This window comes from Astatotilapia calliptera, chromosome 18, assembly GCF_900246225.1.
Source record: "Astatotilapia calliptera chromosome 18, fAstCal1.2, whole genome shotgun sequence".
NCBI classification, from domain to species: Eukaryota; Metazoa; Chordata; class Actinopteri; order Cichliformes; family Cichlidae; genus Astatotilapia; species Astatotilapia calliptera.
In genome coordinates, this window is record NC_039319.1 from 26671896 (window position 1) to 26743400 (window position 71505).

General features: G+C 44.4%; 3 protein-coding genes across 7 annotated transcripts; all 3 read right to left on the reverse strand.

Annotated features, from left to right (window-relative positions):
* Positions 1 to 1204: 1204 nt before the first annotated feature.
* Positions 1205 to 6211, reverse strand: gorasp2 (golgi reassembly stacking protein 2). Its single transcript, XM_026148810.1, has 10 exons — positions 6007 to 6211; positions 5201 to 5281; positions 4889 to 5092; positions 4726 to 4812; positions 4503 to 4633; positions 4065 to 4197; positions 3674 to 3800; positions 3455 to 3562; positions 2962 to 3084; positions 1205 to 2565 (listed from the first exon to the last, which is right to left on the reverse strand). Exons 1-10 carry the CDS (start codon positions 6067 to 6069, stop codon positions 2291 to 2293), a joined length of 1332 nt encoding a protein of 443 aa, XP_026004595.1. The 5' UTR covers positions 6070 to 6211; the 3' UTR covers positions 1205 to 2290.
* A 5459-nt stretch (positions 6212 to 11670) lies between these two features.
* Positions 11671 to 26222, reverse strand: LOC113010476 (glutamate decarboxylase 1-like). Of its 2 annotated transcripts, XM_026149546.1 has the most exons (17): positions 25871 to 26222; positions 24729 to 24847; positions 22710 to 22766; positions 21103 to 21240; positions 19976 to 20218; positions 18860 to 18950; positions 14991 to 15103; positions 14730 to 14845; positions 14278 to 14357; positions 14133 to 14187; positions 13911 to 14027; positions 13765 to 13829; positions 13595 to 13673; positions 12763 to 12912; positions 12495 to 12602; positions 12247 to 12336; positions 11671 to 12119 (listed from the first exon to the last, which is right to left on the reverse strand). In XM_026149546.1, exons 2-17 carry the CDS (start codon positions 24802 to 24804, stop codon positions 11946 to 11948), a joined length of 1752 nt encoding a protein of 583 aa, XP_026005331.1. In that variant the 5' UTR covers positions 24805 to 24847; positions 25871 to 26222; the 3' UTR covers positions 11671 to 11945. The 2 variants fall into 2 exon arrangements, with proteins under 2 accessions (XP_026005331.1, XP_026005332.1); XM_026149547.1 differs by lacking the exon at positions 22710 to 22766.
* A 695-nt stretch (positions 26223 to 26917) lies between these two features.
* Positions 26918 to 30025, reverse strand: erich2 (glutamate-rich 2). 4 transcript variants are annotated; one of them, XM_026149551.1, is made up of 8 exons: positions 29846 to 30023; positions 28917 to 28993; positions 28710 to 28840; positions 28533 to 28590; positions 28369 to 28440; positions 28157 to 28287; positions 27139 to 27200; positions 26988 to 27053 (listed from the first exon to the last, which is right to left on the reverse strand). In XM_026149551.1, exons 2-7 carry the CDS (start codon positions 28960 to 28962, stop codon positions 27177 to 27179), a joined length of 462 nt encoding a protein of 153 aa, XP_026005336.1. In that variant the 5' UTR covers positions 28963 to 28993; positions 29846 to 30023; the 3' UTR covers positions 26988 to 27053; positions 27139 to 27176. The 4 variants fall into 4 exon arrangements, with proteins under 4 accessions (XP_026005334.1, XP_026005333.1, XP_026005336.1 ...); XM_026149550.1 differs by having other exon boundaries at positions 26990 to 27053; positions 27130 to 27200; XM_026149549.1 differs by lacking the exon at positions 27139 to 27200 and having other exon boundaries at positions 26918 to 27053; positions 28156 to 28287; positions 28710 to 28813; positions 29846 to 30025.
* Positions 30026 to 71505: the final 41480 nt, after the last annotated feature.

Below are 71505 nucleotides of genomic sequence, written 5' to 3' on the forward strand. Positions count from 1 at the left end.
ACCAGCAATGCAATGCATATTCAACATGTATATTATCAGAAGGAGAGGTGCTATTTGAAGAATTTACAGGAACATTTTGAACCAGTAGATGTTTGAAAAAGGTGGAAAAGGTTTTTAAAACTTCATTTTGATGCAATTAGCAAGTTTTGTGTGTCTGTGTGTGTTTTGTTTTTAAGCATTTTGATTGGGGATTTAATACTAGAGCCCAACTTATACAGTTTTAACACTGATACCAGTTGCACTGAACAAACTGTGCAACATCAACACCTTTCTTTTTATCTTTTCACTTTTAAATGCTTATAAAGGGCGATACAGATAGATCAGCAAACAGCTGGTATAGCCTGATGATGTTGGTCTGCCGATGAGCTCTGTTAAAAATGTTCTGTTTTTATGTCTCCATAACTGAATTAAAGCTAATTTAAGTCATGCTTCAACATAACTGTCCAGAGGTGTTTCAGAACAGTTGCTGAGTGGTAAGACTTGCTTCTGGAAGGACCGTGCTTTTGTCTTGTTTTTCAAATGAAAATGAGAAAAGTGGGATAAAAAGTACAACCCAATCACATCAGATTCCCAGCGGTCACCATAACGTTTTCTGCTATTAAAGAGTACAGTGTTAATAGGAGAATCTTTAATGTTTACTGTATACAGATGTTTCACATTTTTGAAATATGAAAAAGACTGTTTGATCACTGTGACACGACCACACAAGGCTGAGCAGACTTCACATTTTTTATTTTCTGATGAGGTGTGTGATGAACTAGAAGTAGTGTTTTTTTTGTTTGTTTTTTTCCAGGTTGTGTGTATGATGTGAAAACTGTTTCGATGATCAGGTGTTGTCTAAAAATTATGAAAAAGTGTATCAAATTTTGAAAGACATGTTTTCTGGTGACTGCAATCTTTAGCACCTCGTATATGTTTGCTTTACAACTGAATTATTAGGCAGATGTAAATTTCTTTTGTTCCCCAAATATTTATTCTGTGGGTTTCTGAAATGCTGCTTAGATGCAGAATATTGAATCTTCTAGCTTCCCATACACAAGCCCTGCTGCACCAGTTTTCCATAATACCTTGTTTGTTCTTGTATTTTCTTTTTGGCCATCTTCATCATGTTGTTTTTGTCTATCTGGGACATTGAAAGTGCAAAGTAGCTTTCACTAGTAGCAACAAACATTGCACAACATAAATTGACACACAAAGGCAGCTGTTAAAATTAATTTGGCTTTATTGCGTGCCCTGTACATACTGCAGATATTCTCAGAAAGTTCTGTTACAGTGACACCTTGTGGCCATACTGCAGCTCTGCCACTCCACTCAGACCATGCCAGGAGATATGCTCTGCATTAAAAACCTCTCACAAGTTTAATGTATCCAGCAGCAAGTGCACACTCTACTCAGTAGCTCGTGTTTCTGTAAACCTCTGTATCCTCTGGCACGGCCTTCGGGCTCTCACTGTTCTCGGTGTTGTTGAGATGGTATGAAGTACAGATTTTGGATATACAAGGAGACACACAAGGGGAATAAATTTTAAAACACAAAGGTGGTGCAAAATAATGCAGATTCATTCATTGGGTGGAGACATACAGCAACAAAAAATGAATACATATGACTCAAATTAATCTACTGACTGGTGGTTCTATTAACTAATAAGAAAAAAAAGATACAGGAAATTGTTGGTTGATCACACTCAGGATTTGTTTACTTGTTTATTCAGCAGCACAAACATTTCTTTTCTTGGGTTTATGGTCTGATTTCTTCCAGTATGGTGAGTTCCATTCTGGACTGGACTAATTCATTTAACATCTTACTTCCAGCTGTAATCCCGGTTTTTATCTTTATTATGTTGGCAATTCAATAAACTGTTTATCATCCAGATCCATTAACATAAATTGTTATATAAAACTTAAACAGAGAGGTTTTCCATACAAGAAAGGCGGAAATCTCAGAGGTCTTTGCCTTGTCTAACTGCAGAAGTGAAAAGTAAACTACAAATGAATGAGTAGACTTCATCTTCCGCAAGCAGTAGCTTAGGCAAGCTGCAGTGCTAACAGTTCCTCTGCGTTATGGCCATCAGGGAATACAGACACAGCAGTCAGACCAGTCTACAGGCGCTTTCCGTTCTCTGCATCCACACAAGCTTCCTTGCCCGTGAGCATGCTGACCTCTGTGTCTGAACTGATGCGTCTGTTCACTCTTAGCCAAATAAATAGAAAACACGGAGAATGACAGATGGAAGGATAAGCCAAACCAGGTGTGTTTAAGTTTGACGGGAAGTGGAGTCATATTTCCCACGTTATGACGACGTTAGTGTTGTTTCCGTAGGTGCTGGAGATTCCGTGGTGCTCGTGGATCCTGCCTCTGTGGGGGCTGTGGCTTCGGTGGCTGGATTAATCATGTGTGCTGCTGTGACAGTAACTGAAGCTGGAGGGGCGGCAGTGGAAGTTGGCAACATGGGAGTCAAACCCTGAGAGAGGACAGGAGGCAGCTGGGAGGGCAGCATGGTGGGCAGAGGAGGCAACGTGGCCAGGTTTGAAAGGTTCAGGGGTGGGAGTGGAGCCAGAGATGGGACTGTTGAAGACAGATAAGAGAGGATAACTGAGGTGCCTCCTTCATGTTAGTTTTTTTTTTTTTTAACTCAAGTTAACTTTTCAAACACAGAACATTTTCACTTCACCTTCTTTTTAGCTGCTCTGTAGAGATTTGGAGAAATAAAGGGTCACAACACACGCTGGCATGAACATGTTTTTACCATCACGATCTGACTACAAACCATCTCCTGATCACACTCAGCTGCCTAAATGCAACAGTGCGTTTTGCTCACTGAACAGACTTGAAGCAGTTTACCCACAAGACTTCTTCCCTGGTTTGGTAGTAATTAAATAATATTTCATTTTCAAAAACTAAACTGATCCTTTATTCCATAAGCTTAAAAGCAAAGACTGGAGTAAAGTCTTCATTACCCACCTGTCATCCCTGCTGGTGGCTGTAAGGTGCTGCCGCCTGCTAGTGACACACCACTGAGATCTAGGACTGGCAGGTTGGGAAGGTTAGGGAGCGCTGTTAAGCTACCTGGGAGGGGTATCAGACCTAGAAATGCAAACACATCCACACAACCACCATAATCATTCATGTTCTTAGACTTCCTCAGTCTTATGTACACTGCTCTTCAGAATGCGTGCAGCTTTAATGCAGTAAACCACTCTAAAAGGTAAAACTAGGCACAAATCACAACTAAAAAAAACAAAAGAAATAACAAAGCACTATTGCCACTGATGTGAGCAAAAAAAAGAAGGCTCAGGGGAGAAGAAAGGGCAGGGGGTAGTTGATGAGGCTTTGTAAAGGAAAGTCATTCTGAGTGTGGGAAACGTCAACATGAATATGTTCACTGAATGTGTGTAATGTGTACACAAAGACTTGTGTCTTTATTGAGGAAGGGTGTGAACCTTGCTGAAATCACCTGGTAGCGTGGTGGCTGGGTTCAAGCCGGCAGTGGCAGGATTCAGCGGAGGCAGAGGGGTGAGTGAGGGGTTAGTGGAGGTGGGCAGAAGAGGGACTGTAGGCAAACCTGAATTGGAAGAAGAGAGACATTAAACATTAGATGAGAATATTCCTGCCGTGTATCAAACTTAAAACTGGTGGATTTAACAAACGTCTGTGAGTGAAAGTGCAGACATACCTGCCTGCAGCTCGCTGGGCATGGTGGGTGGGGCTGAGGAGCTGATTGACAGGGCAGACAGTGACCCTTCAAGGCCAGAGGGAACTGCAGGTGCAGCAGGAGGAGGGGTGACTGCTGAAAGTTGCACCTGCAGAAGGTAGACATTTTCATTGAATCTATTGAAAAACATAACTGTTCTCTCCAACAGGCTGTGTGCATGCTAAATGAAAACAAACACTCAAACCCTTCCAATGCCGTACCTGCACATAGACCAAGTAATTTAAGCGATTGATAGTGGGTATCGATTTATAGCCCCACAAACTCCAAGACACAGGTACAAAAAGTTTCAACAGAGTCATACTTAAGCAGCTTTAAACTGCCCTGTTTTTTAAATAAATGTGTACATTCTGACCTCAGTAAATCCGTCTTTCAGTGGACTGACAGGCTCACTGGAAGAAGTTCCAGGGAAACTGATCTTCTTCCCCTCCTCAAACGGCCGGGTGGGAATCCTGTGGAGGTATCCATAGCCGATCCCACAGCCAAGGCTAGAGAAGGGGAAAAGAACACTGAGAATCTAAAGTGTTCCCCAGTGAAAATCATTTGACATCCACCTGGTCTGAGACCTTTAATTTACCACCTTTATGCTCATGTTTTAAAAAGAGATTTAAATCGGCCTTTTTATTTATTCTCATTTTGGCTCATTTGTTCAAGGACATCATCATTAATAAAAATAGCTGACCTTACTTGGCTGATAATATTTATGCATTTCCATTTTTAATCATGTCAGATGCAAATAAATAGGACGCTTATTTTGAAAATACACAAATTCCAACAGGAGTCTGTGTATTACCTGCCCTCTCCTCCCCAGGCAGTGTTAGGTGTAATAACAACCTCTCTGCAGTTGTCAGTGTCTGTGTTGTACACATACAGTTTCAGGCCCTTCCCCTCGTGGCTCTCTATTAGAGAAAAGAGGTCCTCGGACTGCAGAAACAGGAGGACAAGAAGGTAAATCTTCAGGAACTAGTAACATTGAGTGAAAGCAGCAAGAATCAAGATAAGTATGGGTAACCAACCTCATTCATAACAGTATCGGCTCCAATTATATAGTCAGTGTGTGGCCGCAAGCCAGCAAGGGCTGCTGGGGAATTAGGCTCCACTTCCTATTAGACATAGAAAAATTACTGCTGTATCACACAGACGGAGATGATGCAACACACAACCTTTGTGGCTACCTACCAGGACATGCCACACGTTCTCATTGGCTCCCTCAAAGCTGCAGAAGCGAATGGAGACACCGAGCAAGCCCTGACCCCCCCACAGGTTGCTGGGGGTCACCGTGGCCTCCCGCAGCTCCAGAGTCTTTGAGGAGTAAACTAGCATCTTCACTGGTTTCTCGACATGGGCTTTCAACAAGTCCTTTAACGTGTCGTTGTCCTTGTTCTGCAGAAAATGAAACAAACATAAGTAGAGAAAGGGGCAACGGTGAACTGTAGCCTTCCATAAGGCTCTTATTTCATCCTGCCAGCTGCAAGTGCTGCATTTTCTCACCAGTCTGGTGTTGTTGATGGAGACGATGAAGTCAAAGAAAGGCTCCAGCCCTGCCCGGTGCCCAGGCGAATTCTCTTGAACCTGTATGAAAATGAGGGATATCCTCAGCTGCTAGGCTGTGATGCTTTATTGAAATTCAAGTTTCCTCCAAATAAATCGCGCTGATCAACATGCAAACTAGTCATGACTCAACTGGCTTACAAATGAGCAACTTCTAGGATACAAAGACGTCAAATCAGCCTTTGATCTGAGTTACCCTGTATACAAATACCACTGTGTGAAAACCATAATCAGGATGGGGGTCAATCCTACTCATCCTACACTCATGCTATCAAGTCTAGCCTCTGTGTTTGCTATTTTGATATCACTGTTACCACTACTGGACGACAAATACTAAACGCTCATTTTAGCTCACTGGTCGATTAATCAAAGGCTAAGCATATGTAAACAGGGTAAAAAGCCCTGTGCACAAGATAAGTGTCTGATAACGGGTCTATTACTAAAACTAGCTTGGCAGCTGTCATTCAAATTAGCGACGTAGCATCAACTAGCCCTACGGTTTCTTTGCTTTCAGCAAGCATATTTAACTAGCTGAGCAGCAGGCATACACAGACACCGTGATTAAAGATGCGTGTTGGGTTGACACAGCTTTAAACTACACATTTCCCAGACGTGGTGGTTTGCTGGACTGGAGGCCCCGGCAGTCATCCCCGGCCTCAAGTCAACACATACAACCGGGAATTCTTCGCCTCAGACCGGAGGCTAAGCTAAGAGCTAAGAGCAGGCTATAGAAGCTACAAACTCACCCGGAGGACGTGGTATCCCTCGGAGCCTCCTCCCGGTATCTCCACACTCTGCGAACCACCCATACTTTTGCTCTTTTAAGGCCTTTTTAGTTTGGTTTAAGGCCGCTTGTTACCCAGCGAGTTAAGAATCCTTAGTACTTCCACTCACCGGGTACACGTCGCCAAACGACAAGCGAACTGATGCGCATGCGTCATTACGTGGCAGGAAACAACGCCTTTTCAAAACTTTGAAATTCCTGTCGGTAATAGCTAATTAATATTAACAAGCCTCTATAGTGACAGACAGCAGCACATAAAATCCTAAACGAATATTCGTTCACATTTAAAAGAAAGATAAAACTGCAAAATGACTGTCACATATATCTTGCCTTTTTAATCTTACAATTTTATTTTATTTTATTTTATTTTAATCAAATTACATACATTTAGATTTATTCAGCACTCTTAGTTGCCTTTGTATGAAGTTGTGTGACTAGGTTAAGAAACCGGTCCTCATTTAAAACTTCTTCCTATAATCTATCTCTGTTACAAGTCTCTTATCAAATGCAGGCAGCGTTCATGCTCTGCTAGTTCACTACACCTAACCTACAAAAATCATTAAAATGTACCTGTAAAAATCTTTGTGTGCAAACTGGTTCAGTGAAAGCTGCGAAATTCATTATCTTAAACCCCCCCCCCCCACAAACAAACAGAAAACAGAAAAAAAAGCAATCGACCAAGAAACTCACACCACTGATTCATTTAGAATTATTTAAAATAAGTTCATCTTATTTGTGTATAGCCTGCTCACACATAATAAATATTTAAATAAAATAGACTGAGTTTTGCTGTTTGTTCCTATATCTATCAAGGCACATTTTGTAATACTTTGTAAAGTTCTTAATTATGGTTCATATTAGCTCTGTCACTAATCTTCCATATCCCCAAGATGTGTACTTACACAATTTGAATTAATACACAGTTGCTGCTTCTTGAGAGCAAACTTGACTAGAATATCTTCAAACACAGATGTAAACAATCCTCAGCTCTAATCATTCACATGTTCTTCACACGTCCATCATTCAGTCCACTCATGGTTCTGTACACCATGGGTGTCAAACATAGCGCCCGGGGGGGGGGGGGGGGGGGGGGGGGGCAGTCATCCAATCCAATGGATGTTACTGATTAAGACCTCCTCCACCGCCATTCATACTGCACCAAAGTAATTAATCAATAGGTGAATAAAGATGTTTAAAACACAGAGAAGTTCCTGTTTCCGTTTTTTGTGAATGAATGTGAATTACTCACCTGGGCAATGAGCTAACAGAATTTTTTCTGCAATTTTACTCATTTATTGATTTGTGCTGACAGATTTCTTTCATTTACAGCATTTCTTCATCGTGCAGAAAAACTGAGATGCACTGTTGAAATTGCACTTTTTAATATTAAATATGACTAAATATGTAGTTAAACGTCTTTACAGTGGCAGACAGGTTTTTTTTTCCTTGTTCAGCCCACTTAAGATCAAAGGAGGCTGTATGCATGCCACAAGCTTGGCCATAACATTTCCTCCCATCACCCTCAATCGCCATTTTTGGTAGAGCTGTAAATAGCTTCATGCTCCCCGCCCATGTGAAGAAGGTTATTCCCTGTTTCTCTCTTATAGAAAGACATGTAATCTTATTGCAAGGCTCCTCTGTCTCATACACAATAAATCTGACATGCACTCAAAAAAAAAAAAGGTCATAATTAGAACAGAGCTAGATGTTTTCTAAATGGCTCTGCTAGTAAATTTCATATAAACTGGGAGCCTCCTCTAAATTACATCAAGACTTCTTTTAATTCTTACTTTGCGCATGCAGTGACACTCTGTGGATAAATACAGTGGTAATGCACCGTGCTGTAATAATCTTTTTATGTTATATTGTTGTTGTTTTGCTCATTGGTTATTTCACTTTATATGCAGGTTTACATATTCATGCATGTGTGGCTTCTTTTGGTTTATGTTATCGTGCAAAACTGTTAATAAACACATTTTAATTACATCATGAATTTACTTCCAATGTAGTTTTGCATTTCTGCATTAACATGAATACATGGGCTAAAACGTGAGGTCAGTCTTTACCCCTGAAGCTACTTTTCTATTGTTACACTGAGCTGCTTTGAATTGCAGTGTATAATGAAGCTTTTTATTTCCCAGCCTTTACAGGGCAGAGGGCAGTGCTTTTGCTTTGGAAGGAGGAGTGCTTTATTGACTTTAGCTTACATTATTGCCTTACTACAGGCTAGTGGTGAGATCCACATAACTGACTTGCTTTTATCTTTTACTGTCGGTATTTTTTATAGCTTAAAGTTGATCGTGGCAGTGATGCTTGCTCATCTGAGCTTATTTTAGCACTTGCCACCTAATAATTTATGGTGGCTCAGTAGTCAAAAATATTGACATAATGTTTCTCCCTGAAAGACAGTGCGTCTCCTTTTAACACTGCACATTGTTGCTTTTAAATCTTAACAGATAATGCTGTTTCCTGTTCAAACCACTCACTCTGTTGTGTCATACTTCCTGCTGAAAGATGTGAGACTTAATAAGTGACACTTCCATTCACCACAGCCGCCTTGCAGTGAAAAACTCTTAAAGCCTTAATTGGAACAGAATGCTGATGCCTTGCCTGTTAGATGCTATCTGTCTTTCTCCTGTAATACATACCAGCACATTTAGTGAAACCAGTTGAACTGGCACGAGCCAGAGTCATGCAAATGCTAATGTAAAACCTAGTAAAAGCTTTCTTCTATATAAGTAGGGTTATGAGTTAGTCTAACTCTAGGGCCTAAGCATTCTCATACTTATGTTTTTATTTGTACATACTGAAATTCCTTCAATTAGAAGGAGCACTATTAGAAGCCCTTTTCACAAGGTATCATTATCATGTGCTGTGTGTTGTGGCAAAAAGTGATTTCCAATGTTTCTGTGTATTTTTTATATGTATTACCTTTACGTATGTTGGTAAATAGACTTCGGTGAACAGGGTTTACAAAGGGGTTATATATAGAATTAAAAAATTATCTGTTTTTCAAGTATCTTTATTGTACTTACATTATAACCAATCCGGTCCTTTATCCCCACTTAAAATATTTTTTACTGAACTATTGTAATATTTGCTGCCATTTCTGCTGTTGTCTTGGCCAACTTACTCTTACAAAAGACATTTTTAATGTTAATGAGATTTTTTTTTTAACTGCATAAATAAAGGTTATATAAACGTCACTGCCAAAAACTGATTGTGGCTTCAACGTTTTTACACGAATGTTGTTCGTGGCTCAAGATTACTTTATGTCATCCATTAGGGATGCATTTGATGTATATTTCACATATTATAGCCCAACAAGTTACTTATAGCAGTTTAAATACGAGCAATCAGTTTTTGGCAAATACTGGAAATCAGTTTTTGGCATACAAGCATTTTTTGGCACACCATCGGCACAGAGTCACCACCAGAGGGCGCCGGGAGCACATCTCCATGAATAAGTGCAGCTTCACTCCGGAGTTTCTCCTCTCGGTTTTTTACGTGCTCTATTCAGAGGTTATGAAACACCGGAAGCATTGCATTTGTTTCTTCATGAAATGGGGCCTTAAATAGACTGAATCAGACTAAATCGTAGCTTAATAAAAGGCATAGAAAGTAGAAAGGTGGAAGGATTTTCTTTTAAAGCAAAATGAGTATAAGAGAGGAGGGAAAAGTGATGCAAAGAGCAAGAAAAGAATAAAGATGAGAAGGAGCTGGAGAGAAGGGTTTCACAGCCAATCCGACACACAGCTGGAGGCCAAACAAAGCTTCTGGAGGATGATTAGGCAGAGAGGCAATAATATATACTCTCTCTCTCTCTCTCTCTGTGTGTGTGTGTGTGTGTGTGTGTGTGTGTGTGTGTAGCTGCTGATAAAGGCAGTTTGTTGGGAGAATGGGATACTTTGGAGTAGGGACACAAATGAAATGTCATTTTTCAGGGTGTTCTTTATTTTACTTTTTCAATAAGCCACACAGTTTCATGTTCTCTTTATATTGACTTTATTAAATAGCTTGTTAAAGATGTTATGATTCTGTTAAAGTGCCTACTGAAAATTTGCCAGGGAAACATTCCCTTAGAGAGCTTCACATACAAGAGTTACTTGTCACATTACACACACACAGATTACTTTAAATATGATTTATGCAATTGTGCCATTCACATATGGTCCCTAATAAATACTCTGTTAACATAACTCTTATACTAAAACGCATCCATTTACAATGGAGGAAAGTAAGGTGAACATGTGCAAAGACACTAACAGGTACCTTTGTACAAGATATTCCATTGAGCTCCCATCACACTGAGAATACAAGTAATATGTGTAACAATTAATATACTATATTATAGTAATGCATTAGGATTCAGACAGACGCAATTCTTCGTTCTTCCCAGTCTCAACGAGAGAGTACATTCTCACATCCTTGTGCTTCTCACTAAAATAAAAGACCGGCGCTGCGGCCAGAGGATTATAGAGCTTTCATTCTTAATCTCATCAGAAGGCCAGTCAATCATCTCAAAACATTCGGTCAAAAAGACTGACAATCACAAAAAGAAACACACATATAGAGATTGCATCGCAGTAAAAGGTCAACAGGTAACGTTTTACAAACACCTAGTCTATAAGAAGTTCTACATGAAGGACGATGGATTGCTGCGTTCCCGATTCTCTCTTTGGCTGACGATATCACTTTAAATAAACTTTACTCGGTTCACTGTGTTACAGCGTAACACGCATAAAGATACATGTACAATAAAATACCTGAATCTGCAATCACCTGCGGAAATGCAATAAATATTTTGTCTCATTCCCATATCATCAAATATGAATATATTAACATTGGTTTAAACACAAATGGGCATGATGTGACTGCAGGGAACGGACAACGAGCCAGAGTTTTACAACTTAAAGGTTGTCACAGACCTACGATAGCTTTAAATGGGGATCTTCTACGAGGGAAACTATTGCAGACTGTAGCTCTGTCGGATGGTCCGAAGTCGTGTAACAGCTTGACACTTAACACAACCTGTAACTATGCTGAGCACGTTAGCTTATTTTTAACACAGTGCGAGCCTAAAATACGCCGCTGCGGGGCTTTGGACACCGGGTTCAGGGGAAACAGGTCAGAGTGCTGAGATCAAACATATGTACAGCTGAAAGCACCACCATATTGTGCAGCACATGTATGATACAGCAGAATAACTTGATGATACTTGTAATACTTCGATCTGTTCTTTCCCCCCTTATTTTTCATTAATTTACCACACTCACTCACACACACATTTGCTGTGGCACACACACAAGACATTAAAAGACAAACATTAAAAGACTGCACACACACACACTCTCTTTCACACACTTGTGCATTACAAGGCTCAATTGCACACACAGACATTAGAGCACATTTGCTTTTAAAGGAAACTTCTATAGAAAAAAAAAAAAAAAAAAAAAAAATTTATATATATATATATATATATATATATATATATATATATATATATATATATATATATATATATATATATATATATATATATATATATATATATATATATATATATATATATATATATATATATAAATTTTTTTTTTTTTTTTTTTTTTTTTTTTTTTTAATTTATTTATTTATTTATTTATTTATTTATTTTCTATAGAAGTACCTATGTGGGCCAGAGCTAGTAAGAAACTCCAGAGGCTCTCTCATTGCGCGTTTCTTTCCAGCGGTGAAAACATTTAGAGTGCTGCAGGCAAAGGCAGACCGGAAAGAAAGAACCTAAAACGTGTCCTATTATTTCTCGGAATGCAGCACTGTGAATGTTTCACTCTGGCGTTCGCTTTTGCAGTAAAATCGATCACAGACTCCGGGAAGGCCCTGGAGCAGCGATGGCTGTGAGGTCTACAGGTCGTGGGCGAGCCTCTCGATCTCATCGATGAGGAAGTCGATGTCAGACTGGGTGACCGAAGGATTGGAGACGACCATTCTGAAGAAGTTTACTTTATTGCCCTGAGGCTGGTAGCCCACCATGGTGGTCCCTGACTCCATCATCATGGCCTTGATCTTTGGCGCCACCTGTTGGAGTGAAAAAGATGACAAAACAGAGCCATGTATTCCTGAAAGCAATCTAATAATGTGAACATCTTTTATTGGCTGTTTGAAGCTGATCGTGGTGGAACTTATAGTGTGATTATAGTTGTACCCTGTGGAGTTTTTCTCGCCTCTCATCTCCATCTGGCATGCCTCTCAGGCTGGGTGGAATGTACCAGAAGCAAACATTGGTGTGCTGTGGCTGCAGGCAGAAATGAACACGTCAGATACAGATCACGGTGGGTTTTTATTTATTTATTTGCATTTACATACAACAAAATTCTGTTAAACAGCAGTGAATTAACCCTGGTGATTAAAACTGGACATTGGTAAAGGACAAATAAAAAGAGGGAAGCTCACCACTCCGTCAAACACCATCTCATATCCCTCCCTGTTCTTGATCTTGTTGTATAGGTACTGAGACAGATCCAAACACTTGTCAATGTGCTGCTCAAACCCAGTGGTGCCCTGCAGGGGAAAAGAGAAGCCAATAATTACAGTTAAGAACACTCAGTATAGCACTAAATAGCATTGCACTAACAAAGCCATGAAGGTTCTTATTGGCTTGGAGATGCTTTTCTGTCTTTTTTAGCCAGCATGTATGCACCCGTCTGTCCACCCGGCTCACCTTGGCTTTCCACATGAGCCAGAATTTAAAGATGTCCACATGCCGGCCACACTGGATGGCCTTGTCCCCTGTGTCATATGTAACGTCGTATTGTTTGTCTGGTTGGAAGAGGTAGCCAGCGCACATGGAGTTGCAGCCTGCTAGGATTCCCTACAGACAAAGTGCACAAACTGTTAACATTTCCTTTCACAGGTCTCCTGCCCAGGCTGTCATCATTTAGACATGTCAGACTACATGTACCAAGAAAAGCTGATGAGTATGAATGTGCAATATGGATATTCATAGAACTGTATTTTTCATAGGTTATAATGAAGAAAAAAACCCCAAAGTGTAATGGAAATGTTTAAGCTTTTGCTACATGTCTGTGTCAAACTAACCTTACTGAATGAAAGCCTCCATATTGTCTTATTCTGTCTCTGTGTTATCTTTCAGATATACAGCATGTTGATGTACAAGTTATCTTTTATTACACAGTGTTCTAACCGCAGATGGATAACTTGTCTTCATAAATGATTCGATTCTTTTAACTCAAAGAAAAGCATGAAACATGTTTGCTGGTGTGCTGCCTGTACTACTACCCCTTTACAAACATAAACAGAAGTAATTAAGAACATCAATAGCTGTAAAGCTCAATAGCTTTACATATGTATATATATGTGGACCTTATAATGCCAAGTGGCGACCTGCTCCAACGTTTGGATTAAAAAAGTCCCTAAAACTTGTCATCATAAATTTTTAAGGTGAAGTAATAGAAACAAGATACTGTGTGTGTGTGTGTGTGTGTGTGTGTGTGTGTGTGTGTGTGTGTGTGTGTGTGTGTGTGTTCCTGTACCTTTTCTCTGACCAGGATTGCTGAACACTGCAGAGGCACACCCATCATCTTGTGTGGGTTCCATGTGACAGAGTTGGCCCTGCAAAACATGTTGTCAGTGCTATCGTTAGCACGCTGAGGTTTCTTTTAAATAACAACACACAGGAGCTTATCAGTTCCCATGTGCTCACCTCTCAATTCCATTAAGCTTATGGCGATGCTTCCTAGACATCAGCAGTCCACCACCCCACGCACCCTAACGAGATAAAACAGTACTGTTAAAGGAGTGGATGACGCACTGAAGCTCCTGCTATCATCACTACTGCAAACTACTCACATCAACATGGAGCCACAAGTTATACTTCTCACAAATGTCAGCAATCTCATTGATGGGGTCAAATGCTCCATACACAGTTGAACCAGCTGTTGCATTCACAAACAATGGCACATAACCCTGCAGATGTAGTACCCAGGATAGATGAAAAGAAATGTGGTTAGAGATAAAAGTACATGGAGATGCAATTATATTAAAAAAATAAAAGGGGAAAAAAACCCTGACCTTCTGTTTAGCGTCGAGGATTTTGGCTTCCAAATCCGCAGGAATGACTCTCCCTCTGAAAACGAGCAGAGCAGCATGGAATCGCTGTGGATCTACATGTTGCACATACAGTATTCATCAGATGATTTCTGCAACGATTACAAACCTCTCATCCGTGCTGAGCAGGATCACGTTGTCAGTGCCGAAGCCCAGCGCAGCTCCAGCCTTCTTTATGGAGTAGTGGCTCTGTGGGGACACATAGCAGACCAAGCTATCCATGAAATACCTTTGAATTCAAAAAGGGGGGATATTTTGAGAGCTCATTGTTGCTTGACATTTTTCCTGCTCTCTGTCAAGTTGTCAAATTCAAAATACAAAAAAACTAAAATAATGAATTAATTGAAACAGCCAGTGCCCTGATTTAAACAGACCTACTGCTTATTCCCTGACTTTGATTAATCTACAGTCAATGAAGTAGCTTATCTGCATTGTTAGATTACCTGAGATGTACAGTGTGTGTGTGTGTGTGTGTGTGTGTGTGTGTGTGTGTGTGTGTGTGTGTGTGTGTGTGTGTGTGTGTGTGTGTGTGTGTGTGTGTGTGTGTGTGTGGTCACTTACATGCTCAGATGTGAAAAGGACAAGGCGGGGAGCAGCAGACATGCCCTTGGTCTTCACCTCTGGGAAATACTTGTACCGTGCGATCATCACACTGTACATGTTGGAGATAGCACCCCCTGTTAAGCACACCGCACACACATCAGTACCCTGGACAGCAGCACACAGTCTGTGCAGTGTACATCCACGTGGAATATTTGGACCAAAAGTCATACAGTAATATGAATATTGGCTATACATGGGTAGTGTGATTTACAGACCGACCTGGGGAAAAGAGGCCGTCACCCTCTCCGTTTGGCCAGCCAATCATCTCTCTCATTTTCTTCAGAGTCAGCTGTTCCATCAACACAAACACCGGGGCGATCTCATAGGTGAACCTGACAATCATAACACCGAGTAATGAATGCAGCACATCATTCAGAGACACTGAGCATTCTTATGCACTCGTAAGGCAGAGAGTCCACAGACTCCCCCAAAACACACACAGTGATATTCATTGTGTGTCCATATTATTCATTAGTCCTTCTATAATTCCATCTGCAGAGCACAAAAGTGGAGCTTGTGCTGACTGGGCTAATTAAAAAGTGGCCGATATGAGTCAACCAGCAAACATTCATATTCAAATGCCTCCTAAAATCACTCAGTGGTTTAATTAAAGCACACAAAGCTCTGATGGATATCTGTCAATGGTGCCGATCTCAGCGGCGACTCTGAATGGGGCTGATGTGATGGCTGAGAGAACTCGCGTGTGTGTGTGTGTGTGTGTGTGTGTGTGTGTGTGACAGAAGGACAGGGAGAGGGAGTGCTTTAAAGAGATAACAGCCAACAGAGATAACAGCCTCTGTTGGCCCCAGAATATAGAAAAAATGAGGGAGAGCCTATGCCTATGAATTTCATTATTTCATTAAAAAGATGAAAGAGAAAAGATTCAAAAACAACAAAAAAAGAAGTAATCTTCACACTCTTGAAATGAGCCAACGCTTTTAAAGCTTGATATGTGCCTGACCTCTCTGTCAGTTAATAAAAGATAAAACGACTGTTATCTCCACGAACAGCCACCAACAAAACTCCTGGAGAAGCTAAAGTGGGTCAAATGTGTCACAGAAAGGAGGCCTGAGCTTTTGCTCTCTTTGCTAAGTGACATTTCACTGCTTCCCACACGCACCCTTAACGCTGATCCCTGTTTACCCCGCTTCTAATGAGGCCAGTTACACAACGCTCCTCCACCTCCATCGCTGTAGCTTCACCCATCACCCAAATTAGAAGCAGCGTTATCTCCACGTTTCTTCGATTCCTCCCTGTCTTTTTCCCCTCCCCTCAAATAGCTATCTGCACAAGGGCTGAGGTTGTTTTTTGTAGTTTGGTAGAAAGGGGGAGGTATAAAGTCTGCGAGCAGAGTGAGATTTAGGGAAACAATGCAATGAAGAGAAGTGTGACAGAGGACAACAAAGGAAGATGAGGGGATGATGCAGGGTGCGCACAGAAAAGCACGCAGCAAAGCAACATCATGAAGCACGCACAACGCAGAGGCTGAGTGACAGAGAACAAAAACAAAGAGACAAAGAGAAATTGAAAAAAAAATATGAAAGATGAAGAAAAATAACCAAGGAGGCATTTTTCTTGTGTAAATATTTCTGCTGATGATTTTTAGCTTTTGTAAATGCGCTGGACTACTCTATGACTTCTGGGCTGTGACTATGATTTGCTACACCCAAGGATAACACTTCACTTTTCAGTCCCTCACTGGCCTCATCTCACCAATTTAGTGTCCTTTGATATAGTGGAATTATGGTTTATATAAAGCAGACTTAATAACCTGGATGTCTCATATTCCTTTCTTCTCAAAACTCATCCCAGCCACAGGACAAAAAAAAGGTACAAAAAACCCCAGTCAACCTTTTTAAAATTCTCCTTCTCTCTGAGTCATTTCACGCTGTAATGGCAATAATGGTGATCATTATCACAATCAGAGCCAATCATTGGTCTTTTCAGGGTGAAAATTACCCCTCAGTCACCTGCCTGTCCCCAGGGACAGCCCCTAAATGCCCTTATTATCATCATCAAGGGCACTCAATGTGTGCGTGTAAGTGTGTTTATGGATGTGTTTGTGTGTGTGTGTTTGCGCGTGTGTCTGTATGTGACTAACCCTCTGACCCCCCATCACCACCACACACATTCCTCTCAGCCCCTCAAAGGACCACTGAGTCCGTCTGTACCCACGGGGACAATAGAGCCGGAATGAGCACTCCGTGGGGAGCTGCGGCAGCCAGTTTCCACAATGTAACAGGGTTTTCTGTGCAGCCGGAGGACATTGTGTTTCAGTGTGGGGCCCAGCTGGCCTATCTGCTAACACCAGCTCACAATGAGCCTGTAGTCAATGGACTGGAAACCCTAGCTGCTGTATCTGGGACAGCCAGAGCTGGTGTGTGTGCATGTGTGCGTGTGTCATTATGAAAGCGTGCACAAGCGTGTGTGGGAAGTCAATGGCCCCGTCTCTTGGGGCATTCTTCCAACCAGGAAATGAGATGGGAAAGTTTTTCTAAGAAGGTAGTTTCCTATGCTAATGTTTTAATAGAAATTGGACAAATTAGGTGTCACAGTTTTCTTCTAGCCTTTGCTTTACTGTCCTCAGAAGCAAGTTTGGACAATATTCTTTTAGGTCTAAAGTGCATTGTCTTGTAATTAATGTTTATTCTGGGTGACCTTTTGTGCTGCACTCGTCCTGTTATTTTCTGCAGTTATGTGCCAACCCTTTCACCAAGTCAGACTTATGCAGGTGTGATTTTTGCACTTCACTGGAAGTTCAGTTCAGTTTTCTCCTATCTATGAATGCGGCAAGTCTGAACTGAGACTGAAGTCACGATACAAACATCTGTATTATCATATCATAGTTTCATTGTGATTGCCATATGAAGCTGTTAATGACTAGTTAAAGGAACCCAGTCTGTAAGAAGCTGTAATGTTTAAAGGTTGTTTGGGTAATGGGTGAACTGTAAATATATACAGAAACCATGCAGTTTATATTTTCTTCATGATCTAATAATGACTACATGATCGAGCCTTAGCTTAAAACAATCCTCATTCTTTCGTTATTATCTCCTCTAAAGAAATAAAAAAAAACCCTACATAAATAAAGCACTCCTACCAAACCTCAGCTGTTTTTGACAGACCTTAACTGATTTGTGTCTCTCACTAATAAAACAGCTGCAGAATAAGTTGATTAGCTGATTGCCTCTTATTGTATTCTGTAACATTTCCCATTTCCAGCCTCCATTGTGGCATTTTGCAGCTTTTCTTTGTGTTATGTAACAATAGAATTTATTAGCCTTTGACTACTGACTGCTGGACAGACTAAACAGGTTATTTGATAATGACTGCTTTTGTTGTGGATAACTGGGGGTGTTTTTTCCACACACTTCTGATATTTCATACGTAAAAAGTTGAATCATTTCACTACGAATATTTTTGGAAGGTGAAATTATTAATATTTTAAACGTTGCTATTGATACACATCAAAATCTAAGAAAATCACATGAAAGTGACATTGCTATAAATATTAGGCTGATTATTGCTCAGTAAAAAATGTGGATGAACTGACTGTGGTCGTCTGTATGAACCTCTGTGAGTGTGCTTGTGTTTTGCTATAATTTGTCACCTCACTCCAGTAATCGTGTCACAGAGTTGTGGCTTTTCGTTCACAGCATGTCTGCGTCAGGATCTGTGTGCTGAGAGCGTGTGCAACTGATGTGGGGTTCAGGCCTTCTCCACTCAAGCTGGGTGAACATGTAACTGTGACCTGAGATCAATATGCAATCTAACCACCCCCTGGGGCTTGGTGGTGTGTGATATACACACAGTATAGCACTGTGCCAGACTACCATCTGTCAATACAGGGGGAGAAAACACAAACACTTTATATAATCGGGAGGCCTCCTTTGACCAGTGGTGGAGTGAGCCCAGGGGTACATCATAAGCACTTCCGCAATGCTAATATATGATGATGACTAGAGGCTATTTCCACTGGCCTACAAACAGGAAATATCAGTTGTCCCCCTGTGAATTGTATAGGTGTTTCCCTTCTATACATAAACTGTGTCAGGCACTCGGTACAGAGAGCGTACTGTGTGACTTACATGTTGGTGTTGGCGGTGGAGGTGAGCCACTCTCCAGCCAGACCAATAATGTCTAGGCCAGAAGATAACTGGTTAAAGAAGCGTGGGTGACCTAAAGGGAGAAAAAAATAATACAAAATAAATATTAAAAAGTTCAATAATGGGTTTAAATTCAGTCATCATTCAGGTTTCATTTTGTATTTCCATGGCCAACCATAATAGCAAAGGGATCTGACAAAGCGCTGCTCAGTGGGCCATAACAGCTGTATGACAAGCATTTAGACTCTCACACACACACACACATATACACACAGTGACTGTGTGTAGACCTGGAGCCTGTATGCAGTCATGGATACATGTACACTGTGGTTATGGAGGTGCCTGCCTCACATAATAAACAGAGTAATAAAAAGAATTAACAATAAAAATGAAATAACAGCTGTGACAAAAGAAATGAAAGGTGTGTGGTTTCAGCACCGCCGACAGCTCCTCCAGCCCACAAACTAAAAAAAACAGCCACAAAATGTTTTGAGAAGAAAGAGAGGGAGAGAAAAAAGTGCTACTGAGTTGTAGACACAGTCAGTGACTGCCTGATATATAAAACCCGGGGGACAGTTTGAGCGTTGTCGTTTTTAACAGCTTGAATCAGCCCGTGTTAGGATCCCCTCAGGCGACACATGCTTTAATAAGTCGGGGGGTGGAAAAAAGGGAGGATGTGAAGTGAATTACCAGGGGTACAATACATATGGCAGTCATCTAAATAGGCTGTGTACTCTGCGAGAAATGGCCCATTCTCTAATAGTTTGTGTCACATTCAAAATCCACACACTGAACATGTGTGGATATTAACAGAGATGTAATGTCCTGCTTTATTACTATAATGTGTGTGGCAGTAATAAGGTGCAGGACTACATCTCTCACTGCTGTTTGCTTTCAATGCAAAAAATTAAAAGTTAATTGCATCTTCGCCCACATCACACATACCAATCTCCTCTGCCATCAAAAATAACACACACCTCCATGTGAGTTACCCAAGCACATATACTAAAAAAAACAAAAAAAAAAACAAAACAAATCTTTCCCTGTTGAGGTAGGTTAATGTTTCCTCCACGATGAAGGTCGTCCCAAAGCCCTTACCTGTGCGGACGCCATATTTGAGCGTGTCTCTGCAGTCCACCAGGATCTGCTCCAGGGACTCGGGCTGGTCTGACAGCTCCAGGTTGAAGCCCTCGATCCCCTCCAGGAGCTGGTGAGGGTGGTGGAAATCCAAAACCTTTGTAGACCGGTCGAAAGTCTTCTTGACATAGTTGGTAAGGATGTCAACCACCTCCAGCAAAAACTGCATGGTGGGCTCTTCTCCATTTTTAGCCGGCAGTAGGTCTAAAAGAGGCGTGGGAAAAGTAGGGGAAATGAAGCCATTTGTGATTCTGGGAGCTAATATCTGAGCACGTCAATCGATTAGCTTATCTTTTGTAAAGCTAATGCACTTTGTTTTTGAGTGAAATTCTAAAATTCTCTCCATTTTCCCCGCAGTTTCTCGGGCTACATTTCTGTGCTAGATCGAATAAAGACGGCTCCATAATTGGTCTTAGGTTTTGGCTAGCAGGCTTTAAGTTGTGAAATAGCCATCAAAACACACAAAAGACATTTCTCAGCAGACATTTTAACAGGAAAGAGTAGGCAAACACTTATGTTTAAGATGACATCAAAATAAATTCTGTTCTTTGAAAGGAAAGTATTTTATATTTAATCTAAGAAAAAAATAGTGCTTTGTAATCTATTTATTCCGTCGCGTTGTCTTAATTTACTAAAAAAAAAACTGATACGGACATGAAAATAGCACAAAATCACGCTTGCGCTAAATTAAGGTGTTAAAATCAGCTTTCCCCCCTCACTTTGTAAGTCACATTTCTGCCACCGGAATATCCAAGTATTTTAGTTCTGCAAGGCTTTTATAAAGCCTCGAGTTTAGCCTCCGAAAGCACGGTTTACATCACAATACATACATGAATAACCCAACCACAGTTTGGCCTCTCGTTCGTTCTGTTGATATTGGCCTAATAATTAATTTTCCTGTAAAGCTCACTGTCATTATCAAGCAAAAAGAGGACAAACGCAGAGATGGCAGACAGACAAGTGAAGACGCTCTTCTCTGTTGTATGTCAAGAAAGCCATGTTTAAAACGCCCGAGTTATAATAATAACAATAATAATGTTGGTGTTTTTTAAGGAAGATCTGGGATAGCGGAAGTGTGGTTTCCTCACCTCTCGCGAACAGGTTGGAGAAGTCGGTCTCGGTACGGCGGAAGCGCGCGTCCCTGTCGCTGTTATCGCACGAGAGCAAGTTCTTCTGGCCCGCGAGCCTCCCCTTCTCCTCCAGGCTGTTGTTCTTCTGCAGGAACCCTAAGGTGTTGCACGGCGAAGAGAAGGAGTTATCACCAAACATCTCCATCCCACTCATAAAAAAATAAAAAACAAAAAGAAAAACGGCGAAATTAAAATATAACAGAAAATAAATTTAAAAAAAAAAGCAAGAAAGAAAATTGAGATTTTTGTGAAATTTTTTAATCAGCCCATAAACAGCCGGAATACTTCAATCTGAAAAGCTTCTCTGTTGGAGGCCAAATTTATAAGCTAAGTAGGAAAAGGAAGCACCCGTGGGTACCCGCCTTATCCCGTGACATCACAGCCTCACCCCGTCAGGAAGCGCCCAGCCAGCTTGCCCCTCCCCTATGGGCGCAGACTGATTGCCTCGGTGCTCAGGACAGGCTGCCACACACAGCCAATAAATATACACCCTCCGAAGAGGGGTTAATGAAGGATGCAAAGTGCCCTGAAGCAGCGTGTCTCTACAGGGCCACCGTCAGATTTTATAAGCTTTTCGCATATATGTGCAGAATAATGCGTGGGCCTAATTGCGCGCCAAAAACACGGGGAAGCCACACGCTCTTTGTCGCTTAAATTAAAAATATATTTTCAGTGAAAATGTTCATTGCTCATTAATAAAGCGTATGAATAATTAGTGGCCACTGCGCGGGATTAAAACGTCATTTAACTAATGAAAATCCGATGATCACTTACTAAAAAACCAAAAACAAGCAAAACAATGTCAGACTTTCTCAGACTTGTGCTGCAGCAAAGCGGTCAATAATGCGCCTTTTGAATGGGTAGAGCTTTACGTGACACTGAATTCAACTTGCGTGACTGCAAATAAATAAACATCCACACTTTCCATCGTGTGAGCCTCTGAAAGAAGCAGATTCCTTTAAGTGATGGAGAAAATAAACGTCACATCCACCCCCTCCACTGTAACAAAAAAGAAAATAGAAAAAAAGGGGGGCTATTAGAGACACTGACAGTAAGCCTGAGAAAAGTGACTCAAGAAATAACCGGATGTGATAGGAAAAGCAAATCGTTACGAGTTATTTTAAGGCACGTTCTGCTTTCTGTTTCCAGGCTTGCCCCGGAGATTTTTCTATTGGTGCTGAAATGGGAAAGACAGGGGAGGGTGCAAGGAGGGGCGGGGGGCCTGATCCGGGGCTCTCCTCAGCAGACCTACAGGCTAATGTCCAGTGACCTTTGGAAGATGGAAACACACACTGACAGTGTGGAGGACGGCCCCGCTCTATCAACCTGTAATGTGGCCTATATTTCTGAGGGCCTCGAAATGAGTAAGATCATAATAAATCGTAAAAGAAAATGTGAACCGGTCAGAAGGAAAAAAAAAAGGAAGGAAAGCAGTCATAACGGAATTCAATATCGAGAGCCATGGTATGTCAAAAAATCTTTTAAAAAATGTATTTCTTTATTTCATTTTCTTAAATAACATCTTCAAGATTAAACCATTTTTTTCGTGGCGAAACAAAACTTACCGCAAATCTTCATCCCCAGTTTCCTTGTGCATCCGTGCATCCACGCGTATTCGTTGGCTAAAACAAAATGAACGTTTGAGTTTCTGAGCGTGGAGACCGCGAGCAAATGTGGTGAGGCGGGTGATGGAGCACAGCGTGCACATGGAACAAAAAATAAATAAATGGAAGCGTGAAGGAGCGACTCTTGGCCAGGTGTGCGACTGTGGGGTGTTTGGGTATATTCATATTTTCTGTAAAGAATTGCACGGACTGTTTTGCTTTGTTGAACTCGGATTTAGCCTCCTTACACCCCCTCTGATCACAAGAGGGAGGGGGGGGGGGGGGGGGATGAGTCTGCTAACACTTCCGATTTGAGTTCAATCAATAGGGACCGACAGTGACCCGCACGGCAAATCCACGCCGGCTCACACACCCAGCCAAAGGGCGGACTGGAATTAACACCCGTGAAATGAGCTCACGGAGGAGGGCAGAAATTAATTGAGTGGATCGCAGTATGTGAGTGGAGCGAGCTGGTAATGTCTCTGGTCTGGAAGTATACAGTAGGCGCTTGAAGCACAAACTTGGAGCGTAGTGCGTCGACGTATACACACACACACACACACACACACACACACACACACACACACACACACACACACACACACACACACACACACACACACACACACACACACACGCCCATGCATATACACTTAGTGCCACACACATGCACATACAAACCGGAGCGTGGACACGCGTGAGCTGAGATGGAGAAGAAAGCCTCAGGGAACAAGATGCAGAGCGCTCGGCGCAAAAAGTGAGAAGCGACGAGGCGAATGTACCTGATGTAGAACTTGCGAAAACAAAAAAACAAGCATTTAAATTTACTGAAGCAATCTCATTCCGACAAAAAACAGCCCTAGGTGCGGAGGCCGAGGCATAAAAACACACATACACGGACACACACACACAGACGCGCGCGCACGCAAAGCCGCCAGGCGTGAGATGGAGCGTGGCAGAGAGATAATGGCAACATCCAGCAGCAGCAGTACGCGAGCAAACAGACAAAACAAACATCCTAGTTTAAAAGGACATTTTCTTGGTTTAAATTTCCATGAAAGAAAAAGTCTGAAGATTTTTTTATATGTTTATTGGCACTCAAGGGCCACAAATAAAAGATTTCGAAATTTTGTATCCGGTAACGAGGAAGGGAAAATAAAGCATGTATTTGCACACCGGACAAAAGGAGCTGCAGGCTATCCCTGTAACGTTTTTCTGAAAAAACAAAAACTGCAATTATTTCCCTGCTTTGGACTGCAGATGGCTGCTCAAGTGTGCTCTAATGGAGTCAATTTTGTGTATGCGACAAAGGCTCGACGTGATTAATTAACCCACAGGTTAATGCACAGGTTTAGATTTTTCTTTTTCTTTTTTAAAAATGAAGCGAATAAAAAGCATGCCTAAACTATGAGAATTATTACAGACAATTCTTATATCAAATTTTTTTGCTTTATCAAGACGAAAGGTGCACAGGATCAAATCTTCAAATCTTCATGTTTTTAATTTTGGGTTGAAACTCATATTTTGAATAGAACAAGTTCAGGAAAAACGCTCCGAGATCGTTAGAAATGCCAGCGCTTTAATGGCGCATTATTTCTGCCAGGTCCGCCGCTCGGCGCGCACCGCTGGTCCGCCAGACAGCGACAGGCAGCTGTGATGGCTCTGTTTTTAACCGGAATGATTAACGACGGAGCCCACACAGCAAATGGCCCGGACTGCACTCTCCTTTATCAGACAGGGAAGGAGGGGAGAGAGACAGAGAGGGAGAGAGAGAAGCAGACAGAGGCGCGTGGAGGGTGAACCTGGGTTTAAACCGCTGTGCTGGCGATAGATCGCGCTGCAGAAGTGTCTTTGAGCAAGGCACCGAGTGGCTTTCACCACAGCCCGAGCGCTCTGAAGACTGAAAACCATAAACACAATTTAGCCTCGGGGAGCCGAAGCCAAAGTGTTGTTAACAGGGAGAGGAGTGTGGGGACCTACTTGTGGTCGGAGGTCTTAAATTAGCTGAGTTGGGGTCTTGTTCCCCGCCGGCGGCTCTCGGCTCAGACGTAGCCATCAGTCCTGTGTTACTTTGGTTTCCGGGTGCGGGAATTATTCAGCTGCAAACAAAACGACTCAGTGTTAGGAGAGACTGCGTGTCGGATTTCCGATAACTGCGTGCAGTTTAAACGGCAGGCCGAGATTTTGATCAGAAAACGCACGGATTTTGCTCCGTGAGTCACCAGGAGCGCTTCATTCTCCCTTAAACGGCTGAAGCCGCGCAATTTGGAGTGAGTTGCGCACAACGCGCAACCAAGACGCACATCGCAACACTTTGGGGGATAAAATGGCTGCATGGGTATAGGTTTTATTTAGAGACACTCTTCGGATTGTGTTGCTTTCAGTCAGCTGTTAACTAACCCAGCGCTGCTGCATGACACAGGTTTACAGATGGGCCACAGATTTACAGATTTGTTTTTTGTTTTTAAGTTGGGAACTAGCAAAAGAAACATGGCTCGTTCTTGCAGTAAGTTCTTGTGGATCGTTAAAACCAAATCATCGTTTAATTTAAAAAGAAAAAAATGTTTTGTTATATAACAGATGACATTTTAAACGACCAAAACCAAAATATTAAAGAAAGAACAGGTAAGGCCCGCGTTTCCCATCGTATAAAATCACCGAGATGATCAGAAAATCAGAATAAAACGAATGCATTAAAATGATACTTCACAGGCAGCAAATATTGATAAAATGAGGTGACAGTGTCCACATAAATAACCGTTCCCCGTTCATGTGTTGGCTCAGTAATCGACATTTCAATTAAGATATGCTTTGAACACCACCCTTACTACAATGTCATCACGAGACAGAGAGGCAGCGAGAGAGGGAGAGAGAGAGAGAGAGGCTGAACAACTAATAAATTCGTTTTGTCTCCCGTCTGGGAATGATTTATGTGAGAATTCTATTATTATTATTATTATTATTATTGTTTAATTTATGCTCTGATATTTTGTCCTCCAAAGCTGATCGCACGATATCAGCGGCTGAAAAGTGGAGTGGTTTAAGCATCTTCCCCCCCAACCTCTGTCTCTGAAGAAACAGACACGAAGGGTGCAGCTGGAGAAGAAAAGAAGGGATCTTACCGGCTCACGGGGCGCACAGGTTGTCGAGTCCAGACAAAGTACAACTTAAATGTTACAACTGCCACCCGAAGGCGCGACAAGAAACAGTCCAGTGGTGGCGATGGCGGAATATCAACAGAGCGCACTGATAAAATCCCATCCGGCGGCGCGCAAGTGACCCTTTCTCACTCAAGAATATTTTTATTCGTTATTTATATCTGAGGATCCGGCTGCCCATTGGTCTCTTCACGCAGGCATGAGTCACAGCCTTGCCTCCCACCCTGACGGCTAATGAAGCTTCCCTGAGTGCTACTGACAGCTGCAATCCACTTTAAGGAACCAAACAAGCAAAAGGAAAAATACCGATGACGTTTACCCGCCCCTGTGTGCGTATATGTGTGTGTGGGCGAGCTCTTGTGTCTCCAGGTGTGGGTGGGTGTCACAGGGATGAGGGTGGAGACTTGAATGTAAATTTGGTTACATAGAAATTGACCTTGGAATGAAACTGCACAGCTGGGCTTTTAAATACCAACAGATACATATTCAGGACATCCGGTCCATCTCCTCATATCTGTTGATTGATTTGGTTTTGGGGACCTGTGGAAGCTGTTAGGTCATTTATTCCAGAATGGACACACGTATTATAAAGCGAGCAGGACAAGCCATCCAGGAGCCATCCATCCATGCAAGCACTGTCTGTAATATTCACCTTCATGAGATGAAAACATTGCCTACATCATAATTTCTGACCTACTCACTGCTTTAACCTCGCCACGGACAATAACGCCGAGACTTCAAAGCATGGCGGGCGCTGGCTTAGTGTCCTTTCTGTCATCCTCACGCCTGCCTCTGGATCCAGTGCACAGACAGGGACCAGCCATTATGTTCATTCAGCCGCTGCAATTTATTCAGCCTTTATCAGGAGCCAATCATATCTTTCTACACTCACAAGTGACATGTGGAGATGCATAAAGATAAACTCAGACTGATGGCATTCAACAAGGAGGCTTAGCTGCTGGGATTCACATCTGCACTAAAACAGGGCACATAAAAGGTCTTCACTGCTTATGAGTTTACATAGGCTAACATTTTATTTGTGCTAATTTAATTGCCGCCATAACAAAAGACTGGAGAGTGGACCAGATGGACTCCAGAATCAGTTCTTTTGTTTGGGTCACGTTACAGCTCTCATCCACAGTGAAAACTGAAAAACAAAACAAGTAAGAAATCATGACTTTGGTCTCTCTTGTTTCATGCACAAATTTGTGAAATTTACATACTCCTTATACCACATCTTTTCCCTGTCATGCAGCATCGCTTATCATCTTCACAGAGAGAGAGAGAAGAATCCGGAAATCAAAGCCATGGGAGGATTCAGCAAACATGGTGGCAGACGTGCAAACTTCCAGGGGAAAGTGTTTTTTTGTTGAATTTCATGCAATCTGAATGATGATACATAAACATGTTTTTGTATGTCCCGGTGACAGTTTAGATAATGTTTTAACATAACTGCTAGAGTCAGCATCAAAGGGTTGGCCAAGTTGGCTGCAGAGTGTCCAGATTGCTGCTAGGAGACCAATAGTTGGAGACTGCTGATGACACTTTAAGTGATGATCAAACATAACCGCTTAGAAGATTTTTGACTTTTAAATATCTGTTATTATAACAAGAATGAGGAACACGAATGCAGCATTTACATATCATCAGATCTATAGGCGGAAACTCCTCAGCTGCTTCTTTGTGTTGAGCAGTTAGCTGCTAACTGTATGTGCTGTGTGTTCCTAGTGTTCAGTTTTAGCATGTCTGGTCATAAAACTGCAGGGTTGTATTTTCCAATGCATTTTTAGCATCAGTTCAAACAGGTTAAGGTATTTTACATTTAATCACATAATGATTCTCAAAATGGATATGACTCTGATCGAGTGGATTCATTTACAGTCTCTTCTGCAGGTCAACGTGCAAATGTTTATCGGATTTATCAGGAAGCGTGTGTGTGGTTTGTCCGTATATTTTCACGGCTGATCTATCAGCGATTTATCAGTTCACATTTTCAGGAAATGAGGGCATCCGCTCAGTCCACATGAGCTCCTTTAATTCCAGGTGAAAATATGAGAGAATATGTAACTGTCACTGTGTCTACACTGAAAAGACTGCAACTGTGGGCAGCAGCAGTGTGCCTTAAAATAAACACAATATATGTAACATAGTCCCTGCTAGACAGGTCGTACAGCTTTAATAAGGGTAAATATGAGCAGGAGGGCATGGCTTGTGTTTGTAAACATGGTTTTCCTTTTCATAATCATCACCATGATCATCATCATCTGAGGCTGATGAAGAGGAGCAAGATGAGCTATGAGAGGGGTCCTCATCACTTCCAGAATCAATATCATCATCATCATCATCACTTTCTTCCTCGTTGCTTTTCTCTGCGTGTTGCTCTGATGGAAAAATCAAACAACACCTTCGATGTTTAGTCTGTAACATGCAGCCTAAAGTGTTTGTACAAAGACAACTGTCACCTTCCAGCAGCTTCTTCTGGATCAATGGGAGGAACTCTGAGGCCTCAGGATTGTCTGGCTCGTAGATGAGAACTGGAGCGAGGAGAGAAGAGGCAGCATTGACTAACTTGATGGTTCGCTGACTTATTCATTGACCGACAGATAGATGTATAGCAGATACGTACTCATGTGACAGAGTTTAACAGCCAGCTGGAAGTATTTGTCCTTCAGAGCTCCGAGGAACTGAAAGATAACATTTTCACTTTAAAGTTAAGCAAAAACATTCCAGACATGCAAAGAAAAAAGCACTCTGTGGACAGAGCATGAAGTGTGGACAAGCTGGACCAGTTGCATTGCTATACCTTCATTAAAAGCTCCACTGGAGCCTTAAGGTCTTCACACTTCACATTCACGTTCTCAGTCTGTTCTTTGTCCTCTTTAGCTTTATACACGAGGAGAGGTTCGGCTGGTGCATGAGCATTTGTTGGTCCCCCTGACAATCATCACCATAATCACTTTTTAATGTTATTTCTTTTGCCTTCGTGCTTTGCATTTAATCCTGTACCCACCTGTTCCTTTCGAGCCTGAGGACTTTAACATCTCAGTGCCTTTCATTTCCAGCTGCTCCACAGGTGCTCAGCCAATCCTAAAATCACAGGTGATCTGTGTCAGAAATGTATCAGAGGCGTATCTCATTGGTCTGATCACTGGCTGGAAGAATTTCGATACTGTGTGGCTCTAGAGGTGGGCCACACACAAACTCAAAGAGCAGCTCAACATTATAAAACAATATGAATGCAGAGAACAAGTCTAAATAAAAACCAAATGCTGTCTAGAATAAAGGGCAACATTTACATATAGATGCTCAGGGGGTCTGTGTTGGTACTTGTTCGCGTACTGTAGGACAGACTTTGAAAGCAACAGCTTTCAAAGTCTGTCATCTTCACCGGGTGTAAATTCCCTTCACCACGTCCCATAGTTGCAGTCTAATTACTTATTTCATGTGTACTCTGAGAGCAGAAACACCTCTTATCCTGTTCAACTTTACATAAATGAATAATAATGTTTGTTTTTTGTTGCCCAAAACAGGACATATATAGCAGCCTTTGAGAGTCTTGCTGCTTATGGTCTTCTTATAATAACTACCAGATGAGCGTTTTAATGTGATTACTCAGGAACTACCGTTTTTGTCATCTCACAAAATCAAAAAATGAAATACTGATGACAAGCAGAGGAACACGTGAAGCTAACGTTGTCATTAAAATCTTTTCACCATCCGGTTTGCAAGTTGCTTTAGCAGAAAGCAACATCCAGGTGAAGACACAACAAAAATACTAATTATAATTATTATACATCTTCTTAATAGGATGTGTAGGGCAGTGAAAAGACAAACTTGAAAAATGTGTGACCCACTTAGAGCAACGAGTGTCCTGCCCAACAACTGCATAGCATGAGCAGCCTGTGAACAACAGGGCTGCAATTCACAGAAACAGCAAACCTGTAGCTAGTAGAAGCAGACCGTCACGGACACCTGCTGTTGCACAAGATGTTTATCTGCTTTAAGTCTGAGGTCCTGTTCTGTGAATTTCTGACTGTTTCTTGCAGTGGAAGTTGACGGTTGTTACTTTAGCTGTCGGAGAAGGAGGTAAACAGCCGTTACTAAGCAACGGCGTAACGCCCACTCGCTGTGGCCTTCATTGTTGCCGGAAATTTGGACATTATATCAGAGACATGCCAAGCAGTTAATGATGATTTGAAATCTATGGAATGAATGAATGAATGGCACTCCAGCAAAGATCTATTAAAAATTCTCTAACATTTAGATGCGTGTTATTTATTCTATTTTGTATAGTTCTTTATTCTAATGTATATAGTATTTCATTCCTTATCTTATCTTATCTTATCTTATCTTATCTTATCTTATCTTATCTTATCTTATCTTATCTTATCTTATCTTATCTTATCTTATCTTATGGAAGCAATGGTCCTGGGAATTTTTTTGTTTTTTAAAGCAGAAATGAGTGCCCATCACGGTGGTTAGCACTGCTGCCGCACAGCAAGAAGGTCCTGAGTTCAATTCTATCATCAAGCCGGGGTCTTTCTGTGTGGAGTTTGCATGTTCTCCCCGTGTTTGCGTGGGTTTTCTCGGGGTACTCCGGCTTCCTCCCACCGTCCAAAGACATGCAGCTTGTGGGGTTAGGTTAATTGGATAATCCAAATTACCACTAGGTGTGAATGTGAGTGTGAATGGTTGTCTGTCCCTGTGTGTTGGCCCTGCAACAGACTGGCGACCTGTCCAGGGTGTACCCTGCCTCTCGCCCTAATACAGCTGGGATAGGCTCCAGTGCCCCCCGCGACCCTGAAAAGGAAAAGCGGAAGCGAATGGATGGATGGATGAGTGCCCATAGGTGTTTCATGGTGACTGCTGTCTTGCGAGACTGCTTTGGGGGGAGATGCAGTATATGAAAATATATAAGTTGAACAATAATAATAATAGTGTCTCTTTTTTCTCAGTGAATATAATTTTTAAATATGGGTTTGTAACACTAACAAATCATTTCATGTAAATATTCTTAGCTCACAGACTGCACACACAAATAGTTACATTCCCGAGTGCCTCATTTTTTAGTTGTTACACGTTGTTGTTACCCTTCTGTCTTTTCCCTTACATTAATAAAAAGATTTACGCAGTAAATGAAGTTCTACAAATTCAACAGGATAAAAAAATGAAACACTTGATACTCCGAACAGGTGATTACACACCCTTATGTGTCGACCCCAGTACTCAGCTCACGTCCACAGTGGACAATCTGGTGCATCCCATTATTTTTAAGGGAGCCCAGAGTATGAAGACCAAGCCAATTTATGACTATTATAATAGTTGTTTTGCATATCAGAGAATTTGCTTAATTTCAGTGTATGGAGTCATTAATTCAGTTTAATGTTTTATACTGGTTCATCCAATGCTTGCATGCTATATTCCTATAAAGATTTTCTGCTATTATACCCTCAACTTTACAATTTTGCAAACGTGTAAAATAAAGCAGAGACTAAGAATGCATTTGCATGTTTACAGTTTCTGAGCTCATATATTCAAGGGTTTGAAGGGTTCTCTCACAGCCCTTGAGAGACTGCCTCAGTCCACCCTCCATGTCAGCCATATTTCATTCAATAAGTAGCTGTTACCGCCACATTAACTGCGCACACATCGAAAGAGCTGCCCTCTGTCATGAATGTGTGTGTCGGTGAGTGTGGGAGAAAATGTGAAGATGCAACAAGGTATTGTGTGTGTGCGTGTTTAATAGATTGAGGTCTCCTCTGCTCTTGGCTCCATTGTTTCACGGTTGTCTTAAAATCTCAGCGAGATATGGACTGTCACACTGACAGGCTCCAGACTCAGACATCCCAGAGAGCCTAAATTAGCACATGATTGGCAGGACTGTTCATTTTCTCCTAGAGTCTGAAGTGCTGTTTAGAGAAAGGTGAGGTTAGCTTGGAGTGTTAAATGTGTATTTTGTTCTTCATCTCCTACACACACTCACTTGGTCTCATACACACACATAAAACCACATATCAATTAGGCAGGGTCATGAAGTTTCTTACACTGAGCACTCCCTTGGGACCGTCTTGTGCACGCTGACATGCCATTGAAGCGTGTGCATATTTGCTTTCAGTGTAGACTTTGTGGGCTTTTATTAACCCTCTCAGGCGCAAATTAAGTTTGTGTTGCTAATGCACAAAAGAATACCTGCAGTGGTACTTCTGAGTAAAAAAAACCTCATAAAATATGTATGTGGGGTAATCAGGTTGTTAGCTTTTAACTGTTGCAAATCTGCAACGCCTGCCTTGAGAGGGTTAGAGTGGAGAGTAGGAATCCAGGAATCTTGCAGGCAGGATTCCGTGTTAGGACCAGTTCTTATGGTATTATAGTATACTTCCCTTAGGCAGTATCATTAGAAAGCACAGTATACATTTTCACTGCTATGCAGAAGATACTTTATCTATCCATGCAGCCAGATAACACACAGTTAGTTAAATGCAGGAATGTCTTAAAGACACAAAGACCTGGATGACCTCTAATTTTCTGCTTTACAATTCAAATCTTGGAGACATCGTCTGTAACCCGAGACTTCTGAATGGCATGACAGTGGAGCCTTTTCAACCAGGATATGACTTTAAAGAAACATGTAGGATTCTTTCTTGCATTTGCCCAATATCTCTAAAATGACAAACATCCAGTGTCAGAGTGATGCTGAAAAACGAGTTTATACAGGGAGTGCAGAATTATTAGGCAAGTTGTATTTTTGAGGAATATTATTTTATTATTGAACAACAACAATGTTCTCAGTGAACCCAAAAAACACATTAATATCAAAGCTGAATGTTTTTGGAAGTAGTTTTTAGTTTGTTTTTAGTTTTAGCTATTTTAGGGGGAGATATCTGTGTGTGCAAGTGACTATTACTGTGCATAATTATTAGGCAACTTAACAAAAAACAAATATATACCCATTTCAATTATTTATTTTTACCAGTGAAACCAATATAACATCTCCACATTCACAAATATACATTTCTGACATTCAAAAACAAAACAAAAACAAATCAGCTCTCTGCCCTTTACCAATCCAGCCATGGGCCCATCCATCTGGCCCATCAAGACTCACTCTCATTTCATCAGTCCATAAAACCTTAGAAAAATCAGTCTTGAGATATTTCTTGGCCCAGTCTTGACGTTTCAGCTCGTGTGTCTTGTTCAGTGGTGGTCGTCTTTCAGCCTTTCTTACCTTGGCCATGTCTCTGAGTATTGCACACCTTGTGCTTTTGGGCACTCCAGTGATGTTGCAGCTCTGAAATATGGCCAAACTGGTGGCAAGTGGCATCTTGGCAGCTGCACACTTGACTTTTCTCAGTTCATGGGCAGTTATTTTGCGCCTTGGTTTTTCCACACGCTTCTTGCAACCCTGTTGACTATTTTGAATGAAACGCTTGATTGTTCGATGATCACGCTTCAGAAGCTTTGCAATTTTGAGACTGCTGCATCCCTCTGCAAGATATCTCACTATTTTTGACTTTTCTGAGCCTGTCAAGTCCTTCTTTTAACCCATTTTGCCAAAGGAAAGGAAGTTGCCTAATAATTATGCACACCTGATATAGGGTGTTGATGTCATTAGACCACACCCCTTCTCATTACAGAGATGCACATCACCTAATATGCTTAATTGGTAGTAGGCTTTCGAGCCTATACAGCTTGGAGTAAGACAACATGCATGAAGAGGATGATGTGGACAAAATACTCATTTGCCTAATAATTCTGCACTCCCTGTACATGTATTATCTCTTGGCTGGGCTATTATATATGATTACATAATTAGATAATTATTTTCTAATTATATTGAAACTCTCTGAAAAGACTTCGGTTGATCCAAAATGCTGCAGTGAGAGCACTGACAAGGACCATGAAGAGAAAGCATTTTTCTGCCATGTTGGCTTTTCTTCATTACATAGATTCGAGGGTTTGAAGGGTTAAATCCAAAATCAAATTTAAACTCCTTCGCCTCACATACAAGGTCCTGAATAATCAGGCCCCATCTTATCTTAAATATCTCACAGTATGTAATCACCCACATGAAACATTTCGCTCTCAGACGAAGGCCTACTGGGATGTTTACAAGTAGAATGGGAGGCAAAGCCTTCAGATTTCTGGCTCCTCTTTGTGGAACCAGCTCCCAGTTTGGAGTCGGGATGCAGACACCCTCTCTACTTTTAAGGATTAGGCTCAAAGCTTTTTTTCCTTGATAACTCTTATAGTTATAGTGGATCAGGTGAATCCTCCTTTAGTTATGCTGTAATAGACTCAGACTGCTGGGAGCTTCCCATGATGCACCAAGTGTTTTTTCTTCACTCACCTCTTTTTCACTCACTTATGTTCATAAACCAATCTTCAATTAATCATTTGTAATTTTGACTTTATACTCTGACTCTCTCCCACATGTGTTTTTTGCCCTGTCTCCCTCCCCCTCACCCCCAACCGGTTGTAGCCAATGGCTACATGAGTCTGGTTCTTCTGCACATGTCCTCCCCCTAAAAGGTGTTTACCTTCCCACTGTTGCAAAATCCTTACTCAAAGGGGTTGTACAGTTGTTGGGATTTTTAACAATTGCACAACCTGTAGGGTTTGTACCTTACAATATAAAAGTTGACTTGGCACTATAACTGAATTGAATTGAATTGCACTGAACTGAATTCAACAGTGGAAGAAACAAACCTCTGTAGAGCCTACAACGTAACTTTTGTTAAGTCGTCGACATCATTGCTGGCTTTTTTGTGCTGGTGCATGATGTGTTAATTACCGTGTTGTCGCGTCCCAATGTTTTACATGTGATGACAGGACTTTTTCCCCTCCTGGGTTCCCACACTTGTTGTTTTCAATTTAGTACCATAAATCCTGAGTTATGGGTAAGTCCAAAATCGCCCGTAGACATAAAGCTCACAGGAGCGTGTTCAAAGACTACAGGCCCCAAGAACTCCCGTTTACTTAGCAGTGTTACTTTAAATGTGTGTCTGTACAGTTTTGGGCTCTATGCATTCCTCCTTCCCCACACCTCAGCTCTGAGTGGGGAAATTTTTTTTTTATAACTCATCCATATTGAAAATTTGTTTTGTGGCCATGGTGATTGAGAGACATAATAGGAGTCTGCTAAGCCTCATTCACTTTAGTAGTCATTAAACTGGACCTCTTCACAGTGTTTGTAGGAGTTTGTTGTGTTTTCCAACTCTGCTGGAGTTGTTTTAATGGATTGTGTGACCAATATTACAAATTGCTGTGGGCTACAGCCCATCCAAGAGACTTGTGCTTCCGTTTTGGTGAGTGACATTCTGTTTATTTATCACTCGGTTACTTTGCACTAATTGCCTTAAATGCGGGCCTGTGCATTGTACTTTTACTGTTTATGAACATGGCTTGCTAACAAAGCTAGCTAGCTGATCAATTAGCGCGTCACCCTTTTATCCATACAAGCTAACTTCTGGCTTAAAAAAAAAAAAAGAACATGGTGGCTACCAAAATGCTAATGCTGAGCCAGTGGCTGAGGGTTTACACAGTCTGTGGTAAAAACAAAATCTACACATATTGTCGACCCGAACAGTACAGAAATGCTTACTGCACCCCTCGACAAGGGTCAAGGCTTTGAGATTTTCCTGTAATTTGTCATTAGCAGATAGACGCATACTCAATTTGGGCTGAAATGTGTGCAAAATGCTATATATTTTAAGCCTGATGATTTTCCCATTTAATATGGGACAGCCTCTGTTATTCCAATGTAAATTAAAGATCCAATAGAATCCAAAGACTTCACATACATTGAGCTCAGAAGAAACATTTGGAGTATTTTGGAGTTGGAGTTTCTCTGTGTCAAATGACAAAGGCTGAACTCCAGCTACTAATGCTCGTTTGAACGTGCACCGCTTCAACCCTTCTTGCCCAATAACAGATGGAGACAGAAACTAAATGCACACCCCAAAACACACCAGCACCACAAACCCATCAGGCACACCTGCCATGGAAGCTTGATGGGAAAACATATTCCACACAGACGACATGATAACAGAATCATTTCACACTTCAGTGATCACCTGCACATTCTCATTGCGCGCATGAGTATGAGTGTGTGTGTGAAAGAGAGCGCAGGCGAGGGTTTTCAGTAGGGTCCAGCCTGGTTGTATTCGGTGCATGCGCCTTGACAGACTCCCTGCTCCTCCCAAATTTCCATATGATGAGGTTGTCGTGACAGTGAAAGAATACACAGCTTGATTCCTCCAGGACATCACGATGTGTAATGTGGAGCATGTATTTGTGTGATGGAACACGCAGTCCCCGCTGTAGCTTTATTAACAGAGATTAGCATTAACAAAACAAAGCAACATCATGCCGTCATAAACATTCTCTCTGCGGTGTGGGTTTGCATGTATATGTGCCACACTCACGCGCATGTCCTCGTGTTTAAGAAGCATCTGCGCAGGTCTGTCAGTGTGATGTGGCGTGTGACGATCCACCATCACGTCTCACGGCCTCGAGCAGACTGAAGGCTAATAATAAATGCAAATTACAATCACAGGAGCAGCTCGGAGCTGGAGAGGATAATTGCTCCATTATGGCGCTGTGCGTCTGAGGATGTGTGTGTGTCGGAGGGACAGAGGGGGAGCCACCAAATACCAGTTGTGACATCACAACATAACTACATAACAGGACAAGTGAGGTGATACAAGTATTGATTTATTTGCTGGGAAAAAAAACATCCACTTTTCCAGTGAGAGTGCCAAGTCAGGCTAATTAAAGTGTGATATAATCACAAATCAACATAAAGAAAGAAAGATCTAGATCACACGCAAGTCCTGTTTAGCACATGAAGCTAAAAATAGTTTGTTACTGCATGTGCCTTTCTCGGTTACAATAGATGCAATGATCAGGAACAACATTATGACCACTGACAAGTTAAGTGAATGACACTCATTATCTCCTCATCGTGGCAGCTGTTAGTGGGTGGGATATATTAAGAAGCAAGTGAATATTTTGTCTTTTGAAAGCTGATGTGTTAGAAGCGTAAGGATCTGTCTGCAGGGGTCAGTATCTATGAAAAGCAAGTCAGAGGAAGGAACCGTGGTGAAACAGGGTCATTGTTGGCCAAGACTCATTGATGCATGTGGGGACCGAATGCTGGCCTGTGTTGTCCAATCTAACAGACGAGCTACTGTATCACTGCATACTGATTTAATTTTGCTTGTACATCCTGTGCAAGGTGTGTGTGTCCCTTACCTGGAGAACACCTGGCACCAGGATGCACTGTGGGAAGAAGGCAAGCCAGCAGACACAGTATGATGGTTTGGGCAATGTTCTGCTGGGAAACCTTGAGTCCTGCCATCCATGTGGATGTTTCCTTGACATGTACCTACCTAAGCATTGTTGGAGACCATGTGCACCCTTTCGTGGAAACAGTATTCCCTGATGGCTGTGGCTAAAAGCAAAAAAGGTTCAGGAATGGTTTGAGGAGCACAACAAGTTTGAGGTGTTGACTTGGCCTCTGATCCATGGAGGCTACACCTCACAACTTACAGGACTTAAAGGATCTGTTGCTAACGTAACGTCTTCATACCAGATACGATAGCACAGTTTCAAGGTTCTGGTTTCAAGGTTCTGGTCTATGTCTCAATAGCTCAGGGCTGTTTTGGCAGCAGAAGGGGGACCGACACAATAAAAGGCAGGCGGTCATAAAGTTGTGCCTGATTGCTCTGACCTCTTTTCTTTCTTTCTTTCTTTCTTTCTTTCTTTCTTTCTTTCTTTCTTTCTTTCTTTCTTTCTTTCTTTCTTTCTTTCTTTCTTTCTTTCTTTCTTTCTTTCTTTCTTTCTTTCTAAGGTTACCCATCCGAAACATAAAGATGATTTTAGATGGAAACTGAGATGTTCACACCTGTTTGAAGACTTTATACTGAGCTATGGCAATTCCCTACTAGATTAGGCTTTGAGTTTACTGAGAACACATAAGAGTGACAACAAACTTCCATATACCTCTTTTTTTTTTCCTGCTTATCCAATTATGAGTGTGGTGGAGCCTATCTAGGCTGTCACAGGGCAAAACGCAGGTTGCAGGACTAACACAACCATTCCCACTCATATTCACACCTACAGCTAATTTAGAATAACTAATTAACCTAACATGTGTCTTTGGAGTCATAGTGCCTGGAAAATAACAGGCACTATGACTAAGTATAGGCAAGAGAGAAAACAAGGACAAAAACAACATAAAACATGTTGATCAGCTAATTCTGTTCAATATGTGTGTTTCCTACAACGTCCTACAATATCATTAAAGGGGAGAAAATAAGGAAAAACACAATAGGTCTAAATTAAGCAATTAGATACCATTTGATAACTAAAACTGCATTAGAAGCATACATAAGGGATCAAAACTAGAAGTACGTTATCTAAGATTTGTGACCGTTTTGAAAAAGAAGCATCTAATTTTTATTTCTTTTCAGGTTCATTTCCTTCCTCCAACTTCCAGGAAAGTGTCTTCATAGTGTTCTCTTCTTTAACCTCCTTCACTTTATGTGGCATTTGCGAACAGTCATAAGTGACACATCACTTTATTTCGCTATTAAATCGCTCTCTTGTTTGTGCGTTTGTGGTAAGATGTGCCAAGGGGAGGCGGGGGTTACAGCTAATATTATTATTATTATTACACGTGTTTTACATTTAATATGAAATCTCTTTAAAAGGATGGCTACAGCCTCCGGGTGCCTCACTGTGTCTGTACATCATCATCGTAATCATCATCTTTGACTTCCTAAGCGGATCTTTTACTTACTCTTTCCATTTTTCTGCCCCACATCTCACTGATGGACCGGGCCCATCTGTCTCTCTTTTAGCCCATTCATCATTTCCTCTCTCGTCAACTCTGTAGTTCTTCATTTTCTTTTCTTTTTCCATCTTTGTCTCTCACTCACTCATCCCCGTTTCAAGGGTTGTTTTTTTTTTTACTCCCCCCTCCTCTTCCTTCCGTTCCATCCATCTGCCTCCCACTTTTGCCTATGCAGTCGTTTTCTTGCTTCATCTTCAACCTCTTGTCCATCCGCTTGTGCAGCACTGAGCCTTCAGTGTGGGCTCATTTGATAAAAGAATGAACTCATTAAATAGAAATAAAAACGTTTTAAAAAAACACACACAAAACTGATGAATTTATTTGTGTTAAGATGACTATGCAAAATGTGAAGACACAGACAGTCAGATCCGGGGAAATCTTTGATGTAAATGCTATAGCGGCTTTAGTAATGATCATATTAAAAAGCTATTAACCATAAAGTCACACATATTCACCCCATCTGAGAGTGTGGATGCTTCATAAACCAGGTCTAATGTTACGTAAATGCCCGGTTTATGAAGCATCCTCCATTGCTTGACCGTGTAGCCTCCCAGTAACACAGACTAAACCTTTATTGCCTTTGATTAAAAATAGATAAATAATAATATTAGGCCAACTGGACAGCCTATCTGTGGCTAACCTGTCCCTCTATGTCGCTCTCTTCAATAAACACCTGTAAAAATCACAATTGTGTTGAATGTTTTACAGAAACTTCAGTATTTGTGTGTTTGTGTGGCAACTTTAACCACACTGAGTGTCACAGTGTGCTGACACGCAGTTTGTGCAAACAGTACTAAAGCAAAGTGATAAAAATGAAGCAGTGGGGATCCATAGAAAGAACATTTCAGGCAGTATAAGGTATTAAGATACTCCCTATACTCTAAGATGTGTCTGTTACCTAAAATAATACAAAAATCTGAATCTGATGACAGGTGTTGAGTTTTTGTTGCTATTTGCTGTTGTCGAGTATACTCAGCTCTGCTCAGATTCAGCCAAATGCTGGAAAACCCATCACAGTGTAAATGGATACTAACCCAAAGCTAACCATCCAGCAACATGCAAGAGTTTCTCAAAAGCAAAGAAATGAGATATTTTTCAGTGGCCAAGTCAGTCACCTGATCTGACTGACCGAAAGCAGAGAGGCCCAGAAAACAAGCAGCGAGTGAAGCTGCAGTAAAGGCCTCGCAGAGCATCTCAGGGGCAACACACGATTTGTGATGTCCATGAAAAACAGACCTTTTATTTTTACCTGATTTTGAGTCTCTGAAAACAGGAGAACTATGTATAAAAATGTGCACTTCAGTAACATCTTGATTGTTAAAATTCACTCCAGCAGTATACAGTGGCGACATTAAAAACAAACAAGAATGAAAAATTTAAAAAGAGGCTCTTTTTCCAGGAACTGTGTAGCCCTGTGAATGATCCTGTGGAGGATGTTCACCCGACTTGACGCTGGGATAGGCTCCAGCACCATTAAAACCCCGAACTGGATAAGTGGTGAGGAAGATGGAACAAACTAATGACATTATCTTTGTTTCTCAGTTGTGTTTTGACCACCTGATGGATATTCAGCCATGCAATATTAACTGTAAATGTATCTGTGTTTTGGTCCCCACCAGGTTGTTGCAAACTTTGTCAGGGATTTGATTGAGCTGAAAATATGTGCCGGCACCGGAAAATCAAACGAGTCCCTCTAAAAAGAAGTTAAAAGGCTTCTTCAAGCTAAGAGGAAAAGCAGAGTGGGGCGATACTTTACTGAGGCTTAGTTGCTACGACTGGCCGTCATTTCATTCCAACTTTTATGTAAAATCTACTGACTAATATTTATAAAGTGATCACATCTTCCAACGCTTTAAAACGTGTACATTTGTTTTCAGCCTGCATGTTTTTAGGTTTGTCTTTTAGCCTGCCTGTCTCGACAGGCTGACATGAGAGATGGTGAAGTTTCACCTGAGGGCTAACACACCCTCCTTCATTCCCCTCCTCCCCCTTTTCCTCCCTGTCTGTGGTGCAGCTGAACGATGAGGTAATCTGACCGACAGGCGAGGCGGCCATTTCAAACGGCACGGAGGAGACAGACGGGCCCGAACAGCTCTGCTGCATCTCCTCATGTGGTGGTGGGGATTATAAAGATTTATTTCTGGGGTGCTCCAGCAGCACTGGCATGATTATGATACCATAACACAAGGTGCCATAAAGAAAATGCTGTCAGCTAAATGAAGAGCAGAGTGCCAAAATGTGCTCGCCATTATGCAATCAATCACACCTGTCAAGCACGCGGCCCTCCATCAAGAAAGCTGTCAGTGTCAGCTGTTGGCTGTTTCTCTCTTCGTTCCCTGCTTTTCTTTCACTCCTGTGTGTCTCCCGGCCATCTATGTGTGTGACTGTGTTTCTGGGTCACTTTGCCTCTTTTCCCAGACGACCACAAGTCTCCCACCTACAATACCTCATGTGAGCGCTGATAAGAGGTGAGGAATTACCAAACACGTCGGCCGCATGCTGGCGGAGATCACACGCACAGGGCTCCCCGCTAATATTTCACAGGAAGGAAGAAAGGGAGGCATACATCATTCTGACAGAGCCAGAATGGAGAGAGACATCCCTCCGTTATCTCCACACACATGCACTGTCAGAGATTTATAGTACAAGGCTCTAATGGTGCCCTCACACACCTCTTTCTCTCTGTGTTCACCTCCCTCCTTTCTCTCTCTCACTCTCATGCAGACACACAAATACACATCCATCAATCATTTGCCTTTTCCTCTTCTTCTCCATCTTCCCTTTATCTGCTGTCCATCTCACATCTTCTCTCTCCCCCATTTTCCCTTTTCTTTCTCCTCCCCCTCGTCCTCTCTTCCCCTAGACGGTGCCTAATTTTTCTTCCTCTGCCCACATTAATTGAAAATAAAGATGTCAAACTCTTAATCTTAAGGGTGACGACGTGTGTACACGCTGACAGGTGAGAAGAGAGGATGGCTATTTGACTTAAACTGTATGGGTTTTTATAGATGTTTCCAATAAACAGCAGGCTGACAGCCATATGACTCTGTAATGGGAAGTGGTTAAACCTGAAACACAGACCATTTACCCATGTGATTTATAGAGAAGTGCTGCAGTCACACAAGCCAAGGCTGGCCTCCTGTGAGCAGTGCTCGTTTTATTTTTTTCCTGATTAGACAACATGTAACAAGTAGGGAAAAAATGCAGAGGTATAATATCATCGTGGGGCGATCGTGGCTCAAAGAGTTGGCAGTTCGTCTTGTAACCGGAAGATTGCCGGTTTGAGCCCCGGCTCGGACAGTCTCGGTCATTGTGTCCTTGGGCAAGACACTTCACCTACCGCCTACTGGTGAGGGGCCGATGGCGCGATATGACAGCCTCGCTTCTGTCAGTCTGCCCCAGGGCAGCTGTGGCTACAACTGTAGCTTGCCTCCACCAGTGTGTGAATGAATAGTGGAATTGTACATATAGTGGAATTTGAGGTTCTTGAAAAGCGCTATATAAATGCAATCCATTATTATCATAACCCCAATACCTGAGTCAATTTACTACTTAAACAGCATCCATCCATTCACTTCCCCTTATCCTTTTCAGGGTCGCGGGGGGCGCTGGAGCCTATCCCAACTATCATAGGGCGAGAGGCGGGGTACACCCTGGACAGTCTGTCACAGTGCTAACACACAGGGACAGACAACCATTTGCACTAAATCCACTCCCGCATTCACGAGTATGTATTTAACTGTATGTCTTTGGAAGGTGGGAGGAAGCCGGAGTACCCGGAGGGAACCCACGCAAACACGGGGAGAACATGCAAACTCCACACAGAAAGACGTACAAGTTACAGTGGGGCAAAAAAGTATTTAGTCAGCCACCGATTGTGCAAGTTCCCCCACCTAAAATGATGACAGAGGTCAGTAATTTGCACCAGAGGTACACTTCAACTGTGAGAGACAGAATGTGAAAAAAAAATCCATGAATCCACATGGTAGGATTTGTAAAGAATTTATTCGTGAATCAGGGTGGAAAATAAGTATTTGGTCAATAACAAAAATACAACTCAATACTTTGTAACATAACCTTTGTTGGCAATAACAGAGGTCAAACGTTTACTATAGGTCTTTACCAGGTTTGCACACACAGTAGCTGGTATTTTGGCCCATTCCTCCATGCAGATCTTCTCGAGAGCAGTGATGTTTTGGGGCTGTCGCCGAGCAACGCGGACTTTCAACCCCCGCCACAGATTTTCTATGGGGTTGAGGTCTGGAGACTGGCTAGGCCACTCCAGGACTTTCAAATGCTTCTGACCAAATACTTATTTTCCACCCTAATTTACGAATAAATTCTTTACAAATCCTACCATGTGGATTCATGGATTTTTTTTTTCACATTCTGTCTCTCACAGTTGAAGTGTACCTCTGGTGCAAATTACTGACCTCTGTCATCATTTTAAGTGGGGGAACTTGCACAATCGGTGGCTGACTAAATACTTTTTTTGCCCCACTGTACATAAAAGTTATAAATTGATTTGCATGTCAGCAAGTACCTGGTAGAGAAACTCTTGTTGGTAAGCAAAGCAGTAAAAGGTTTCTTATGGATAGTCACCAGGCATTCATTGCAAACATATCAAGAGGGATTGTGGCCCACTTGTCTTTACAGAAACTCTGTAAATCCTTTGGGATTCTTGGTTCGGCAACACAGAGCTTCAGCTCCGTCCAATGTTTCTTATAAGACTGAGGTCTGGGCCACTCCACAACCTTAATGTGCTTCTCCTTCAGCCCTTCCTTTGTTGACTTCGTGGTATGTTTTGGATCATTGTTATACTGAAAGACACATCCACAAACTATCTTTAGCATTCAGACTAAGGGAAGGAGGTCCTTGTTCATGATTTCACAGTTCATGGTCCCTTCCATTTTGTTACCTCGTCAGATCCACGGCCCTGAACCGTAGTAAGGAAACCTCTGGCTGTTACTTCAGGTTCCATGACTGGCTCGTAGCCGGTAACTAGCTTACTGTACAGGTCAAATCCGCTAGTAAAAAGATAGACGGAGGCATAGGAAAACTGCTTCACCGAACTTTATTTCTTCTCCAAGGCGGGAACACAGTGTACAGTGGGCTGTAACAGTTTACTCACAGCGAGCATCGCCAGCACAACTCTGGCTGTCGTGGGAGTTATTATATTCCTTTTAATACTTTTCTTTTCATCTCTTCCATGGCTACTCGTTATTTTTCCGCTTTTTCCTCTCTCCCTCGCTCCACACACACACCCACAACAATGGGGCAGTCCCACACGTCCCTTCACCACCCGGAATACATTTCCCATCAGGCTTCACCCATAAATGGCCATGCCAGTAACAATTTGCTGCTCAGTGTAGTGAAGTTGTTCTGTACCCTTAGCAGAAAAACAACCCCAAAGCATAAGATTTCCACCTCCATGCTTGACTGTGGTGATGGTGTTCTTTGCGTCACGCTAAGCATGTCACTTCCTCCAAACACGGCGAGTCAAGTTGAAGCCAGAAAGCTTCAGTTTGGTTTCATCTGACCACAGAACTTTCTCCCAAGCCTTCTTTGAATTATTGACATGTTTACTGGCAAACTTAAGGCAGGCCTGCATATGTGTTTCTTGAGCAGGAAGACCTTGTGGGCATTACAGCACAGTGTCTTACCAGTGATGTTCTTAGTGGCTGTGGTCCTAGCTGCCTTTAAATCATCAACAAGACCCTCCTGTGTAGTTTTGGGACGATCCATCACCTTTCTCATCTTCACCCCACAAGCCAAGATGGTGCATTGAGTTTCAGACTGAGGGCAATTGATGGTTATTTTATATTTCTTTCTGAAGCACTTTGGTGTGCCTTCGGGTTTTTAAATGTGCTATATAAATAAAATTGTATTGTATTGTATTTCCAAAAAACTAAATCACACTAACAGTTGTCACCTTCTCACCAAGCTTCCTCCTGATGGTCTTGTGGTCCATTCCAGCCTTGCACAGGTCTACAACCTTGTCCCTTTGACAACTTTGGTCATACCTGTGGTGGTGGAGATCCTGGAATGGAAAAAACGGATTCTGTGCACATGTGTGATTTATACGCAAAACTGCAGGGGATCAAATAATTATGTAAAAATAATTTTATAGCAAATTAGAGTTTGTATATATGAATTACAGACAGACAAATAAAGGGTAAATGAGGTGAGCGTTGGCATGGTTTAGCTATTCATATCCCAGCAGAGGAACACATCACCACTAAGTTGCTGTGAGTGATCATCTTTAACCTGTCCTTAATGGAGCAGTGTCTTCCTGGATGACAGTGCAGCCATTTAGACAGAGATGTCCACCACCACAAGACATCAAATGAAAGGAATATTTGTTGGAAGAGATCTTTAATTTATCATTTATCTGTAAAGCATCAAATCACTAAAAGGTAATGACAAACCTTTGGTGAAATATTAGCCTGCAGCTGTGTTTACTTTCACTGTACTAACTTATGCTTTCACATTCTAACTCACATACATAAAGCAATACAGAATTGTGTTTTTGGAAGCACTATATAAATAAACCTTACCCACATACTCGCCATCAAGCAGCAGACACAAACTAACAGCTAACTTGTTAGCACTGCAGAACAATTAACAGCTAAATATTGAGGACCCTCAGGAGTCAGTGAGAAGCAATGGAGGTAAAAGGAGAGTTGATATTGAACTTACATTAATTGAGATGACACAATCACTATTTTCAATCATTTCCAAGCTTGATCTGTGCTCACTGGATGTTCATGTTGTTGTTCTAACTTTTTCTGTACCATAATACTGACTTTTTGTTCTTGTGATATTATCAAGTTTTGCTTCCTGTTTTTATGCTTTTTCTTATCTCCCCACTACTTCCTTGCCCTTGCCTCCTCTGTCTTTCTCTGTCTATATGATGATTTGTATATGCTCCCTGTGTTAGTCTTCCTGTTCTTGCATTTGCATTTCCTTGATTCAGTTTCAGTTAAATTTTATTTTTATAGTGCCAATCACGATAACTGATGCCTGAAGGCGCTTAACCTCCTAAGACCCGAACTCTTCCACGGCATGCATTTTTAATTTCTCTTTGATATTTGGGCTAATGTTACACCCCTGAAAACAGGGGGGAAACAATCACGAGAGTGATTATGACTTGCGTCTCTCATCCATCCATCCATCCATCCATCTTCATCCGCTTATCCGAGGTCGGGTCGCGGGGGTAGCAGCCTAAGCAAAGAGGTCCAGACCTCCCTCTCCCCAGCCACCTCCTCCAGCTTGTCCGGGGGAATACCAAGGCGTTCCCAGGCCAGCCGAGAGATATAATCTCTCCAGCGTGTCCTGGGTCTGCCCCGGGGCCTCCTCCCGGTGGGACATGCCTGGAACACCTCGCCCAGGAGGCGCCCATGGGGCATCCTTGCCAGATGCCCGAACCACCTCAGCTGGCTCCTTTCGATGTGGAGCAGCAGCTGCTCTACTCTAAGCCCCTCCCGGATGGCCGAACTTCTCACCCTATCCCTAAGGGAGAGGCCAGCCACCCTTCGGAGGAAGCTCATTTCCGCCGCTTGTATCCGCGATCTCGTTCTTTCGGTCACTACCCACAGCTCGTGGCCATAGGTGAGGGTAGGGACGTAGATCGACCGGTAAATTGAGAGCTTCGCTTTTACACTCAGCTCCCTCTTCACCACGACTGACCGGTGCAGCGTCCGCATTACTGCAGCCGCAGCCCCAATCCGTCTGTCGATCTCCGGCTCCCTTCTCCCATCACTCGCGAACAAGACCCCGAGATACTTGAACTCCTCCACTTGGGGCAGGAACTCATCCCCGACCCGGAGTGGGCACTCCACCCTTTTCCGGCTGAGAACCATGGCCTCAGATTTGGAGGTGCTGATCCTCATTCCCGCTGCGTTACACTCGGCTGCGAACCGTTCCAGTGCGAGCTGGAGGCCCTCACCCGATGAAGCCAACAGAACCACATCATCCGCAAAAATCAGAGATGAGATTCTGAGGCCACCAAAGCGAAAGCCCTCCGCCACTTGGCTGCGCCTAGAAATCCTGTCCATAAAAATTATGAACAGAACCGGAGACAAAGGGCAGCCCTGGCGGAGCCCATCACCCACCGGGAACGAGTCCGACTTATTGCCGGCAATGCGAACCAAGCTCTTGCAACGGTTGTATAGGGATTGAATGGCCCGTAGCAATGGGCCAGACACCCCATACTCGCGCAACACCTCCCACAGGACGCCCCGAGGGACACGGTCGAATGCCTTCTCCAGATCCACAAAACACATGTAGACTGGTTGGGCAAACTCCCATGCACCCTCAAGTATCCTCGAGAGGACAAAGAGCTGGTCCAGTGTTCCGCGACCAGGACGAAAACCGCATTGTTCCTCCTGTATCCGAGGTTCGACTAGCGGACGAACCCTCCTCTCCAGCACCCTGGCATAGACTTTCCCGGGGAGGCTGAGGAGTGTGATCCCCCTGTAGTTGGAACACACCCTCCGGTCCCCCTTCTTGAAGATGGGGACCACCACCCCGGTCTGCCAGTCCACAGGTACTGCCCCTGATCTCCACGCAACATTGCAGAGGCGTGTCAACCAAGACAGCCCTACAACGTCCAGAGCCTTCAGGAACTCGGGGCGGACCTCATCGACACCAGGGGCTCTGCCACCAAGGAGTTGTTTAACTGCCTCAGTGACCTCGCCCCCGGAAATCGGTGGGTCACACCCCTCATCCCCAGACTCTGCTTCCTCCCCGGAAGACGTGTCAGTGGGATTAAGGAGGTCCTCGAAGTATTCCTTCCACCGCCCGACAATTTTCTCAGTCGACGTCAACAGCGCTCCGCCAGCACTATACACAGTGCAGGTAGAGCACCGCTTTCCCCTCCTGAGACGCCTGACGGTTTGCCAGAATCTCTTCGAGGCAGTCCGAAAGTCTTTTTCCATGGCCTCTCCGAACTCCTCCCACACCCGAGTTTTTGCTTCAGCCACTGCCCGAGCCGCATTCCGCTTGGCCTGTCGATACCTGTCGGCTGCCTCCGGAGTCCCACAGGCTAACCAAGCCCGATAGGCCTCCTTCTTCAGCCTGGTGGCTCCCTTCACCTCTGGTGTCCACCATTTGGTTCGGGGATTACCACCACGGCAGGCACCAACCACCTTGCGGCCGCAGCTCAATGCAGCAGCTTCGGCAATGGAGACGCTGAACATGGTCCATTCGGACTCAATGTCCCCAGTCTCCCTCGGAATGCTGTTGAAGCTCTGCCGGAGGTGTGCGTTGAAGATCTCGCGGACTGGGGCCTCTGCTAGACGTTCCCAGCACACCCTCACTACGCGTTTAGGTGCACCAGGTCTGTCCAGCGTCCTCCCCCGCCACCTGATCCAACTCACCACCAGGTGGTGATCAGTTGACAGCTCAGCCCCTCTCTTTACCCGAGTGTCCAGAACATATGGTCGCAGGTCTGCTGATACGATTACAAAATCGATCATCGACCTACGGCCTAGAGCATCCTGGTGCCACGTGCACTTATGGACACTCTTATGTTCGAACAGGGTGTTCGTTATGGCCAAACTGTGATTAGCACAGAAGTCCAATAACAAAGCACCGCTCGGGTTCAGATCAGGGAGGCCGTTCCTCCCAATCACGCCCCTCCAGGTCTCGCTGTCGTTACCCACGTGAGCATTGAAGTCTCCCAGCAGGACAACAGAGTCTCCAGGTGGAGCACCTTCCAGCACCCCCCCCAGGGACTCTAAGAAGGCTGGGTACTCCGAACTGCCACTCGGCGCATAAGCGCAGATGACAGTCAGGACCCGTTCCCCGACCCTAAGGCGCAGGGAACAAACCCTCTCGTCCACCGGGAAAAACCCCAACGTACCGGCAGCAAGCCGAGGGGATATAAGAATACCCACCCCAGCCCGCCGCCTCTCACCAGGGGCAACTCCAGACTGAGACAGAGTCCAGCCCCTCTCCAGGGGACTGGTTCCAGAGCCCAGACAATGCGTAGAGGTGAGCCCAACTATATCTAGCCGGTACCTCTCAACCTCACGCACCAACTCAGGCTCCTTCCCCACCAGAGAGGTGACATTCCATGTCCCTATTGCCAGTCTTGGCAGCCGGGGGTCGGTCCGCCAGGGCCTCCGCTCCTGGCCGCCACCCGGCTCACAATGCACCCGACCCCTATGGCGCCTCCTGCGGGTGGTGGGCCTGCGGGAGGATGGGCCCATGTCTCCTCTTCGGGCTGTGCCCGGCCGGGCCCCATGGACTAAGGCCCGGCCACCAGACGCTCGCCCTCGGGCACCCTCCCCGGGCCTGGCTCCAGGGCGGGGCCCCGGTAACCCTATCCCGGGCAGGGTAAACTGTTCCCTCGATATTCTTTTCATGGGCGTCTCTCATGCAGTCGTTTATTGCAGTGAAAATGAGCAGAAACGTTTCACATTCTGTACTGCTAAATGTCACATGGTGGAAGAAAAACACAAAATAATAAACCGAAATACTAAAGTGCTTACTATGCATATACTTGACAATCGCGGCATTTTTAGCTCCTGCAGTTATCTTAATGGCCATTACACAGTACAAAACTGAGGCTCAAAACCGCCACGTATATGTGCACAAAACTGTAATATAATGCTTCTAATGCTTACAAAACAATGAAGGATTACCTCTTAAATATCTTAACAGTGTAACATTGGAAATATATCAACTTTTAAACACTTTTACCTGAAAACAGGGGGAAAAGAATCACGAGAGTGATTATGACTTGCGTCTCTCATGCAGTCGTTTATTGCAGTGAGGAGAACACGCGAAAGCGCCCAAGTGGAGAATATAGACACTACTAATCGATCCCAGAAAAGGCTTACTAGGCGATCACTGATGTATAGATTGCATTTCTCTTAAATAACATGAAAGCCATTAATATAACATGAAAAATAACAAACTCTTAACCATTTTCTTACCATATTTACATCATTTTTGTCCTTATATCAACTGATATGAATTAGTTTTAACTGAACAGTTTTATATGCAGTATTCCTTCAACCTGTCACAATTGGGGCCCAATGAATGTAAAAACAAAGAATTACCAGATTTTTTTTTAACCTTATTTTTGTTTTTATGAAAAATAAGAGCCACATATGAGGATATTTGTTTAAAAGTTTGATAGAACAGTAGCAGTATAACGTCCTCGTAAGTGGATATCAGGCCCTTGTAGAGCAAAATTGAGTATTTTGGTCTAAATAACCCAAAATGTGATGTCCACATATGTCCTAGGAGGTCCTAGGAGTTTAACATTGTACAACATATAATCGACAATATTAGAGAGAAAATTCCAATAATCACTCAACCCCTGTGAGCAAGCACTTGGTGAGAGTGGGAAGGACAAACTTCCTTTTAACAGGAAAAGACCTCCTGCAGAACCAGGCTTAAAGAGAAGCAACCATTTGGTACTGGGGTGAGGAGAGGGCGCTAGAACAAAAGACATTGTGGAAGAGAGCCAGAGTGCAAAAACAGTTACTAAGATGATGATGCATGATGATGCATCCCATGATGCACTCAGTGCATCAGGGAGGATTCAGGGTCACCTGAATCCTCCCTTTATCTACAGAGCAGAAGCCTGAAAGCTGAAGCCTCTGCCTCCTATTCTACTTTTAAATATCATTTAAATATTCTAGCCTTCTTTCTCTTTGTACTCCCGGATCCACTGAAGGCTTTTAAAGGAGCGTTTGAGCAAAATGCATGAACTTGTTTTTCAGATGCTGGACTATACAGTTACTTGTGAGTTCAATTAGTACAATTAGTGAGAAAAATGTCCTTTCAAGCAAAAAGAATATAATAATATGTTACAAATACAGAAACACTGATAAAGTTCTGCGATACAAATAAGGTAAGATTAATTAGGAGGAGACAAGGTGCTATTGTAACAATTTTTTTTACATTTTCTTTCATAACTCACAGATTGCTCACAGAAATATACTAGTTTGTTTTTGATAATGTATACGTGCACTGCCCGATATAGTTTTACTAATACAGAAAATAAATGGAAATATTCATTTTTAATGCAAGAAATCAGACTTTGTCACAGCAGATTCAATACATTATTTTCACCCACTGCTAGTATCTATAATGTCACTTATAAATTATTAGCATATGTACTTTTGAGGAGATTTTATAGCTGTTGGGTACAGTGATCTATGCATTCAAGGAAAAATAGTATTTATTCATTTTTCTAGAACATGTGGCAACTATTCCAGAGATAGACTTTAATTGTTTGAGTGGAGGTAAAAGCATGTTTTACTGTGTTACGCAGAGAGGTGTAGTACAGAAAACAGCAGACATCACTCTGACTGAGCGGAGAACAGCATTAGTTTATTGTCTCATCTTTCACACAAGCAGCAACTTCCAAAATGGCAACTCATCCATCTGTCTCCCATACATGCAGCAGTCCACCTTTATATACTCTCAGACCACGCCTTCTCAATTCAAACTGACCAATCGCATAATCCATCCAGAAAAGAAAAGCAAAGAAGATTAATTTTCACAAATAATCCCAACATTATCAATCACTTATCAATAATGGAAGCAGACATGTCATATGTGCACATACACAATTTATAGGTCATTTCACACTTATATTTAAATTTCAATGCATCACAAGCAGACTAATATTCTTTTTATACACATAAAACATTATTTCATACAAAAAATATGTATTTCAAATTTTAAATGTCATTTGAAATTGAAATTTGGTGAAATACATCAGTTTTCATTTGTATGTCATCAACACAGACACACTTATAATCGCCCCCGATGTGAAACCCATATTTTAATATTCCAGTTGGCATCATCTATGTCAGCATGATTTATTCATGTTAATTCTTAAGAAAATAAGAATAAAACTGATCTAAGTTTAAATCTGCTGTAAACTAAGGTGTAGGCAACAGAAGAAAAATAATGTAAACATGCAAAGTAAGTATGTTTTTTCACTGTGGATTTTTTCTAATTCAAGGAATTGCCCGTGATGAACACATTTATTTTTTTTTTACAGTTAATACTTTTAAATCTTTCATGTATTTTACTAAAAATTGAAATCACAAAACAATCAATTTGACAAAATAAAATACACTGACATGCTGGAAGAGTGAAGTAGGTTTGAACAGATCACACATGTTAGAAATGCAAAATAAGATCATAGGAATATTAAATGATGCACACCTATGATCTGAAGACCTCGTTAGCCAATAAGTAAAAACACTCATGGGATGTTGTGAAGTTTCAAAAATCAGCCTGTTCATATTGTACATATTTATATGAGTGTATTAATGTAACCTGATGTATTACAATTATGATGGAGTCCGCTGTCCAGCGCTGTGTGCTGCAAAAATAACTGGAAGAGAACAGTTGTTTCCTCTTGACCTTCTTTCAGTGGGTTTATATAAGTGAGTGGAGGTGGGTGTTTGTCTCTATCTCCACAGGGGAATTTGTATCAGCTGAACCTCTTTCTCTTCATACCTGAACACCTTTCATCGATGATGGAGAAGGTCACTGGAGACACCTTCATCCTCTATGTGTCTATTCTTCTACAACTAGGTTATTTCACTGCACAAAGCTGCCCTGCAGGAGGACAAAATCTCAACACATCATGAGTTTTAGAGCCTAATAACTGGCATCGGTGACCCAGATTGTGTGTGTGTGTGTGTGTGTGTGTGTGTGTGTGTGTGTGTGTGTGTGTGTGTGTGTGTGTGTGTGTGTGTAAGAGCTGTGTTACCTGTTATCGATCACCTGAAAACATAATCGATCATCCAATTTTTCTTTTTCATATTCACCTGCACATCAGTTTTTTGTATGCAGGACAGGTTCACACTCTCCTACAAACACACACACACACACACACACTTTACAATCTCACGTACGCGCACTCTCTCGCCCTTCAATACAGCCCTATAATTTGCCAGATGCGGTGATTCACTGGTTACTATGGCAACTACAAGGGGGGAGAGATTTTTTCGTTTTTCTCAATTTTTGGCAATTGGACTGCACAACGAGACATACACACGCACACACACACACACACACACACACACACACACACACACACACACACACACACACACACACACATAGAGGCAGACATCATCACGTGCTCGTGTCTGAGCCACTGAATGGAGAAATGAACCAGTACATCTGCAGCCAATGGATGCTGACTTTCCATGTCGTGACATGCTTATCATCCATAGTTAAGTGAAGGGTGTTGGTTTATTATTTGTAGTTGGCTTTTTCTGAGAGGAACCACACCCACTGACACCTACACACAAGAATTAGAGGTGAGGCAAGCAAATTTATTTAAAGGAGCAGCATGAGGTGAAATGTCACTGATGTTCTTAGACAAGCTCAGTGAGTCAGTGATTACTAGTTCAACACACACACATACACAGTTATATGCGCACCCCCACAGTCATACACACACCCCCGCACACAGACATACTCACACACACACACACACACACACACACACACACACACACACACACACACACACACACACACTTATACAGACACACACACCCACACACACTCATACATACACCCACACACACTCATACATACACACACATCCACACACACAGTCATACACACACCCCCGCACACAGACATACTCACACACACACACAGACACACACATACACACACATCCACACACACACACACACTTATACAGACACACACACCCACACACACTCATACATACACCCCCACCCACACACACACACACACAAACACACACATAGAGGTTTGCAGATGTGCATGGAATGGAAATACAATGAGATTAAGCAGGAGTTAACAGTTTATAATGGACTTTCTGAAATGCCTTTTCTAAGATGCTTCACGTTGTAATTGCCGTTTAAAAGACACAACCTTTAAAAAGCTCAATGAAACTTGCCATTTCTAGAAGAACACCCCCCCCCCCCCCCGGCCCCCTCCAAAGTCATCAGCTACACCAAAAACGGGTTAGTGCAGAGCCAATCAAAGGCAAGGGATTATCCTCACACACACACGCACACACATTGCTGCATCTGGTTGGAGCTGATAAGAGGAATTTTCCTCCCCTCAGGGAATCGAAACACGACGGAAGGAGATGGTGTGGTGGGGGAAAGCGGTGGGTGGGTGACGTTTTAAAGTTGAAGCTTGTACACGAGCAGCCCCCCACCCCGCCCTGCCTACAGTAATAGTAGGTCAAACATTGTTCCTTTTTTTTGTTTTTTATTTATTTATTTTTTTTCTCCAACGCTTGTAACCGTGTGTCCATGTATATATATGTGTGTGATGCTGCTTCAGGGTCCTCTGTGTTTTACAGAGTAGGTCAGATTGGTGGCATTTAATCGATAAACATGACCTCTGTACTAAAAACACCCTTCTTCCAAGACTGTGGATCTTATTTTGAAACACCTGAGTGGAATCCAAAATAGCAAAATGTATATAGACTCATAATATGTCTATGAATTTAGCAACGCAACATTACCCACAGCTTTATTCAAAATTCAAACTTTACATATAAAGTTACAGCATGGCCAGTGTTTCAAACACTGATTTAATCCCTATGTGGCAGACGCTGAGGCTTCAAACTGCTTTAAACTAACCTGCTGCTCAGACCCTTTGTTTGCAGTCAGAAGAAAGCTGGCTGCAAACAAAAAAGAAAAATTTTTGAACTATGAATCATGCAAAGTTGCTTTTCAAGGGTCAAAGAAGACAAGTATGGAGCTGGAAATGAGCAGAACACGTCATTTTAAAGATACCAAACCAGTTTTTACATCTAAAATTCAAACGCATTATTCTTTTTATTTATTTTTTGTGGAAATGAAACAGGAAAAAAAACATCTGGAATATTTTGGGTTGCCCTTGATTTATCCTTCAGCGTTCCACGGCATTGCCTCACAGCTTGTGCTGCCTATACGTCTTCTCATCAGAGCGCGTGGACATCTTACGTATTTCTGACGAATGTCAGCTCCACGACGTCAGCTGACACAAAGCCGTTCCCCTCTTCCTACGCCTCTCCTCTTCCTGTCAAACCATGTAAATTCAGATTTGAACTCTGAGGGTGCTTTGCAGCGAGCTCTGGCCAATCAGAAGCCAAACATTGTGGCAGGAATTTACATAAATCTGCATGGCTAATTTACTGAGCAAATGGAAGGAGTGACAGTGTGACTTCACCTTTCCTCAGTGATAACACAATGCAACAGCTGACCTTCAGCTAAAAATGTAACGACCTGATAAATCCATTCATTTGCCTTCCAGTCAGACTGAGTGGAAAACAAACTGCATTTGTTTGTGTAATTGCCCATGAGCACAGAAGACAGAGGGAGAGAAGGAGTGTGCGTGAGAGAGAGAGAGAAAGAGAAAACTAGTGAATAAACAGAGGAGATGGATGGGTCTATTAAAGCAGAAGCTAATCCAGGCTATTAGGAAACAGAGTGAGGGAGTGAGGGAGAAGGGGATACATACGGTGGGTTAATGGCTCTAAATACAGACCTAAACGGAGTGAAGGTCTGCTGGAGATTATTATAAATGTACCCAGGGGCGTCACTGGGAATTATGGGCCTGCTGCGCTGGAGATAATTCCAGACCAGTCCCTCTTTATTAAAGTATTCCAGGTGTGGCAAACTTCTGTATAAGTCAAGCACACAGTGCACACTGACAAATGTAATGAAATGAAATAAAAATACAGCAACTCCATGTACTACCTGTAGGAATAAGAACTGACCAATAACCACTTTCGGGTGGGCTGTCCCAGTAGTGGAAATATCCAAAACTCACACAGTAAAGTTGGTAGAAGGATCAGTCAACTCAAAACTAGGACCACACTAGTTAAAATATGCCTGTTATTCTATCTGCAGTAATTATATATGCAGTATAGTTCGGTTGTGGTAGGCCACACGACCCAATCCTTCCATGATAATACAGCCTGAAGGCAGGAAGAGCAGCAGCACAGAGCAAGCATCAGTGACATTGGCCATAACACTGATTATGTAAGCAAGAAACAGCATTGCCTAAAAAGGAAGGAAGTGGGTTGCAAAGCAGCTTGAGGTGGCAGCAACAACAGTGTGCAGGCTGAAATGGGCAAATCTCGTAAATAGCACGGCTCATATGGATACACAGAGACGTATCAGCTGAGACGTCAGCTCATGTGAGCTAGCACTGAGATTGGCTGATCTGGAGTGATTTATAGTTTAGCTTGACTCTGTGGCTTGCCAGGACATTGTGCTTCATTCATTATACGCTGCATGTACTGCAGAGTCATATTCCATAGCCTTAACAGTGTTTAGCTTGTGTGCCCACTCTCATTGATTAGGAGGAAAAATCAATTAAGATGACATGAATAAGAAAAAATACAAAAAAGTATCAGAATATGGTTTTCCTTCCTTAAACACAGGCACCTGAACACTACCTATTTTATTTTCACAGCTGAAACACACATTTAGGATACTGCTTAGAAGGAAACGTAACACTGGAAGTCCCAGGCTTTTCTAACCCTCTGTCAGCCAAGTGGAAGCTAAATTGGCTAGTCTTTTAGCATCAATTCATATGTAAATTAGGTCGTTACCTGAGAAGTGGGGGTGTGTGAATGATTGCTGATTTCTAACTGCCAACTGCCTCTTTGTTTGTGTGTGGGGGTGGGGAGCTGCTAAAAGCTGTGAACTTCCTTTTGTGTTGAGGTGGATGCAATTGTCATCTTGCGGAGGGTTACTAGGGTTCCATCACTACATGACTGCTGGTCAGCAAACCTGGGAAACCCACAGATCATTGGAACTATGCCACGAAACCGCTTCCAAGACACCATGCAACACCTATGCTTTGATGACAGGTCCCCCCGCAGTGATCGAGCAAAGACTGATAAGTTCGCTGCAATTTCCAGTGTGTGGGGATCATTTGTCACCAACTGCATCACGTGCTACAACCCTGGTCTACATATCACCGTTGATGAACAGCTTTTCCCATCAAAGACTCGGTGCTGTTTCCTGCAGTATATTGCAAGTAAACCAGACAAGTTTGGGATCAAGTTTTGGGTGGCTTGCGACCTAAAATCCAAGTACATTTGCAATGTCCTCCCATATCTTGGCAAGGACTCCAATCGTCCCAATGGGGAGAGACTGTCTGAAAATGTAGTGATGAGGCTGATGGAACCATTCCTAGACAAGGGCAGAAATGTTACCACGGACAATTTCTTCACATCGCTTTCACTTGCGCAAAAACTTCTTAGACGGAAAACCACCATCCTCGGCACAGTCAACAAGAGTCGCCGGGAAATTCCTCAATCCGCTAGACACACAGATCGCAATGAATTCACCACTCAGGTATGTTGCAGGTCTTTTGTGGTTCTATGTTTATGTGTTTCATTGTGTGTAAAAGTGCTATGGAAATAACAATTTATCTTATTTCTTAGGTGTTTTCAACCTCTGCTGCCAAGCGAATGCGGCCAAACGGAAGAAGACAGTCTATATTCTTAGCAGCGTGCAGAGCGTGGTTCAGTCTGATAACACCACCAAAAGGAAGCCAAACACTGTCACCCTTTACAACACCACAAAGTGTGGCGTGGATGTGATGGACCAGATGATGCGGGAGTACACTGTCCGCAGAGGAACACGGCGCTGGCCAGTTGCCGTGTTCTATAACATGATTGACATGGCAGCACTGAATGCACATGTGCTGTATCAAGCATGCACCGCGACGAAGGAAAGACGGGTGGACTTCCTGGTGGAGCTTGCAAGAGAGTTGGCTCACTCTCATGTAACTGGGAAGAAGGCAAGAAAAGAACAGTTGCTTCGGACACAACCCTCCACACCTAGCCCTGGAAAAAGAGCCATGTGTCAGGTCAAACACAAATGCAAGAACAATCATGCCACTGTGCGATGTGTTCACTGCTACAGATACACATGTGGTAAATGCAGACTACAGATACCATGGCAGTGCCAGGATTGTGAGTGATTCCTGAAAATGTTGAAATGTACTCACTCACTTTTTATTATTATTTGTAAATATGTGTACAAATGGTTGGTTTTTTTTTGTACTGTTTTTATCAATAAATCTCAGCAACAAAGAAAATACACCCATGTGTGTTGATTTCTCCCTAAGATGGCAAACTGAAACACAAGTTTTGACGGAATTTTAATGAAAGCAACAGAATTTGAGAACAAACAATGGAATTTGAATAAAAAGAGTAGAATTAGAATAAAAACAAAAGCATTTGAATGAAAACAACTGAATTTCAATAAAAAGAATGGAATTAGAATGAAATGAATAGAATTTGAATGAAAACAACGGAATTAGAATGAACAGAACAGAATTTGAATCAAAACAATGGAAGTTGAATGAAAACAACAGAATTTGAATCAAAACAATGGAATTTTAAAGCAAATAACAGAATTAGAATGAAAACAACAGAGTTTGAATGAAAACAACGGAATTAGAATGTACAGAACAGAGTCTGAATGAAAACAACGGAATTAACATGAAAACGACGGAATTTAAATGAAAACAACAGAATTTGAATGATAACTATGGAAGTTTAAAACAAACAACAGAATTAGAATGAAAACAACGGAATTAGAATGAACAGAACAGAATTTGAATCAAAACAATGTAATTTGAATGAAAATAACAGAATTTGATCAAAAACCAAAGAGTTTAAATCAGGGGTGCCCAATCCCGGTCCTCGAGAGCTACCGTCCTGCAGCTTTTAGATGCATCCCTACTCCAACACAGCTGAATCAAATGGTTTGATTACCTCTTCAGCATGCCATCGTGTTTGGCAAAGGCCTGATAACAAGCCATTCATTTGATTCAGCTGTGTTGGAGTAGGGATGCATCTAAAAGCTGCAGGACGGTAGCTCTCGAGGACCGGGATTGGGCACCCCTGGTTTAAATGAAAACAACAGAATTTGAGAGCAAACAATGGAATTTGAATAAAAAGAGTAGAATTAGAATGAAAACAAAAGCATTTGAATCAAAATAACGGAATTTCAATGAAAAGAACGGAATTAGAATGAAATGAATAGAATTTGAATGAAAACAACGGAATTAGAATGAACAGAACAGAATTTGAATGAAAACAATGGAAGCTTAAAACAAACAACAGAATTAGAATGAAAACAGCGGAATTTGAATGAAAACAACGGAATTAGCCCCTCCTTGAATCGCTACCTTATCGTGGTGGAGGGGTTTGTGTGTCCCAGGGATCCCAGGGTCTATGTTGTCTGGGGGCTTTTGCCCCCTAGTAGGGTCTCCCATGGCAAATTGGCCCTGGGTGAGGGACCAGACAAAGAGCGATTCATAAGACCCTTATAAAAAGGACACCGAGGGAACAGTTTACCCTGCCCGGGATAGGGTTACCGGGGCCCCGCCCTGGAGCCAGGCCCGGGGAGGGTGCCCGAGGGTGAGCGTCTGGTGGCCGGGCCTTAGTCCATGGGGCCCGGCCGGGCACAGCCCGAAGAGGAGACATGGGCCCATCCTCCCGCAGGCCCACCACCCGCAGGAGGCGCCATAGGGGTCGGGTGCATTGTGTGCCGGGTGGCGGCCAGGAGCGGAGGCCCTGGCGGACTGACCCCCGGCTGCCAAGACTGGCAATAGGGACATGGAATGTCACCTCTCTGGTGGGGAAGGAGCCTGAGTTAGTGCGTGAGGTTGAGAGGTACCGGCTAGATATAGTTGGGCTCACCTCAACACATGGCTTGGGCTCTGGAACCAGTCTCCTGGAGAGGGGCTGGACTCTGTCTCAGTCTGGAGTTGCCCCTGGTGAGAGGCGGCGGGCTGGGGTGGGTATTCTAATATCCCCTCGGCTTGCTGCCGGTACGTTGGGGTGGACGAGAGGGTTTGTTCCCTGCGCCTTAGGGTTGGGGAACGGGTCCTGACTGTCATCTGCGCTTATGCGCCGAGTGGCAGTTCAGATTACCCAGCCTTCTTAGAGTCCCTGGGGGGGGGGGGGGGGGGGGGGGGGTGTGTGCTGGAGGGTGCTCCACCTGGAGACTCTGTTGTCCTGCTGGGAGACTTCAATGCTCACGTGGGTAACGACTGCGAGACCTGGAGGGGCGTGATTGGGAGGAACGGCCTCCCCGATCTGAACCCGAGCGGTGCTCTGTTATTGGACTTCTGTGCTAACCACAGTTTGGCCATAACGAACACCCTGTTCGAACATAAGAGTGTCCATAAGTGCACGTGGCACCAGGACGCTCTAGGCCGTAGGTCGATGATCGATTTTGTAATCGTATCAGCAGACCTGCGACCATATGTTCTGGACACTCGGGTAAAGAGAGGGGCTGAGCTGTCAACTGATCACCACCTGGTGGTGAGTTGGATCAGGTGGCGGGGGAGGACGCTGGACAGACCTGGTGCACCTAAACGCGTAGTGAGGGTGTGCTGGGAACGTCTAGCAGAGGCCCCAGTCCGCGAGATCTTCAACGCACACCTCCGGCAGAGCTTCAACAGCATTCCGAGGGAGACTGGGGACATTGAGTCCGAATGGACCATGTTCAGCGTCTCCATTGCCGAAGCTGCTGCATTGAGCTGCGGCCGCAAGGTGGTTGGTGCCTGCCATGGTGGTAATCCCCGAACCAAATGGTGGACACCAGAGGTGAAGGGAGCCACCAGGCTGAAGAAGGAGTCCTATTGGGCTTGGTTAGCCTGTGGGACTCCGGAGGCAGCCGACAGGTATCGACAGGCCAAGCGGAATGCGGCTCGGGCAGTGGCTGAAGCAAAAACTCGAGTGTGGGAGGAGTTCGGAGAGGCCATGGAAAAAGACTTTCGGACTGCCTCGAAGAGATTCTGGCAAACCGTCAGACGTCTCAGGAGGGGAAAGCGGTGCTCTACCTGCACTGTGTATAGTGCTGGCGGAGCGCTGCTGACGTCGACTGAGAAAATTGTCAGGCGGTGGAAGGAATACTTCGAGGACCTCCTTAATCCCACTGACACGTCTTCCGAGGAGGAAGCAGAGTCTGGGGATGAGGGGAATGACGCGCCAATTTCCGGGGGCGAGGTCACTGAGGCAGTTAAACAAATCCTTGGTGGCAGAGCCCCTGGTGTTGATGAGGTCCGCCCCGAGTTCCTGAAGGCTCTGGACGTTGTAGGGCTGTCCTGGTTGACACGCCTCTGCAATGTTGCGTGGAGATCAGGGGCAGTACCTGTGGACTGGCAGACCGGGGTGGTGGTCCCCATCTTTAAGAAAGGGGACCGGAGGGTGTGTTCCAACTACAGGGGGATCACACTCCTCAGCCTCCCTGGGAAAGTCTATGCCAGGGTGCTGGAAAGGAGAGTTCGTCCGTTAGTCGAACCTCGGATACAGGAGGAACAATGCGGTTTTCGTCCTGGTCGCGGAACACTGGACCAGCTCTTTATCCTCTCCAGGATACTTGAGGGTGCATGGGAGTTTGCCCAACCAGTCTACATGTGTTTTGTGGACTTGGAGAAGGCATTCGACCGTGTCCCTCGGGGTGTCCTGTGGGAGGTGTTGCGGGAATATGGGGTGTCTGGCCCATTGCTACGGGCCATTCGATCCCTATACAACCATTGCAAGAGCTTGGTTCGCATTGCCGGCAATAAGTCGGACTCGTTTCCGGTGGGTGATGGGCTTCGCCAGGGCTGCCCTTTGTCTCCGGTTCTGTTCATAATTTTTATGGACAGGATTTCTAGGCGCAGCCAAGTGGCGGAGGGCTTTCGCTTTGGTGGCCTCAGAATCTCATCTCTGATTTTTGCAGATGATGTGGTTTTGTTGGCTTCATCGGGTGGGGGCCACCAGCTCGCACTGGAACGGTTCGCAGCCGAGTGTGAAGCAGTGGGAATGAGGATCAGCACCTCCAAATCTGAGGCCATGGTTCTCAGCCGGAAAAGGGTGGAGTGCCCACTCCGGGTCGGGGATGAGTTCCTGCCCCAAGTGGAGGAGTTCAAGTATCTCGGGGTCTTGTTCGCGAGTGATGGGAGAAGGGAGCCGGAGATCGACAGACGGATTGGGGCTGCAGCTGCAGTAATGCGGACGCTGCACCGGTCCGTCGTGGTGAAGAGGGAGCTGAGCGTAAAAGCGAAGCTCTCAATTTACCGGTCGATCTACGTCCCTACCCTCACCTATTGCCACGAGCTGTGGGTAGTGACCGAAAGAACGAGATTGCGGATACAAGCGGCAGAAATGAGCTTCCTCCGAAGGGTGGCTGGCCTCTCCCTTAGAGATAGGGTGAGAAGTTCGGCCATCCGGGAGGGGCTCAGAGTAGAGCAGCTGCTGCTCCACATCGAAAGGAGCCAGCTGAGGTGGTTCGGGCATCTGACAAGGATGCCCCCTGGGCGCCTCCTGGGTGAGGTGTTCCAGGCATGTCCCACTGGGAGGAGGCCCCGGGGCAGACCCAGGACACGCTGGAGAGATTATATCTCTCGGCTGGCCTGGGAACGCCTTGGTATTCCCCCCGGACAAGCTGGAGGAGGTGGCTGGGGAGAGGGAGGTCTGGGCCTCTTTGCTTAGGCTGCTGCCCCCGTGACCCGGCCCCGGACAAAGCGGATGAAGATGGATGGATAGATGGATGGATGGACAACGGAATTAGAATGAACAGAACAGAATTTGAATGAAAACAATGGAATTTGAATGAAAACAACAGAATTTGAATGAAAACAATGGAAGTTTAAAACAAACAAAAGAATTAGAATGAAAACAACAGAGTTTGAATGAAAACAACGGAATTAGAATGTACAGAACAGGGTTTGAATGAAAACAACGGAATTTGAATGAAAACAACGGAATTAGAATGAACAGAACAGAATTTGAATGAAAACAACGGAATTTGAATGAAAACAATGGAAGTTTAAAACAAACAACAGAATTAGAATGAAAACAACGGAATTTGAATGAAAACAACGGAATTAGAATGTACAGAACAGAATTTGAATCAAAACAACGGAATTTGAATGAAAACAACAGAATTTGATCAAAAATCAAAGAATTTGAATGAAAACAACAGAATTTGAGAACAAACAATGGAATTTGAATAAAAACAGTAGAATTAGAATGAAAACAAAAGCATTTGAATGAAAATAACGGAATTTCAATGAAAAGAACGGAATTAGAATGAAATGAATAGAATTTGAATGAAAACAATGGAATTAGAATGAACAGGGCCCTGTGCTTCGTACGTTGCTTACTACATCCAAGATCAAATGAAACATCCAAGACCAAATCATCGCGCTAACTCTGAGCTCGCTATTCCGGTTCCCCGAACACACCTGTTGTTGACGATTAGTATAGCTGGATGAAGTAATGTGAGATCACTGGGTGTCGTAAAAGGGGCTACGCATCGATAGTAGAAACATTGATCGGCAACCCTTTGATTGGTCGGCGAAAATGTCGAAGGAGCGCGCTCGGTATTTTTCGGCAGCAGAGCAAGAACTCTTGAGTGAGGGATTTCAGGAGTTTCAGAGTTTAATTAAAACGCAAGGGAACACAGCAAAGGCTGCAAAAGCAAGGACAGAGGGCTGGCAGAAAGTTGCTGACAAATCAAACTCGTAAGTAATTCAATAATAACAATAATAATGGAGTGGATTTATATAGCGCTTTTCAAGGCACCCAAAGCGCTTTACAATGCCACTATTCATTCACTCTCACATTCACACACTGGTGGAGGCAGCTACGGTTGTAGCCACAGCTGCCCTGGGGCAGACTGACAGAAGCCAGGCTGCCATATTGCGCCATCGGCCCCTCTGGCCAACACCAGTAGGCGGTAGGGTAGATTTATCATATCACACCATATTATCCAATATTATATTACATTATATTATATTATAATATGTTATATTATATCCCCTTTCACATTAGAGCCACAACAGGACCCACTAGAACATGGGAACAAGTAAAAGTGAAATATAAGAATATTCTACAGAATGGTAATATTTATCACTTATATTGCTTTTAGTCTCTTGGAAAGAGACCCTGGAATACTCTGTTTGTTTGTTCATAACAGCAACCAAGAAAAGGGCAGAGCAAAAAAAAAGACAGGTGGTGGTCCTGCACCCCCTCGTCAACAAGTTGGTTAAGTGAATAATACCCTCACGGGAAAATCGATATCTCTCTATGAGCACACTGTCGCGCTGAGCTAAAGGATCCTGTCTGTCCCGCAATATACGCTGAATTCTGAGGACTCTCCTTATCAATCTTGCACCTTCCGCAATGGGTTGCTCGCGTAAACGGACAGGATGTGACTGCGACAGACTTCCCAAATCCACCTTCGCTTTTATAGCCGTGGTCTCTCATCTTGATTACACGAAGTAATTTACAATTGCTACTCTGAAATATGAATTAAATCTGTAATAATCACATACATGTAATAGAATGTTAATAGTACATTTCCCTTTTTTAGGAAATGACCTGTGTGAAATCAATAAATGGATCAGGTGCTGCATTGTCTTTAGTTACATTGATGTTATTTATTTATGGTGAAACAGTGGTGGAATATCGCTGTTGCTTTCGTATGAATGACGCGGGCATACCTGCGTGGCCGCGATCTAATCCTGTTTACATAAAGTAAACCTGCTCCCCAGCAGGTTTACGCTATGACAGCAAGTCCCGGATGGGCTTCGGGGAACCGAACGATCCAGGATCACGCGAAATCGTCAACAATCTCATCCAGCTAACTCACTTAGCGCGGTACGAAGAACAGGCCCCTGAACAGAATTTGAATCAAAACAATGGAATTTGAATGAAAACAATGGAAGTTTAAAACAAACAACAGAATTAGAATGAAAACAACAGAATTTGAATGAAAACAACAGAATTTGAATGAAAAGATAAGATAAGATAAGATAAGATAACCTTTATTAGTCCCACACGTGGGAAATTTGTTTTGTCACAGCAGGAAGTGGACAGTGCAAAATTTATGAGGCAAAAATTGTGTGATTCTTACTCTGAATCTGAATAAGTACGCGGGACCACTGTGTGCGGTAAGACCATCTCTTTTACTTCCTGTATTACTGTGGAATATACTAGGCACAGGTACACGCACACACAGGTCTTTATCGCCAAGTTCCACATTTATTTACACTTTCACACACTGATACTATCGCACAGAATGACAGCTGTGCATCCCAGCTGATGTGTGTCTCTCTTTCTCCTCTCCCGCTCCTCTCCGTCTCACTATAACACAGGGGAGGGAAACCATCATCAGTCCATAAACAACATCAGCTGTTCTTACCGGCCTCGCAGCGCCGCCCTGATGAGCCTTCCGCTCCACTCCTCCCCTGCAGCTGCGCCCGGGGCCACGCCTCCGCCACACACCCCCACCGCCCGTTCGAGGCCGGGGAGCCGTCCGGCCGAGCCAACTCCCCCCCCCGCGAGCGAGAGAGGAAATCGGCCACTGCCATCTGCGCCCCCGGCCTATGGATCACCTTGAACTTAAAGGGCTGCAACGCCAGATACCACCGGGTGATCCGGGCGTTGGCATCCTTCATGCGGTGGAGCCACTGCAGCGGGGCGTGGTCCGAACAGAGGGTGAATGAGCGTCCCAGGAGGTAATAGCGCAGGGAGCCGACCGCCCACCGGATGGCCAGGCACTCCTTCTCCACGGTGCTGTACCGGCGCTCGCGCTCTGCTAGCTTCCGGCTGATGTATAGGACAGGGCGGTCGGCCCCCCTTACCTGCTGGGACAAAACGGCTCCCAGCCCTCTGTCCGAGGCGTCAGTCTGCAGAACAAAAGGGAGGGAAAAGTTAGGAGTGTGAAGCAGCGGCTCCCCACAGAGAGCCTTTTTCACCTGCACAAACGCCGCCTGGCACGGCCCCGTCCACTGGACCAGATCCGGGGCACCCTTTCGAGTGAGATCGGTCAGGGGGCTGGTTAGCTGCGCAAACCCCGGCACAAAGCGACGATAGTAACCCGCCAACCCCAAGAACCGTCTCACCTCCTTTTTCGTCCTGGGGCGCGGGCAGGATGCGATAGCCGCCGTCTTCTCCACCTGTGGACGCACCTGCCCGCCCCCCAGGTGGTACCCCAGATACTGCACCTCCCTCCGTCCAACCGCGCACTTCTTCGGATTGGCCGTGAGCCCCGCCCCCCTCAGGGACTCCAGGACCGCGGCCACCCGCAGCACATGCTCCGCCCAGGTGTCGCTGTGGATGATCACGTCATCCAGGTAGGCGGCAGCATACGCTGCGTGCGGACGCAGTACCCGGTCCATGAGACGCTGGAAAGCGGCCGGGGCCCCGAACAGGCCAAACGGAAGTGTCACGAACTGGTACAAACCGTACGGAGTGGAGAAGGCCGTTTTCTCCCTGGCCTCGGCAGACAAGGGAATCTGCCAATAGCCCTTGGTTAAGTCCAGTGTCGTGAAAAAGCGGGCCGTGCCTAACCGGTCCAGGAGCTCGTCGACCCGAGGCATGGGGTAGGCATCAAAGCGTGACACTTCGTTCACCCTGCGATAGTCGACACAGAACCGTATAGACCCATCCTTCTTCGCCACCAGAACGATGGGGCTACACCAGGCGCTGTGCGACTCTTCTATTACTCCCATCCTCAGCATTTCCGCCAATTCCCTCTGCACGATTTTTCGCTTGTGCTCCGGGAGCCTGTAGGGCCGTGAACGCACCGTCACGCCAGGCTGCGTCACGAAATGGTGCTCGATGAGGGACGTCCGGCCGGGCAGGGGGGAGAACACAAAACGCTGTTGCAACGCGACAACATCCGCCCTCTGGGCCTGTGTGAGATGGTCATCACAAGGGAGGGAGGCGGGAATGATAGAATTTGGCACCTCAGGCCCCAACTCATCTCTCTCCTTCACCAAGCTCACCAGAGAAGCGGTTTCAACCTCTCGCCACAGTTTGAGGAGATTGAGGTGATAAATCTGCGTGGCTCCTCCCCTGTCCGACCGAGCGACCTCATAGTCCACGTCCCCGACTCGCCGTGTGACCACAAAGGGTCCTTGCCACTTGGCGAGCAACTTCGAGCTGGAAGTAGGGAGTAACACAAGCACTTTATCTCCCGGTGAAAATTGCCTGAGCCTAGCCCCTCTGTCATACAGGCGTTGCTGACGCTGCTGAGCCTGGAGCAAATTCTCCCGTGACAACCTCCCCAAAGTGTGGAGTTTTGCTCTCAGGTCCAACACGTACTGAATCTCATTTTTGGCGGGGCTCGGACCGTCCTCCCAGCTTTCTTTAATCAGGTCGAGCACCCCACGTGGCCTCCTGCCGAACAGCAGTTCAAAGGGAGAAAATCCCGTGGAGGCCTGGGGCACCTCCCGCACTGCGAATAACAGAGGGTCTAGCCAGTGATCCCAATTGCGTTCATCCTCGTTAATGAACTTCCGAATCATGGACTTTAAAGTCTTATTCAGCCGCTCCACCAGCCCGTCAGTCTGAGGGTGGTAGACGCTGGTCCGAATAGATTTAATGCCCAGTAATTCGTACAGTTCCCGCAGTGTACGAGACATAAACGACGTGCCCTGGTCAGTCAGTATCTCTTTCGGGATTCCGACTCGGGAGATGACCTGAAACAGTGCCTGCGCCACACTCTTTGCAGAGATGGTGCGCAGCGGAACTGCTTCCGGGTACCGCGTTGCGTAATCCACCAAGACTAACACAAAGCGGTAGCCGCGTGCACTCCGGTGAAACGGCCCGATGAGGTCCATGCCGATGCGCTCAAACGGGACCTCAATGAGGGGGAGAGGGCGCAGCGGCGCCTTCGGTATGGCCGGCTGGTTAACAAGTTGGCAGTCCGGGCAGGACGCGCACCAGCGGCGCACATCCGCTCGGATGCCCGGCCAATAAAATCGGGCCGTTATTCGCTCCAGAGTTTTCTCATAGCCCATATGCCCTGCCATGGGGTTATAGTGGGCCGCCTGGAAAAGCGTTTCCCGGCGGCCCTGCGGCACCAACAACTGGGTGTGTGTTTCCTCTGTCTGAGTGTCACGACTCACTCGATATAATCGGTCGTTTAATAAGACGAAACGCGGGTAGGTCTGCGCGGCCTCAGGGCGCACCACGTGACCATCAATAGCCATCACTTGGTCAAAGGCTGAGCGTAGGGTGCCGTCACGAGACTGCTCCAGTGGGAAATCACCCATGGGGGACACTTCCGGGGCCGGCGGGACGTCCCGTGAGGGACCCGCCGGCTCCTCCCCCCCAGAGTCAGTGTCGGACGACCCCGCGTCACCGCTGAACACACGCTACACCCCGCTTCCGGTCGTGATCGCACGCCCGCGTACTGCCCCAGTAGCTGATGAAACCCCGGCCAATTGGTACCCAGAATCAGGGGGTGCGACAGGCGCGGGCTAACCGCCGCCGTTACTCTATGCGTTTTGCCCTTATACTTTAATAACAGCGGCACTATGGGATACCTGTGAACGTCACCATGCACACACCTCACCTCCACCCATTCTGCCTCCAGCAATGCCCCGGGGCGAACCAAGCTTTGGTGTACGAGGGTCTGCGTGCAGCCCGTGTCCACCAACGCCTGGCGTATACCCCCTCGAGTCCTTACCGGAATACTGTATGTCCCTCCTGGACCGGGGGAGGGTGCTGGGGCGCCAGCAACACGAAACACCTGCCCCACTTCCATAAGCGGACAATCCCTCCTCAGGTGCCCCGGCTGCCCGCACTTCCAACACTCCGGCCCCGGCGTCTGTGCTGCTCTCCGTGGCTCGGGGGCGGCTCCACTTGGCTCGGCTGCCCTGGACGGCACCAACGCCGCGAAAGGGTTAGTGGGGCTCAGCGCCGGCAGCCGCTCTGCCTGCCCTGGTGCCGGCACACGGCGCCTCGGGGCCGGCACCGGGGCCTGTTTGTTCGGCCTCCGTCCGGCGTCCCCGGGTTCCCCTGCTCCAGCGGCAAGGTGGTCCTCCGCCAGCGTCACCGCTACCTCCAAGCTTGCGGGCCGGTGGCACCGGACCCATCTCGCCGTCTCCGCTGGCAATCCCTCCGTGAACTGCTCCAGCACCACCTTGTCCACCAGCTTCGTCTCCCCCTCCGATGTTCCCGGTTGCAGCCAGCGTACCGCCGCGTCGCGCAGCTGCCGGGCCCAGGCGAATGGTCGGTCCATTGTAGCCAGCCAACAGGCCCGGAACCGCCGGCGGTGGTCTTCGGCGGTGAGCCCTAGCCTGTCCACCACCGCCCGGCTCACGTCCGCGAAGCTGCTCCTCGACGCCGGAGGCAGACTCAGGGCCGCTGTTTGTGCCTCCCCGGACAGCAGGGGGAGCAGCCGCGGAGCCCACTCCTCCCGCGGCCATTGGCAAGCCTCCGCCGTGGCACGGAAGGTCTCCAAAAAAACCTGTGGGTCGTCCCCGTCCCCCATCCGGGGCACCGCCACCGACAGTGGCGAGGGCTTCGGCGTGGCAGCGGCCCCGACCAGCCGCTCCAGAACTTGCGTCTGCCGGTCCGTCTGCTCCCGCAGCGCGGCCAGGTGGGCACGCTGGTCGGCCGCCTGATCCCGGCTCATCGTCGCCATCTCCGCCAGCATCTGCGCCAAGAATTGCAGAGGCTGGGCGGGTGGCGCGGCCTGTGGGTCGGACATTTCCCCACCGGCACTTTCCTGGGTTTCGGCACCACTTGTGGAATATACTAGGCACAGGTACACGCACACACAGGTCTTTATCGCCAAGTTCCACATTTATTTACACTTTCACACACTGATACTATCGCACAGAATGACAGCTGTGCATCCCAGCTGATGTGTGTCTCTCTTTCTCCTCTCCCGCTCCTCTCCGTCTCACTATAACACAGGGGAGGGAAACCATCATCAGTCCATAAACAACATCAGCTGTTCTTACCGGCCTCGCAGCGCCGCCCTGATGAGCCTTCCGCTCCACTCCTCCCCTGCAGCTGCGCCCGGGGCCATGCCTCCGCCACAATTACCATCTACCGGCATGAATTGCCAGTGCGTAACACGTGATTACACAATCAAACAGTGAACACATACTGCCCATACAACAAATGTACCAGAGACAATTATGAATACACCACATCTCCCCTTTTAAACAAAAACAGAATATTCCTTTTCTCAGGACAGAACTTCTCTTTTTCAAAGCCATACAAGAACATCTGGCAAACAATCTGCATTACATTTTTAACCTTTTGTTTTTGTTTTCTTGTTCTTTTCTTTTCTTAACAACTCTTTTTAGCTTTATTTTACTGTGCTCTACAAAACCATTATAACACAGTTACATAACAACAACCTTTTTTTTTTCTTACAGATCTAACTTTTTAGGTTTAGCTATTGGCCTCCCTGACTTGGTTCTGACCACATCAGTGTTAACAGGTGTAGCAGGGATCACACTGGGTGTTTGAGGCTTCTGCAACACAGGCACATTAGCAGGTTCATGCACAGGTGAACTTAAAGGAATCAAATGCACACGATTACGCCTCACAGTCCCTTGTGGTAACTCCACTGTGTATGATCGGGGTGTAGAGTGATTTTGGATAACAGTGCCTGTAGTTTTGACATCAGTCACCCAAACTTGCTCTCCTGGGGACAGGCTGCATAAAGGTTTTGCGCGGTGGCGCCTGTTGAAGTTTGCCATGTCCATCATCCTCTTCTCCCTTTCCTTTCGAGCGAGCAGTGCGTTGTCCGGCAGTGTGGGCTCCAGCTGCGATGGAAGCATCGGCAGTGTGGTTCGCAGACGTCTGCCCATTAAAAGCTCTGCAGGGCTGTATCCGGACTGCAGTGGTGTAGCTCTATAGGCAAGAAGAGCTAGATAAGGATCAGCTGCTTTTTTCAGAAGATTTTTTACAGTCTGCACAGCACGTTCTGCTTCTCCATTACTTTGCGGAAACTTGGGACTGCTTGTGATGTGTTTGAAGCCGTATGCTGCTGCAAAGTCTGTAAAGATTTGACCTGAATACTGTGGCCCATTATCAGACATGAGGACCTCTGGGATGCCGTGACGGGCAAAGAAAGATTTCAGGTGAGTAATGACATCGTTTGATTTTGTCCTGTTTAACAAAGCAATCTCAACAAATCTAGAGTGATAGTCAACAGCGAGAAGGTAAGTTTTCCCTCCCAGCTCTGTGCCCACTCTCTGCCATGGGCGGGCAGGGTATTCTGTTGGCATGAGTGGCTCACTGTTATTGTGTCTTTCTTGAATACACGTTTTGCACTTGAGCACCATCTCAGAGATTTGTTGACTCAGCCCGGGCCACCACACTGTTTGGCGTGCACGAGCTTTACATTTTACAACACCTTGATGTCCTTCGTGTAGTTTTTCCAGCACCTCGTTTCTCATTGCTGAAGGAATGACAAGCCGTGTGTCTTTTAACAAAAGGCCGTCTTCAACAGTGAGCGTGGCTCGGTCAGGCCAGTAATTTCACAGTAAAGGCTCTTGTTTTGCATGTTCTGGCCAGCCTTCGGTGCACATGTCCATGACGCGAGCACACACACTGTCGCTTTTCAGTTGTTCCTTCAGTGTTTGCATATATGATGAACTGACAGGCATGTTTGCTACAATACTGTCGACATATATGTCTGTGCTTTCCATTAGCTCTTTGTCTGACAGGTTCATTGGTTTTTTCAGAGGTGAGCGGGACAAAGTATCTGCTGTCCAGAGCGATTTCCCTGGGGCGTACTGCACAGTGTACGAGTAACGCATGAGTCTCATTCTGAATCGCTGGATCCTGGGTGGCAAGAGATCCAGAGCTTGTCCTCCCAGTAAGGAAACGAGAGGTTTGTGGTCCGTTTCAAGACAAAAATGTTTACCAATCAGGAAATCACGAAAACGCTCACACGCCCATGTAGATGCCAGTGCCTCTTTTTCCACTTGTGCGTAT

Coding starts and splice junctions, on each gene's coding strand:
- gorasp2 (XM_026148810.1), bottom strand. CDS start 6,069: ATGGGTGGTTCGCAGAGTGTGGAGATACCGGGAGGAGGCTCCGAGGGA. Junction 4,634..4,725: donor CCGATACTGTTATGAATGAG/GTTGGTTACCCA, acceptor CTGTTTCTGCAG/TCCGAGGACCTCTTTTCTCT. Junction 3,801..4,064: donor TGAAAGACGGATTTACTGAG/GTCAGAATGTAC, acceptor TACCTTCTGCAG/GTGCAACTTTCAGCAGTCAC.
- LOC113010476 (XM_026149546.1), bottom strand. CDS start 24,804: ATGGCTACGTCTGAGCCGAGAGCCGCCGGCGGGGAACAAGACCCCAAC. Junction 13,674..13,764: donor AAGCTTAATGGAATTGAGAG/GTGAGCACATGG, acceptor CATGTTTTGCAG/GGCCAACTCTGTCACATGGA. Junction 12,913..13,594: donor CAATCCTGGTCAGAGAAAAG/GTACAGGAACAC, acceptor CTTTGTCTGTAG/GGAATCCTAGCAGGCTGCAA.
- erich2 (XM_026149548.1), bottom strand. CDS start 28,962: ATGAAAGGCACTGAGATGTTAAAGTCCTCAGGCTCGAAAGGAACAG. Junction 28,591..28,709: donor CAGTGGAGCTTTTAATGAAG/GTATAGCAATGC, acceptor GTTATCTTTCAG/TTCCTCGGAGCTCTGAAGGA. Junction 27,054..28,155: donor CTCAGATGATGATGATCATG/GTGATGATTATG, acceptor TTTGTTTTTCAG/TTTTCACTGTGGATGAGAGC.